The sequence below is a fragment of the Neophocaena asiaeorientalis genome, unplaced genomic scaffold (genome assembly GCF_003031525.2).
Source record: "Neophocaena asiaeorientalis asiaeorientalis breed wild unplaced genomic scaffold, Neophocaena_asiaeorientalis_V1.1 scaffold7, whole genome shotgun sequence".
Lineage (NCBI taxonomy): Eukaryota > Metazoa > Chordata > Mammalia > Artiodactyla > Phocoenidae > Neophocaena > Neophocaena asiaeorientalis.
In genome coordinates, this window is record NW_020185337.1 from 6808577 (window position 1) to 6880665 (window position 72089).

At 38.6% G+C, this 72089-nt stretch overlaps 2 protein-coding genes across 4 annotated transcripts in view; one reads left to right on the forward strand and one right to left on the reverse strand.

Annotated features, from left to right (window-relative positions):
• CLGN (calmegin) overlaps positions 1-2420 on the forward strand; it is a 44192-nt gene extending 41772 nt beyond the window's left edge. Inside the window, exon 15 of one of the 2 annotated variants that reach the window (XM_024736230.1) lies at positions 1243-1777. In XM_024736230.1, the coding sequence (XP_024591998.1) occupies positions 1243-1323 (81 nt within the window). In that variant the 3' untranslated portion in view covers positions 1324-1777. Of the gene's footprint in view, positions 1-1242 lie in introns of both variants that reach the window. The other variant, XM_024736229.1, reaches the window with a different exon arrangement.
• A 5582-nt stretch (positions 2421-8002) lies between these two features.
• Positions 8003-44245, reverse strand: SCOC (short coiled-coil protein). Of its 2 annotated transcripts, none has more exons than XM_024736203.1 (4): positions 44098-44245; positions 11507-11578; positions 11053-11136; positions 8003-9610 (listed from the first exon to the last, which is right to left on the reverse strand). In XM_024736203.1, the coding sequence occupies exons 1-4, from the start codon at positions 44165-44167 to the stop codon at positions 9534-9536; spliced, it is 303 nt and encodes a 100-aa protein (XP_024591971.1). In that variant the 5' UTR covers positions 44168-44245; the 3' UTR covers positions 8003-9533. The 2 variants fall into 2 exon arrangements, with proteins under 2 accessions (XP_024591971.1, XP_024591970.1); XM_024736202.1 differs by lacking the exon at positions 44098-44245 and adding an exon at positions 18043-18223.
• Positions 44246-72089: the final 27844 nt, after the last annotated feature.

The following is a 72089-nucleotide window of genomic DNA, read 5'->3' on the forward strand; positions in this document are numbered from 1 at the left end:
TTATGGAATCAGAAACCATCCAGGTATAATTCAGAACCCTAGCTTTCTTCTTTCACCTATTATATACCCCCCAAGCCTGTTTTCTCTGCTTCTCTAGCCCTCTAAGAACTGCATAACCCCACCTGCCAGTCACCGTCCCCAGCACTCTCATAGCTTAGAGTTAGGTAGGGTAAAGGTCCGTTATGCCTGGACTGTTGCATGTGATGAGATAAACTTGCTGTTTTGTTTATTTGAAGAAATCTCCCAGATAAACTTCTGTTGTTAGTATTTTAATTGTTTTCTAAAGCTTATTCAGTACATATACCTGGTTACTGGTCTTAACTGCCTAGTGAGTTTTTTTTAAATGGGCTTTGGGGCTCATTATCTAGTATGAATATCTTTATTTAGAGGGAGCTGGGTGAAGATAATTTCTTTCAGAACAGAGTTTTAAGCAGTCCTTGTTTCCCGCCGTCACTCTTTTAATAGTAATATTTGGAATCATTCACTGAATGTGTATTCTAGTTATATTTTGCTTTGTAAAATATTTTGTGTACTTTTAAAAGTATCTAAATTCCATCTTTTCATCTTCTTATATGTTTGTCAGTGAGCTAAAATAAATCAATTTTTATATAATATAACCTTTAGAAATAATTATAACTATTTTGTATAATACCTGCATTATTTTATTGTTATACAAGTTTAATTTATATATAAACGATTATTCTGGAAGGATAGAATTAAAGGAGAGAAAAAGCCCAAACCATAAGTTTAATGTTTCCCTTTCCTCTCTGTTAATTTTTCTCAAAGTGTTAGGTACCAGAAGTTCTGAAAAAGTCTCTGTAAAACCAGCTCAGCAATTCATTACTTACAGAAACATTGTGATGTATAGTTAATGCTTAATATCCCACAATGAAAATATCATGTAACCTTTAATTAACCATGACATTAGATTAAGTTGTAAATCATGAAATAAAATCATGAATTGAGTTATTAGCATTATTCCTTGTCAGATGCATATTTGACAAACAGTTATTCTAAAAATGTAATCATGGCAAAAGATGAACAAATTGAAACATCAATTTATATACACGTTTTTGATCAGTTATTAAGTAAAGGAACATAAAAATAAAGATATGTATGTATATAAACATAAAGATGTTTTGTTAGAAACATGTATTTTAGAGAATAAGAAATACATTATTTACTACTCTCTCCTAGTTGCCCACTGTATGAAAATAAACGTTTTCATATATTTTTCCCTAGATGAGGGAAGCAGATGAGAGCACAGGATCTGGAGATGGGCCAGTAAAGTCAGTACGCAAAAGAAGAGTACGAAAGGAATAACCTGTATTCAAGTAGTTTTAATTCCTAAGAGAGAGAGTTGGCATTCTCAAGTGAACTAGACTCAGTCTGCACATCCTGTTTCTACTATCTGGCAATGATATTCTTTCAGACATGTATTTTAATCTTATTTTTCAGAAAAAAAACAAACTTTGAAGTTAACCTGGTCTTTGAATTTAGAATAAAAGAAAAGTGGCACATTACATGTCAAATTTTAAGAGATTAATAGCATTAGAAGTTACACAGTTTTAATAGTTTGGAGAAAGTTTTGGTTTCTACAGAGCAAAATAATATGCAGCAACTTCACTGCTATTGGAAGAATCAGTTATTGGAATTTCCCCTTAAACGGCTATACTACAGTATAACTGGTAGTTCCATAGTATAAATAAGAGTGAGTTCTGTTGTACAGAGCTAAATGCAATAAAGTTTCTGCATGGTTGTTTGTTTCTATCAACAACTGAAAGTGTTGTATGTGACCCACATTTACCTCCTTTGTGTCAAATTATAGTTATGGTCCATTGTTCACGTAAATTATAGAGTCCTTTAAAGAGGTGCTTTGTTGACAGACAAATCAACAAAACTGAAATGTCTATGTGTCATTCATAGAATCACTGGTCAATAGTGCAGCATACTTATATTTGAATACAGAGATAAGAGGTTTATCAAAACGAAATGGTGCACAGATTTTTTTGAAGCTGTTACCGTTGTTTTATGCCAGAATGGCTTACTCTGTTTACAAGATTGCTTATGCCTACATTGCTCTTGAAAATAACATTTAAATATTTTTTCTTCTTTAAATGATACCATCTTTAATAGGTAAATTATTATGGGGGAGTCTTTCTTTTATCTGATCATTAAGAGATTGTAATGGCTAATAGATATCAATCATCATGCTTTGTATTTTTATCTTTTTTCCGACAAAGTCGAATCTGTCTTCTGACAAATTCAAATCTATTGTCTCATCTAGCTTCAAAGCTGCCTCTATGGTAGACTATTGCTCCTCTTTTTAAAACACAATTGACCCTTTAACAACAGAGGTTTGAACTGCGTGGGTCCACTTATACACAGATTTTGTTTTCAATTAATTCTATAGAACTACATGGTATGTTGAATCCTCTGATGCAGAATCTGCAGATAAGGATGGTCAACTATGGGACTTGAGCATCTGTGGATTTTGGTATCTGCCACGCGTCCTGGAACCAATCCCCCATGGATACCAAGGAACGACTGTAGGTACCAAAAGTCACAGAAGTACATTATAGTAGAGCTGTATTATTCCATTTAACATATTTAAGAATTTTTCATGTTTGGGTGACAGACCCTTTGGAAGGTGATCTAAATCTTTGAGACCATGGAACTACTTTAATACCAACTATCTAGAGAACGCTATACTAGTTGGGTAATATTTTGGATTCCCTCATGGACATATACATCCCGTCCTTGGGTAAGCCCGCCTCTTGTACATCCCCCTCCCCAGTAGTACATTTAAAGCTTATGTATAAGGAAAAGGAGCCTCTAGCTTCTCCTCTGACATAAAGGAAGCCAAACACAGCCAGTATAGCCACTATTCACTCCTTATTTCAGGGAGTGAACTGAAAATGAAAATAAGTGCTTTATTCCATTGCTGTGTTCTGAACTTTCCATAAATTGGTGGTGGACAATCTTAATATGTAGTTAACCATACTTTGTATTTATTTAATACTGACTAAACTTAACGCATCTTGCAAGGACTCCCTTTCTTGCTTTGTATTTGGAATGTCCAAGTGAACTAGATATACTGAATGATTCTAGATGAGATTGTTTCTGAAAGTAAACTACTACTTCATGAGATAAATCCTTTCTTAACTTTATGGAAAACTTCTTGCCGACAAGTGTCTTATATATGATCATTTTTTTCTAAAGATTATTAAAGCTTTTTTTACTTTCTTGGTTGCAGATTAATTTTAACTTTCACATTTGGTTAAACTCCATGAGCTTGTAGTGGTAAAATCTGAGCAACCAGTTTTTGCCAGTTCACTGCTCCTTCCCGTGGATGTACCATGCCTGATAGGTTTAAATTTGTGTATTAGATCCATGCAGTAGACAAAGCATAGAGTCTTCTTTAATAACGAAATGGCTTTTTCCTTTTACCACCGTAATGTGACTTTATTGTTTAAAACGATTTAAGCTTTATCCTTTCCTCTAATAAAGGAGAAAAATAAATGTATTTTGCCCTTTATTTCAGTTGGCCTTTTTAGAGGCTTTTTAACTTGACCAGGCTAAAGTAACTTCCTTTTCCTTGAACATTTTTTTAAGGTAACCTTGCTTCCATTGGTCATTCCTCTAGGAAGATACATACTGCTAGAACTAGGAGCCTTTTTAAAGTGTCAGTCTACATTTGCAAAACACAGAGGATAAACCTGTTTACGTGTTAAAATTAACCACTAGCAGTGAATATAATGTACCTTGGAAATTTAGAATACTAATTTAGAAAACTAATAGTTTTCAGTGAAAACTATTTAGAATAGTTAAAACATAAATATATTACACTCTAGGTACCTATGAAGCTTTTTTGTTCTCTTTTCAATTGTGGTTCTGTTTTTAACTTCAGCAGGATTTAAAGATGAAATATCATATGGTTAATATTGGATAACTACTTAAATCTCATGTAAAGGATTTATTTAAACATAATAGTAGCATTTTCTACATAAATTCTAATAATCTCTTTCCAAATTATAGCTCTCATTTCCATAGTATGACAGCTGTGAGGAGTTAAGGAAATAAAATTATCCCTAATCCGACAGGTCAGATGAAGCAGGTTGATGGGAGAGAAAATGTATTTTTGAATGCATTTGAAGTTTGTAGAGATCCAAATACATGGAAAAGCAATGGTAATTTTAGAGAAAATGGGCAACAGGATAATTTTTTTTAAATGATCCTTTAACACCTAACATAGTATCTTACCACATATTTTGTGTTTCTTAAATGAATAGAGTTTTACGTCTTTTGTAAAATTTTGGAGTAATTTCAAGTTTTAATTACTTAGACTAAACATTTGATAAGCCATCTATAGATAATAATAGAAAATTTAAAACAAGGCAAATACATTATACAATTGATTACAATGTATTACTTTAGCTTCTGTCATCACTCCTCAATACCCCTTCCATTATATGGTAAATTAGGTCCTAAAGCCAACATAAAGTCCGTGTTATAGTAAATATCTTCAAATACCATTAATCTCTATGATTTAAGTGAAATAGACTGTAGCTTGTTTTTAGGATGGAGTAGCTAGAGGCAATTAAGTCATTCTTCCAATTATTAACCTTTCATTTAGTCACATTCTCTGTTCTTTCATGATGTACAAGTGGTCTCACCAACTGAGTAATATCTGGTCTTTGCTGGCAATTTTGATTATATCAGCATTGAAGAAATATCTGATGACAACCACTAGAGGGTGTTAACTCAAGATAGGGAAAAACAAAATTATTGGGGAAAGTAAAGAAAGACTGCATTCTAAAGAATTAAGATCAGTTTTGCTTTGTTTCGGACCATAAAAGTAATTCTAGAATATATAATTCGCCTTTCACTTCTCGTTTGGAGAAAGGACTTGATCAGGAATATAAATGTGACATCATAAACTGGTTGGAACTGCATGCTTGGATGATTTTGGTTATTTCTCCACAAATTGTTTTATTGTTACACGTACAATTCCCAATTCCAAAAATCTCTGTAAATCTGAAGTTTTTCATGTTTGACATCAAAACTCATTTGGCAGCCAAACCTGACCTCCCTGACAGGCTATCTGTAGTCTTTACTTACGTAACTTAGTATTAAATTCATATATTTCGCTACAAAAATATTAATGTATTTGATTCCAAGTACTGCCCCAAGCTGTACTGGTGTATGAGTCATAATACTTTATGAAATGAAAAATTCCAAATTCTGAAATAACTGGTCCCAAGAGTTCCAGATAAGGGATTGTGAGCTGTATTAACTTGCTATAAGTCAAGTCCAAAGTGAATACAAAAAGGACAAATTTTGGATGGAATACTAGTGTTAGTATTGAGGGAAGTTCTACTGGGAGACCCTGAGGAAAAGCGGTCCCTGCCAGTCATCATTCCACCAGCATTTAGAGCTAGGAAGTATCACTATTAAAAATGTCTTCTGACACTGGTTAAAACAATAAGGAAGACTTTGTTTAGGACTATCGCAATAGGGCCAAGACGATCACCATAGGGGAGAGAGAATGGGCTTAACTCCAGATACAGTGAAGACAGCTGGGGATTTATAGTCGTTGAGCAGAGTGGGTCGGGGGAGGGCTGGTGGATGGAAAATTCCTAAGAGGAGACATCGAGGGTAGAAAGCTGCTTGCCATGCCGATTTAACAGGATTCTTGCTGAAGGCAGGCAGGGTGATCAGATTCACTTAGCAGGATTTTTACTAAAACTGGACTAGGCAGGCTGAAGACAGGGCCTAAGATGAGGCCTAGACAAAGAGGGCTCAGAAGAACCTGGTTAAAGTTTGGTCAAGGAGAGAGTCTTGATCAGAAGCTAGGCACAGTCCCCGTGCACACTGTTTACCACCTGTATTTCTAATATAGAAATGACATCCTGAAGATATTGCCATAATGAAAACAGAATATATAGCACTGGTTTACCATTCATATGATGAGCAGGTGGGGCATGACTTTCAGGTAACATTTTGTCACTTGAGTTAACAGCTGTAGGACAGCGGTTGGATAAGCCAAAATGTGAAATGAATTGGCTGTTCCTTGATGCTTTTAGCAAGGTATCGCAGGAAGGAACTTACCAGTGTCCAAGCAGAGATGGAAGGGAATAGAGAAGGATCACACATATTAGGTACCTCACAAGATTAGAAAAACTAATTGCTTCTGTACCCTGAATAGCAGAAAAAGTTCAAAATGGTTTTATTTTTGAGGTGTGGGAGGTAGAAGGGGAAGGCCAGTTAAGACTTCTCTTCCAAGTGTTAAGGCAATCAAAGGGACCCAGCCCTGCAGTGACACCTGGGTGTTGCAGTCCCAGTGCAGTCTTATTTTCAGTTGGTTTCAAAGTAGCCTCCATTAAAGAGAGGCAGGGTCCTGTGAGGAAGGAAAGTAAGCAAACTTTTGAGAATTTGGTCTAGAAAAGAGCTTGATTGTGATTCCTAGCCTATGGAACTGAAGCATATCGACAACAAGGTTGTTTTTGAGGGAACTGTACAGCCCAAGAAATGTGAGCTTGGCCTACAAACGATGGGCAGCAGACTCACACCAGCGCGAATTGGACTGCTTTCACAACTCCCATGAGGGGAATGGACAAGGAGTAACTTTCCAGTTGGGGGAAGCCATGGAGAGCAATGGGTAAGGGAAGTCCCTTGCCAGAGATTACAGTCAGGGTCTAATCAAGGAGCTTCGTCCACTATCAGAGACAGGATCTTCACAGGGTCTCTCTCCCAGGAGTATTCCACAACTGCTTTGATGTGTTTCCCTTTATTCCGTTGTCCAAATTTTGAGTTCTTATTTAGGTATCCTATCCCCACTACACCATTATAAATGGGCAGAGCAAATAATGTCATCAGTTTAGAGGCGGTCAGACTATTAGGAGTCACATCTACAACTGACAGACCTTGACAGAGATCCTAGATTTTGAGCCAAGTCAGTAAGTGGATGAGGAGAGGTTGAGTACGTTGTGTGTATGGGAAGAAGGCTGGGCACAGATACTTAATAGTGAGAGAAGAGGGCTGTGGCTGAAGCTGCTGCCACCCTCATCCTCTGTCGGCTTCCATAATAAAGTCGCAGCTGGAATATGGCTTCCAGCCAGCAACTACATTTCTCAGCCACTCTTGCATCTAAATCCCCACGCCCTTGGGAATGTGAGAAGACATGAGCCATTTCCAGGCAGGCCCAACCCAAAAACCGTGCATGTGTACCCCATGCATTTTTCTGCAAATCAGAATGGTGATAACTAGTGTGACTTGGAAGCCACGGTTGAAAATGGCAGCGAAATCCTCAGCTCACAAAGCCTGTTAGTTTACAATGCTCACCTGAGAACCATTAGTTGGAAGAGAAACTTGGTTTTTTTACCACTGCATCTCGTTACAAGAGCTTAGCCTAACCTAAAAAATACAACCACTTTTCTTCCCCTGGCAATCTTGGATCCTTTTCTTTGAATTCTTTGCTTTTATTTTTTAAATTAAGGTATAATATCCTATATTTGTTTTAATAAGAATAGTATCCCCGGACTTCCCTGGTGGCGCACTGGTTGAGAATCCACCTGCCAATGCAGGGGACATGGGTTCGAGCCCTGGTCCTGGAAGATCCCACATGCCGCGGAGAAACTAAGCCCACGCGCCACAGCTACAGAGCCTGCGCTCTAGAGCCTCTGAGCCACCACTACTGAAGCCTGCGCGCCTAGAGCCCGTGCTCCGCGACAAGAGAAGCCACCGCAATAAGCCTGCGCACCGCAATGAAGAGTAGCCCCCGCTCGCTGCTACTAGAGAAGGCCCACATGCAGCAACAAAGACCCAATGCAGCCAAAAATAATACAAATAAATTAGTTAAAAAAAACAGTATTCCCTTAAACATCCAGTAACTGGTACTTAAATAAGATATGCTACTTATCCTGTGGCTTTGAACAACCCCGATACACCACTGCACCACTGTATATATCCCAGTTACTTCGCAACAATATCAAAACACATGCAATTTTTGAAACAGCCTTTTATTAAACAGCAAAGCATAATGGCAATACAGTTTTAAATGTTTAAAAATTAGGTCACAAAGGGATGCAAAATGTTTGCAGTATGACTATTATATATTCATATAGCTAAAGTCATCAAATCTTAACACCAATACAAACATTAAGATTATTCCATGATTAGCCTAAATTTAATAACCATAAACTATATTAGTGGATCTCTTTTCCTATTTAATATTTTAACATTACTTCTGATACCGATTTCTTTACCACCAAATGGAATGTACAAACTAAATTTTAAAAAAGTGTTAAATGACTAAAACTCTGCAAACCAGTAGTTGGGTTTACAGAAAATTCTGGGAGAAGTAGTGAGATAAAATACTGAGAAAGCATCAATTAGTATACATGTAAAACTCTCTCATTTTATTCATGATTCTGATACTAATACACTTTTTAAGGGACTTTGCAAAGTTGATCATCTGGGTACTGCGAATAAACCTGAGACCAAATTTTATTCTCTTCTAGGTATGGTTTATATAAGGTTAGCCAAACTTAATCCATTTTCTTATATATTCCCCCCGGCCCAAATCTAATCTGTGCCAGAGATAACACAAATCTGGAGTAAAACTGTTTGGAGTTGGTTACAAGTACTTACCAAGTATTGAATACTTCTCCTACTCTATTTCTATTTTTCCTCAAAATTTTCTATTTCAAACACACACACAACCAGAGCTCATCTTTTCAGGTATCAAGTGGATTATTTTGTGCAAAGGAAGTTTTTAAAACCAAATCTTCCCAATACGATAATTCAGTTTCAAAGAAAAATCTTCATCTTTATAGCCCCCGTTTTCAATTGATTAAACAGAAACCAACTATCCTATCTTATTACTAAATATAACAAATAAGCCCTAAACTGAGAAAATATCTTATTTTGGTTAAGTTTCAACAGAGTTCGGGCTACTCTCTTAGATGATTAACTACTGAAATTACTTTTTACAAATGTGAAACCAATTTTTTCCTTAGGGGAAGGAAAATGGGAAGAAAGCAAATGGAGAAGAGGCACACGATGGTGGATAGGGTATATAAAGCTGTGCATTCAGTACGTGATTTTGGTCACTTTTTCACAACACGGTGGTTATTTTCTTGTATCTCTATGCCTATAATAAAAGACAATGCTAAACCTATAAATCAAAGCAAGTTTGATATAACATTCATTTTCAAGTTTCATAAATATATGCATTTCTAATTATAAAGTCTCTACAATACCTTTGCACATTTTCATAGACTAACATAATACACAGACTCATGAAAGTCTTCTGTTATGCTCTTAATTTTGCTTAGGTCTGACATTATCTTCATAAATACTCAGTGAAGCCACAAACAAAAGTACTATAACTTTTGGAATCTATCCAAGTTTTAAAGAAAAAATGATCAGCAGCAATTCCATAAGACATAAGGGATATCAATCCCTTATTTTCTTTTGCTTTTTGTATCAGTTGTTTGAAAAACACTAGAAGCTGACATGAGGTTTTCTATCTATTGTCCAAGAACTTGGTTTTCTGATTTTAGCTTCAGATTTTCTTCCTTAACTGCATCTACTCTTGCAGAGAGATCTATATGAGAAATAAAAAAGCGCATTGTCAATAAAATGATGGCAATGACTCCGTGTTATAAAATGCTTATTAAGATTCATTCTTAAAAGAAATACAATCCTTACATTTTCTGTTTTTAAACTCAGACTACTTTAGAAGTTAAGGTAAAGAAAGTAAACTGAGTGCAAATCAATAGCCAAAATTCCTAAAAAGAGATTTCATATTAGACTAAATGTTATTCTTTGTTATTCTTTAATCAGCATTTTTGTTAAGTAGTTAACTCTTAAAATGGTTATTTTAAAAAACACTGTTTTTAAAATGTGAATTTTGGTTCATATCATCATAAAACCATAATGTCTTTACTAGTAATATTTAAGACAGTGTAGTAGGTGAACATAACTGAATTCACATACTGGATATAGGCAGTCAGTTTCCAAGCAATTGATTGTTTTGTATTTTTACATTAGCAAGAAATTCAAAAGAGCAGGTCTTGATGATTAAAAAAAGAAGATACCACACCTCAGTCATTCAGCAACTAAGTTACTGAGGTGCCTTCTAAGAGACAGGCACTGTTCTAGAGGCAACAGTAACAAAAAAGGTCCCTGCCCTTAACCAGCTGACATTCTAATGGGGCTTAGGGTGGGTGGGGGTCAGGAGAAAAAGCAAGAAGGGTAAGGGTCACAGGAAGCCAAGGGCGGTTGTCCTGTGATACAGTATTGTCAGGGATAGCTATTTTGATTAAGGAAATTTTGCTAGAGACCTAAAGGAAGTAAGGGAATGAGCCACATGGATATGCAAATGACTAAGGGAAAAGATTCAAGCACAGGGGAACAGCAACTGCTAAGACCCTGAGGAGAAGCTTGCTGAAAGAACAGCAAGGAGGCTGAAGTGTCCCAGTCAGGGAATGTGACAGGACTGAAAGGTAAAAGGGAAGTGAGAGACTTACAGAGAGGAACCTGGCTTCCATTAACTGTGAAATGGGAAGCCACTGGAATGACATGATCTGCTCAACCTGTTTTCAGAAAAAACCAGCACCACCTCTTAATTTCGTTGAAAACCAAAAGATGTTTCACTGGTGGAATTAATTTTATGCAAGACATTTAGAAAATGGAAAAACTCAGATCAGTTCCCTTATAATCCCTGAGGCTAATACACTGATTTTACACTCAAATAAGCTTTATTAAAGTGGACTTAGTAACACAATGCAGGGACTTAAACGGGGCTCATTATGTTAGATCTTAAAGAGGGAAGCATAAGAACACTATTTGACTTCCTTATTGAAATGTATCTGTTCTTTGAAATTACCAGCCAAAGCTACAGGCAGGAGAGGAAAAAAACAAAGTAGACTTTGAAATTTATACTTTTAAAAACTGCACAGTAACAAATAAATTTAGCAATTTGCTTACAATTACAATTTCAATTACCTGGATGTTAGTCAAGAAAAATACAAAATGCAAGCTAACCTTCAAGGGTGTGTTGGAGTTCCAACACTTGATTAATAAGTCGTGTTTTCTCCTCCAGTTCCACCTGATTTTCAGCATCAACTGCTGTAATGAAAAGGTTCAGATTTACTATTAATATTAGCTACCATTTGTGTAGTATAGCACTTAAAAGATCTGCAAAATGGTTTATATTCATTCTTACTTGACTTATACAAGAGCCCTGTAAAATAAAAGGTTATATCCCACATGGCAGATGAGGACACCAAGGTGAAGGTAAAATGTTTTGCCAACATCTCATAGTTAAAGAATGGAAGTTGCCTTAAATCTTTTCTAGAACTAGATGGGATTATAAATAAGTACACTGGCCCAGATCAAAGCCTTCTAAGTATTGATTCTCTGATCTTTCTATTGCTTAATAAAGCAATGTATGCGCCACAAAACCAGGAACATACAAAAAGGAAAACGAAGAACATACCATCCATGTCAGCATTCATCATCTTCGGTAACAAACTTTTGGGCCTTGGATACAAAATTCTTGATGAATGGTCTGCAAAGAGAAAAAGTTAGAAACACAGACATATAGAGTAATGAAATATAAGCTTGTTTTTCAAAAGAAAATTAAGTGACCCAGTAGGACTCTTTTCACATGCTTTACTAAGAATACCCAGTGGGGAAATAAGCAAAGAATATTTACAGTTTACAAAGAGAAGTATTAAGTAAATAAGAGAAAATGTTGAGTTTCTTGGTACGCAAAGAAATGCATAATAAAATACCACTGTATATTTCGTAAAATATTTTTCTAAAACAAGATAATGATCAACGCTAGTGAAGTTATGGAAAAACTAACACAAAATATTGGACACAAATTTTAAACGTAATATTTTTGGAAAGCAGTACAGTAATAAACAAGATTCATAAAAACATTTAAATATTTTTTACAAAGTAATTTTACTCTTGGAAATTTAGCCTAAGGAAAATTAAGAAGGAAAAAAATTACATCTATAAAAATCTACTTCAACCTTATTTATAACCCAGTAAACTGGAAACAACATAAACTGTCCATTCAGAGCCTGGCTGATTATAGTTGCCATTTCTAATGAAGTGGCTACTAAAAATAATTATGACTATAATAACATGAAAGAATGTTTATGCCATTGTATATTCACTGATGTAAATTATGTGAAAAATCTTCAGTATGGATAAAGAACGCACAGCAAATTGAAAAAGCTCTTACATTAAGGATAATGGCAGCAAGGAAGACAAATCTCTCTAAAAATATTCTTCATTATTAAAACATTGTTTCATATATACCAATTAACACTTTTTAAACATAAAATTCAAAAGAAAAATACTCGTTATCTGAAACACTAATATGGGTTAAATGAAAAATATGTACTTGTCACCTCCTGGTTATAGTTAAAATAGATTAATTAGGATGTAAATGAGTAAATAAATATTAACATTTTCTTGTGTCCATAAAAGGCTCCAAAATATTAGAGCACTAAATCCTTGTGAAACATGTTCTGCTCTATTGCTAACATTCATTTCACATGCAATGTACTCAAAATTTATTAAATAATGTACCAGATTATTACTGAAAACAGATTTGTTAACCAATCTAATTTACTCAGTGAAGCAACTTAGATCTTAGTCAATGTTGTTACTTTCTTCAAGTATTTATTGAGCACCTACTATACCCAAGGCGTTGTTATGCCTCCATATGCTGAACAGTAGAACCCAAACCTACTGAACAAGGATGTCTACATACCAGAACTAGAATCACAATCAAAACAGTGATCAGTGTATTGTATATTCCCTCATGACACTTCAGATGCTGGCATGAACATGGCAATAGAATGCTCACTGTACACATGTATAAACTACCTCTCAAGTAAGATATCACTCAGTCTAAAAAGAAAGATATTAAACCTCCTTTACACATAGCTTTATTAAAGAAGTAACACTAAAAATAATGCTTAATACATCTACCCCAAGTCTTCCCACTTATACAGAATTAGCGCTACTCTCCCTGTTTTTTTTTTTTTTTTTTCGGTACGCGGGCCTCTCACTGTCGTGGTCTCTCCCGGTTGCGGAGCACAGGCTCCGGACGCGCAGGCTCAGCGGCCATGGCTCATGGGCCCAGCCACTCCGCGATATCTGGGACCTTCCCGGATCAGGGCGCAAACCCATGTCCCCTGCATCGGCAGGCGGACCCTCAACCACTGCGCCACCAGGGAAGCCCCTCCCTCACTGGTTTTAATTATCAGGTTCTTTGTACTTCAGAAAAAGTTTTAAGATAGATAGGTAGATATAGTTGCGTACACACACACACACACATAGATGACCCTTGAACAAGGGTTAGAACTATGCGGGTCCACTTACATTCAAATTTTTTTCAATAAATACTACTACAGAACTACACGACCTACAGTTGGTTCAATCTGGAGATGCGGAATTGCGTATATGGCAGGCTGGCTGTAAAGTTATATGTGGATTTTCAATCGTGCAGAGGGTCGGCACCCCTAACCATCGTTGTTCAAGGGTCAACTGTATAAATATGTGTGTATATGTGCATATATATGTCTATACACACACACACACACATAAATCCAGATTATGAAATTTTTTTCAAAAAGTCTTTAAGTCATTAAATGCTTTGTATAATAGTATTCGAAGACCACACTTCAAAAATTATTCTTCTCCATTCAATCAATGTGTCTTCATAATTGAAGAGGAAGAGTGCTAGCAGTGAAAACTTTATTTGGCCCTTCCCCGAGAGAAGAGCACTTTCATACCACTTCAACTATTGATACTTGTCTGGGAGGGATGACAGAGGTAACAGCCAAAAGCAAAAGTAAGTGATCTTGGGAATACTCAGCAACAGCAGACTTCCACTTGGCTATCTTCCCTGCTACATGAGAGAAGTATTCCCCATTTTTTAAAAGTTTGCTTTATGCCACTTCACTTGTATAAAAGACCTACATTAGTACCTGTTTTGCTAAACAAAAGAAATCTGATGAGGATTTTCACTTTTGTGAAAAAAGGCAAAAAACAAAAATAGCATTCAGCATGTTTTGCAGCAAGGTGTTACAGAGGCAGCACTCACTCTGAGCAGTGACACCAAGCTCCTTCCCTGAGAACTACACTCAGCATCTCAGCCTCAAGCCACCACAGCTTTGACCTGTGTCTGTGAGCATCCGTGTTCTATTTATTTTGTGCATCTGTTAGCAAGATGTGTCCTAAGATAATTGCTTCATCACTTTACGCCATTTCAGCTTACAAAAGGTAGGAATGCTCTACTTTCAGATAGTAGGGGGAAACCTGTATATTAAATCCTCCATATTTCTAATATCCAGTCTTTTTAAGAATATACCTGAAACAGAATTCTCATGACAGCTGAGAAGAGTGATATGATACACAAGTCAAAGCAACAGATAATCACAAAATCAATGCACTCAACTTTGAAATCAGATCTAGTATAGGGATGGGTTATACTTCTTTTGCCCGTATTTTAGTCTAATACTAAAATTAAACCCAGAAGTCTTCCATAAATGCAAAGTGTTCCAGGCTGACCAATGTAGTAGGTAAGGAAAAAGAAGCCAGTTTCTGAAATTTTGGCCACATATAACCCAAACAATAGAAAATTACTCTTAGAAAAACACATCCAGATTGGGGTGGAAGCAAGAGCACAAAAGCAGGGTGCAAGGATGGTGCTATAGGATATACCACATAACCCAAGACAGCACTACTCACATCATAGCCCATGTAAGATTGCCCTGAGGGCTGAACAGTGCAAAACCTGCCCAACTGTATATGGCAGCCATATGCAACACCAGAGTATCACCGGCTGCCTCTGCATGACAACAACAAAAAAACACAAGTAGCAATTTTTTCTTATTGTGATGTGATCAAATAAACCAGTCTCAAAACGCTACTCCTGTATATATTCTAAGTCTGTCAGGACATCCAGAGTTATAAACAGATTTATTTTATATATGGGATCAAAAGGTTTGTTGAGCTCTTTAAGTCAAAGTATTTTAGCCATGGATTTTACTTCCTTCAAAATAGGGTCAATCCTCAAACTTTGCAATGCCTACATTAGCACAGTACTACATCATAATATGTACTCGACACAAGATTGAATTTTTCAACTATAAAATTCTTCTTCTCAATCTATAGTTGCTATCATATCAATCCAATGCTGTGTCAGATGTGCTCTTAGGAGTTCATTTTCAACTCCTTCTGCTCCTACACATAAATCCAAACCTGACATTAAAAGAGAGAGAACCCAGGGGCTTCCCTGGTGGCGCAGTGGTTGAGAGTCCGCCTGCCGATGCAGGGGACACGGGTTCGTGCCCCGGTCCGGGAAGATCCCACGTGCCTTGGAGCGGCTGGGCCCGTGAGCTATGGCCGCTGAGCCTGTGCATCCGGAGCCTGTGCTCCGCAACGGGAGAGGCCACAACAGTGAGAGGCCCGCGTACTGCAAAAAAAAAAAAAAAAAAAAAAGAGAGAGAACCCAGACAAAAGTATCTCAAGTGTGGGAACACCGAAATAAATGTGGGGTGCTAAAGCTGATCTGTTTATCCAAAATCTGCCTTAGCTCTCCGCAATGGATATGACTGTCTGGGATTCCTCAACTCTGACCTAAGCCGAGGTCAGATCTCATAAAACTTTTCTCAAAAATCACAGTAAATTTTAGTGCCTATCTTCATCTAGCCTTGGTCAGTGGAAGAGAATCTAGAGTTATTCTGATAACTTAAGTCCAGGGAACAAAAGTATGGAAAGAACAAGGATACAGAAATGTGGCAAGCATTAGTAAAACTTTTCTCAAAAATCACAGTAAATTTTAGTGCCTATCTTCATCTAGCCTTGGTCAGTGGAAGAGAATCTAGAGTTATTCTGATAACTTAAGTCCAGGGAACAAAAGTATGGAAAGAACAAGGATACAGAAATGTGGCAAGCATTAGTAAAACTTTTCTCAAAAATCACAGTAAATTTTAGTGCCTATCTTCATCTAGCCTTGGTCAGTGGAAGAGAATCTAGAGTTATTCTGATAACTTAAGTCCAGGGAGCAAAAGTATGGAAAGACAAGGATACAGAAATGTGGCAAGCATTAGTATCGACCCATTTTCCATGCCCTCAGTCAACTGTGACCAAAGGCTATCATCTTACCAAGTACACCTCTACCTTCTTTTCTAGTATGCCCAACAGTACCATGACATGCTCTTCATAAAAGGCAGTTTAGCACAGTGATTAAGAACATGGATTTAGGTTACCTGGATTCAAATGCTAGCTCTCCTATTTATAAGCTCTGGAACCTTAGGTAAGATTAACATCTCAGCCTCAGTTTCCTCATCTGTAAAATGAGGTTAATAACAGTATGTACCTCATATTTTTGTTGTGAGAACATTATGAGTTGATATATATAATGTGATTGCAACAATACACAGTAGTTATTCAATGTTAGCTATTATCTTTTCTACCTTTTAGCTGTACTTCAGGCCACAAGAAGAATTTTAAAAAATTACCTGGTCCACTTGCCTCATTTTTACAACTAAGCCAAGGCCAAGATGATAATGGCCTACCTAAGACCACAGTAATACTTACATAGACAGAGCCAAGACTACATACAGTCAATGTCCCAGTCTAGTGTTTTCCACCACTCCACCACAGTATGCTCACAACGGAGACCTGAGATTTTGAGACTTTTCTGATATCTACCCAACCTAAACCTCTCAACTTTTCTGCATCTAAAACTGATTTTCATCATCTGTCATCTACTTACTAAAGGAACTAGCAAGACTACTAAACGTCACTGTACATTAATATACTAAATTCTTTACATATATTAGCTCATCAAATCAACAGGACATGGCACTTTACAAACGTGGACCCTGTATCTCAGAAAGGCTACATATCCTGCCTTAGAGTTCACAGCCGAAGTCTGTACCAAGAATCTGAACTCAAATCTAACTATAAAGTCCCTGCTTTTTCCATTATGCAATGGAAGACACTTTAATATGACCCTAATCTAAATTTGCAAAACATTTTGCAACCCCTGATGTCAAATTTCTTTGCTATTTCTACTATCTAAAAAACTGAAGGTAAATTTCATTCACTGCAAGCTGCAACGACTTTCAACATGGCTTGTTCAAGTCCCTTCAAATTCTGACTTGTTCTGGTTAAGTCCAATTTTAAATTCCACAAAATTAAGGGACTGTTTGGCCAAATATTTGATCAGAAATGAGATCCCCAGAGTGGCTAGCTATATTGAGTTTAATCAATGAATGAGTACAGGCACGGAATATATAGGCAGAGCTTTGGATTCTCAGGTACAGTGTTGGGAACAGAGCACACCATCAGTCCTTAATATTATTACGTCATAGTACTGGAATCGATACACAACGAAAATCCTGTCTTTCAGGAATGTCTGTTTCTCCTTTCCAACAATCCTAAGTCCCCAAACTTGTCCAGCAGGACCCCTGAAAGATGCCCATTGAGAAACTAACCCGGGAGCTACTTTCAGAGCCTGAAAAGATGTCGCGAGCCCTGGTTTCACCGCTCACTCGGCTCTCTCCCCGCCCCCGCCTCCTCTCCCCGCCCCCGTCTCCGAGTTCTCCGCCGAGAAGCCGCGGGCTAGTCCAGGCGTGCCAGGTCCCAACCCACCCGAACGCCCCTCCCGCAGTCCCACTTCAAGGCGGACAGAGGCCTTAGCCTCAGGATCCGCGGGGAGAACGCGGCAGGAAGTCCGCGCCACGGACCGCGGGCAGCCCTCCACAAAGGAACCTCTGCGCCCAACAACGAGAGGATGAGAAAAGAGGCTGCGCAGGGGTTCTGCGGGGAGCCAGGCCTCGGCCGCCCACCTAACGCCCAGGCCTTAGGACGCTCTTCCCGGGTCGCCGTACGCCGAGCCGCGTACATCCCGCCCCTCCCTCCAGGCTCTCGTCAGTACCGAGGCCGCAACTCCAGTCGCTCGGGGCCAGGCCCTCCGCGACCCACGACCGCCCTCACCTGCCGTTTGAGGCGCCGGCAGGAGGAGGGACCAGGAGGATACCTCAGGCCTGGACACTCGGACCAACTGCCACCGGCAACCCCGCCCTCTCCGCCCACAGAGCGTGCGCCGAGGCTGGAGTCCCGCCCCGGCCCGGCCCGTCGCCAGCCAATCCCCACTCAAGAAGGGACGCCTGCGCATTAGCTACACGACGCCCCAATCGTCCTACCCCAAACCCTCGGGATCCACCTTTTGCCATAACAAAAGGGCACTGGAATCCAATCAGGGTTGAGGTCGTTGTGGGCGGGTCCGGGAAGAGCAACAGCCAATGACAGTACAGAAGCTAAGCTGAGCGTGCGAAAGCCAGTCCGAGCGAGGCAGTTCCTCAGTCTCAGCCGGTCCGTGAAAATGGGGTCAAGAAATCCAGTGTGGAAAATTGTGGAAAATTCTGACAGCTGTCAGGAAGGAGGTTGGTAAAACCTGGAGGTTGGTAAAACCTAACACTGGGCGAGAGAGAAATCACTCAAATTCAAGAAAAGGACGTGTGTGGACATAACAGAGAAAGTACCCTGGTTCTTCAGTTCTAAAAGCAGACTTTTCCATATTTTTAATTTCCCAAATCGGAAATCTCTTAAGTGTACGTCTAACGGACTGTTCCTCTCCGCATCTTCCCCAAACTAAATTAAAATCCATAATGCGCCGGACCATTTAATAATATTTTAGAACTGAGAAAATACCTTAATACTACTTTAGTGTATAGCACTTTTGCTCACTTTGTCCCATTTGATCCTCACAGCAACCCACAGAAAGAAGCTTAAGAGTAAATAAATTTCCTGCTCAAGGTCATAGACGCAGTGTGAAATGCTGTGTGCCAGGCTTTGGGATGTAATGTGATCAGGCTGGGTACCATTCACAGGTACCTAGCACTTGACACAAAGCAGCATGCTGGCTTTGAATATTTGTTATTGTTTCGGCTTTGGCACATTCTCCTGAGTTGTAGAAACGAGTCACATGTCCACCTGTCTCTTGACTTTTACTTCTAGCACAGTTTGCCAACATAGAGCCTTACTTTTTTTAAGGAATAGATAAGAATTTTTTCCGTTCAGTGTTTGAGATCTATACATTTGACTAGAACTAAGATACACACTATGAGGAAAATTTACTAGAATGCAATGCAGGAGCTAAATACATGAGAAATAAGAAAGATTGAACATAAATCTAACAGGAGTGTCAAAAAGAGAGACTAGAGAGAATGGGTGTGGTCGGTATTTAAAGAGTAATAACTAAGAATTTTTCAGGGTTGTGGAATATTTGAATTAGATTCAAGAAGCACTTGAGCAGGATTAAAATAAGGAATTCTATACCTGGACACATCGTGGTGAAACTGCAGAACACCAAAGACTAAAAGAACTATTAAATGCAGATTTTTTTTTTCTAGAAGAACAGGTTTTTGGGGGGTTGTTTTTTCCTGTTAGTTTTAAATAGGGTAAAATATACATAAAAGACTTACCATTTAAATAACCATTTTAAAGTGTGCGTTTCAGTAGTGTTAGGTATATTCTCACTGTTGTGCAGCCAATCCCCAGAACTCTTTTCATCTTGCAGAACTGAAATTTTATACCCATTAAACAACTCCCCGTTCACCTCTACTGCCAGTCCCTGGCAACCACAACTCTTTCTGCTCTATCGATTTGACTATTTGAGGCACCTCATGTAAGTGGAATCATACAGTATTTGTCTTTTGTGACTAACTTAGCATAACATCCTCAAGGTTCATCCGTGTTGTAGCATGTGTTAGAATTTCTTCTTATTTAAGGCTGAATATTATTCCATTGTAAGTATATACCACATTTGGTTTATCTATTCATCCTTCAGTGGACACTTGAGTTGTGTTTAGCTATTATGAATGCAGCTATGAATGTGCTATGTGCAAATATCTCTGTGAGACTGCTTTCAGTTCTTTTGGGTATATATCCAGAATTGGAATTGCTAGATCATATGGTAATTCTGTTTTAAAAGCAACTTTTAAAAATGCGATATTAACACAAGAATAGACAAAAAGAAAGTTAGAAAAGCAAGTTCCTGTACCTGGAAGTTGGTATAAAATAAAGACGTCTGGTAAGGAAGAAATGTTGGTAAGGCTGTGGGAAAAACTATTACTCATTATTCTTGGTAGTAAAATTGGCACAGTAACTTTGTTAATTGGCTATATAAAAGACAAATTATGGTGGTTTTAGTGAAATTGGCTATTCGTATAAAAATATGAAATTAGATCCAGATCTCACACCAAAAATAAATTCCAAATGAAGTAAATGTGAAATGTGAAAATACTCTAAACTTTTAGGAAAACACAGATGTCTTTATGACACCACCGTAGAGAAGGATTTGTTAAACCAGACAAAACAGTGTCATTCATTAGGAAAAGATTTTAAATTTTGATTGTTTTATACACAGATGAGAAGACATTTTAATTCAAGTTAAAAGCAAGCCACAGACTGAAATAATATAATAAAGCTCTGAAAATGTAAAGAATTCTGACAAAGATAAAAAAAAATTCAAATAACATAAACAGGCAACTCACAAAAGAGGAAAACTGAGTGGTCAGAAAGATTCTTTTTTAATGTTTACCTTCACTAGTAATCAGGGGGATTTATATTAAAACAAGATAAAGGGGTCAGTTCATTAAGAAGATGCAAAATCGTAACAGTGCTACAAAGTGGCACTGAAGCAAAAACTGATAGAACTGAAATAAGAAACTAGCCTACAACAATAGTCGGAAAGTTCATCACTCCCCTCTCTGTAATTTGTAAAACAAATATACAGAAAATCTGTAAGGATAAAGAACCCAGGACCCAAGCTTGCCTTCCCATTCGAATCACCTAAGAATCTCCTAATAACTCCAAAGAACAGACTACATCCCAGATTTATTAAATTATGGTCTCTAGGGTGGGATACTGACATGAATATTTTTGGAATTTACAAAGGTGATTTCAACAGAGTGCAGGCAAATTGGGGAACTGTTGATATAAAAGACCAGAAAAAAAACTTCTATCAACATATTTGACCCATTTGACATTTATAGAACATTCCACTCAATAACTAGAGAACTTGTCTTCTTTTCAAATGCACATGGAATATTCACCAAAATGGACCATATTCTATCATAAAACAACCTCAACAAATTTTAAATGATTGTAGTCATAACAAAATATTTTCTCTGCCCACAAAGGAATTAAACTAGAAGTCAGTAACAAAAAGATATTTGTAGAAAACCAAGTAGTTGGAAATTAAACTACATGCTTCTAAAGACACTATGGGTCACAAGAGAAGTCACAAGAGAAATTAGAAAATATTTTCAATAAATGTAAACATGTCAAAATTTGTGGGATGCAATGAAGCAGTGCTTAGAGAAATTTCTTTACCATTAAATGCTTATATGAGAAAACCACCTATGAAATAGTCTTGCAAAGAAAGTTTTTTTTTTTTTAATGCAGCCTGACCCAATCAAGTCCATAAACTAGAAATTTAACAGGAAATACAGAGGACAGAGAAATATGTTAAGTCTACCATCTGGATAAGCTTAGCGAAATCTGACAATGGAACAAAACAATAGGACAAGAACAAATAACAAGAAACAAACCCTTTCTTTAACAAATAAATCTCACTGGAAGAAAAAAGAATGGAAAGAAGACTTGTAGATAAAAAGACACTTAAAATACATTTTAAAAAACAGACCCAAAAAACCTATGGTTTATTTTGAATGCACCCTTGGATGATAAAACTAATTTTAAAATGCAAGAAAATGATTACTATAAGTAGGATACGGTAATTCTAGAGCATTCAACTTTTTAAAATTTCAGAATCAAACATATATCTTGCTAGAGAATTTAAACTTAAAGGAAGTCTTTAGACAAGCTATCTGAAGAAGATAACACACAAAAAGGTAAGCATAATATTAGAAGAAGCATATCATTCACAAAATGTTGCAAATTGGATAAAACAGTGTTGCTGATAGTTGTCCTTCAATGAATAGAAAAAAATTCTTGCAATGGCAAAAAGGTGAGAAAAAAGAACAGTACACCCAAGTGATTATAAAAAGGGAGTAGAAACCTTGGCAAACTAGTCATGAAGTGAACATTCATTAAATTATTTACTTACATGGTGTTTCATATTTGCGTTACATTTTTCAATAAAAAATCGTTTAAAAATAGCCACAAAATTCCCTTCTGAATAAGAAAAACATTCAAGTACAAATAGGAACCACTGAAATTGTATAGAAATATTTGATTATAAGATGGATATCCATGTGATCTGGAAGCTGCACATATTATAAACCATCTAAATAAAAGCACAAATTAAAATATTCTTCATAGAGAATGGGGAACTCCAAATGGAAAACTATTTTTACAAGACAAAATATTATGTGAGGAAGAAATAATAAAAAAATAGAGAACCTCCAAGGTTGTTTTGATGTTCTAGTCTGATATACTCTCATCAAGCACATAAAAACTTTGAACTTGTTTGCAGTAATTAGAGGGATCTAAACATACTGTGGATATTTTAAAGTGAAATATGCTAAATGGAGGCATTTTGATAACTTTCAAGTGTAACCAGGTGTGTTCCCTCCTACTTTACACTCATTAATTTGCAAAATGTGTTTCATCTCATTCCTAAAAAAAGAACTCACATTTTCCTTTTTACTTATTTTTTTTCCCTTGAAAGGTTATTGAATTCATTGGAGAATGAATGTTGTCCTGAATTTGGTGAGTAAAGAATATTTTCTGCTTGTGGAAACTTGATTTCAAGACTAGACTTAATAGTATGCTCTACTGCTATTTGGAAATTAAGTTGTTTTTGTATACTTTTCTGAAGATTATAATTTCCTGATAATAACCAATAGTTGGCTAATTTGAACAGAATCATTTTCATTCATCTGTTCAATAGAGAAAATGTAAGAAATTACCAGTGTATTTTTAGTGCTTCTCAGATGAAAATTCAGAAGGATTTCAGGGTCTCCATGGAATCAAGCTTTGAACTTCTTGACAAAAAAGAAAATAGTGAGGAATGATTCTGTGCAGTCTTGATGCTTATTTTTCTCTAGACAAAGTATTGTCTAATCAGTGTTTCCCAAGTATTGGTGCTTATAGCTCTGGTTGAACATGATGAATAGTTACGTATTTTATCATAATAGAAAAATATGAATAATACAACTAGCCCTCAGTTTGCAGATGTTGTTGTTTAGAACAAAGCTAAGTTCAAAAGTGATGTTTAATTAAATGGTTAATTTAATATGGCAAAGATTGCAATGTTGGTATGCAGATGTCTGGTTTGGAAAACCCTGGTCTGTCAACAGTGCAGTAAACATTGGCTTGAAGAAGAGGAAACCTGGGTTCCAGTTCTGACTCACCCTATATGTGTTCATTCAATTCTTCATATATTTCCTAGTTTAAAAGTTACTTTAGTGTTCCTTAGAGCTAGATGCTGTAGCATATTCAGATATTTGAAATTGACTGTAAGGTTATGGGGGATGAATCACTTTACCATAGACCCCTGTTTCCTCAAATGAGGGACTGGGATAAAGTTAATTCTGCCTCTCTAATATTGTATAAAATAACTGAGGAATTTATCAAGTAACACTACCAGTGAGTTATAGCAGTTGGTTCCCCATATTTAAGAGTCAACCATTGATGCTTTGGTTGTGTCTGACAGTCCAGCCCTTAGCACCGTACCTGACATAACATCTGAGAGCTTTCCTGAGTTAGTTATCTTTGAGCCACTCCATTTTAGCTTTTGTGATTTGGGGTTTCTGTGGTTCTCTACACATGAATCTACCACTATCAATCATTTCAGCTGAGTGCCTGTTACACTAAATTTTTATAAAATAATCTGCTTTAAAATTAAGACTAATCATTGGGCTCTTGGAGCATTAAGGGGATTCTGTTTTAATAAAACAAAATGATTCTTTGAAGGGCCTAGGAGTCCGGGTTGCAAGAAAATAAGATTTCATAAAAAGAATGCACATGAGTTGCTAGCAAGTCTCTAAAATGCTGGGCTGCGGATGGATTTTCTTACTTTTGATACACAAATGTAATCCTCATAGTTTTCTGTTTCCCTGGTAACTGTTTACACTAAATAATCAACTTGGGAGAGTTCCTCTGTCAGGCTGTGTCAGGATTTGGGATTTTACACAGCTCGCAAGCTTACAAGTTAGCCTACTATGAGTTCGTGAATGCTGGGAGAAGACATGAGATGCCTGTGTCAGAGTCCAAGGACTCTGTTACTCACAGCGGCGTGAACTTCATGCTGGTTTGCTTCTGTTTCCCATTTCTCCCAAGCCCCCCATAGATGCCTGCACACGCAGAGGGTTATTGTACAGGGAGGAACGCTGAGCTCAGGGAAGCTATTGCTTTTACGGCAAGTGGAAGCAAGCTTGCTCTTCAACCAGGGGAAGGCATTACTTCATCCCTTAGAGTTGCTCTCTGCAAACACACTCTCCGAAACGGCCTGAATAAAGGTCGGGCAGGTCCTTGTGCTCTTGGCAAACCAGCAAGAACTTGCAGTGACACTCAGGGCCCATGGCAGACTGCCCCTCCCCCAAACCTCTAACCTCTTTAGTTTGTGACAAATTCCTATTTTCCTTCCTCCTTCCTTATACAATTATCTCGAGGGAAATAGGAAAAAATGTCTCATAGAGTGTTGGTGGGATGCCTATCAGTCAAAAAGGAAGAAAACTACACTAGCTGGCTTTGAAGAAACATTAGTATTGATAGAAGTCAATGGCATAATCATAGTAAATACATTTTTAAATAAATCAAGTCATATTTTGTAACATTCCCCCACCCTTTCTTTTTCGCTATTCCAGCAGACTTTGCAACAATCAGAAGGAAGGACAAGGCTGTCTGTAGTTTGTTTGAAAACAAATGGTTAAAATTAATAATTGACAGGATAATTAGTAACACCCATCACAGCAAAAGCAGATCAAGGCTTCCCCAACTTGAAGCAGAGATCCAGCCAGGCTCCCTTTCTTTTTCTTTGCTAATGAGGGCAGAAAACGAGAGAACACCTTGCTGCTAAGGAATAGGGGCTTTGCCCATCCTGCTCAGATATGGCCTCTGTGTCTTGTCTAAACGCTGATGACAACTGATTTAAACAGTTCAAGTCCCCTTAAAGCTGTAGAAGAAATAACTCCTCAAGTTATGGAAAGAGCCCAGGACTCCTTGCTACTCATCCTTGTTGTGAGTTCTGGAGTTTGAAGTAGGTTTCCTTTATGTACAACATGAAGCAAGTTATAAGTAAATAGGATGTGATTTTCATTTGGGGAGAAAATTGATATGCCCTTCAGAGGCATCCTGGAGTCCATCCTTCTCACAGAAGTTTCTTCAGAGGTGATCTCTATAGATCTTTATGTTTCAGGGCATTAATTTCACTTAGAGCATTGTTTCTCCCCCTTAAAAAGTTTTATGTCAAAATACGTTTTAGTATATTTTCTAACAAGCATCATTGGCCACAACCCAACTCAGCATTTTAACATTTTCTGGTATGTACCTCTGTGGTTTAGTTTTGGATTTGATGTCAAAGGTGTATAGTCTACTCTTAATATCACCTCAGAAAAGTATCATCAGCTTAAAAAAGCCACTGGTTTTGCCATTCTGCAAGTGACCACCTGCAGACGTGGGAATTTAGAGTGCTTGGTGGTCTGTGAGTACTGAGAGTATCGGAATAGAAACCCTCCTATACCCGATTCCTTAGATCCCTTGAAGAAGAGCCAGCTGATCTTCATGAATGCAGCCCAATTGCCAGTACAGTGTCTACATGTGTGTCTGTAAATACTGGTTGAATGAGTGAGTGAATGAATTTTCTGCTTTGGGTCCTTCCTTTTCCTGTCTCATGAAAATCAGACATATCTATGCTGCATTAGAGGATGACACAGTATTTCCACAGTGTCTTTTCACTTCAGAGCTCACATGACTTTCTATCAAATTATCTCACTGCCCCTTAACACATCCCAGTGAGAGGGCAGCAAAGCCAAAGAAGTCATTTTCCTTATGGTCCAAGTGGTGGTTCTTCACACTTACAGAACATTAGGCACACATGAACCATCATCTAGAGTGACAACTGATGTCACCTCATCATAACTTATGTCTCTGGCAGCTGTCGGGAGATACTCAGAGTACACTAAAAGACACCGTGAACAACACTTAGGGGCCAGAGAGAGGGAACTGCTAGTGACTTCCTGGCATATGTTCTCTTTGAGATGGTACGCTAGTGACCTCTAGTGGCAAAATTGATTCAAGATCAGTTTCTATTGATAATTCACCACAAAAGATTTTTCTTATATCAATCCTGTGTTTTCCATTCATGTAGTAACATTTTCTACTTGTAGAATGACCTTAGTTATGCACAGTGACTTATTTGTAGCTGTTCATATCCAAACATTATTTTCTCATTTCATATAATCAACTTTTGAGCTGAAAGAGCTCTCGAAAGGATTTGTTGGTTTTATTTCATTATGTGTGGAAAATGAGACCCAGAGAAACAAAACGACTTGCCTGAAGTCTCACCTCAGGGGTGGGACTAAAAGTCTAGTAAGTCTAAGGCTCTTTTCAAACTTCAGATGACTGCAGCCCAGCTGACATCTGACTGCAACGGCATCAGGGATTCCCAAGGGAAAACTGCCCAGCTAAACCCCCTGAATCACTGAGCCACAGAACAGTGAGCAAACAAAACGGTTGTTGCCTTACAACACTAAGTTTTGGGGTATGTTATACAGCAAGAATAATCAAAACAAAGAATTTATTTAGGAAATTTCTCTGATTCTATACAAAATAATGAAAAATACAAAATAATATACACCTCTCAGGTACTAGTTAATCTTCTATTAATAGTCAAAAACATCAGCTATAATAAATCAAAGAGCTCTCAGTCCAAGTGAATACATATTCTAACTGATAGAAATATAAGTTCTCCTTCCTCCGCTAAACTACCCATTTTAAAGATATTTACATTTTGAGACTATGGACCCAGTAGAGGATATATGTGTTCTGCACCCTATAAAAATCAATGAGTCAGTCTCAGTCAAAAAGTATCATTGGAACTCCTAATGTGTTGCTCACTTAAGAGAGTACAGACATCTCTCAAAGAATTTATAATCTAGTTGGTAAGACATATCGAACCCACATTAGCTAGAACAACTGTAAAGCAGGGTGGTGCTAAGTATGACAGAACTTCGGAGAGAAGAGAGAGAGTGGGGCTGGATTAAGAGCACATCTGGGGGTAGGGACATGATGGAGAGACCTTCTGACTAGTAGACTTGATATTCTCCCAACTGCAACTATTACAAGAGTTGGCAGTGCTTCTCCCTTCATTTCTTTCTGTATCTCCAATACCTGGCCCATAACAGGGATGCAATATAAACATAGTGAATGAATGGCTGAATGATACGTGTTTGGAGGTAGTAGGAAGTAAGTTGGAAAAAATTAATAAATGAAAGAGTGAATGAATGAATCAGCTGAGGAAAACATGGAAAGCCAAGCAGGAATTTGATCCAGTGGATTCCTAAGGTGGTGAGAGACGTGTTTTCTAGAAAGATATATGGAGAACTAAGTATCCAGAGTGAATCGGTAGGAAGACACTACAGGAGGAGGCATATATAATAACAACAGTAATAGCTAACATTTACTGAGTTCCAACTATCTGTAAGGTGCTGTACTGAGCACTGAACATAAAATAATTCATTCAATCCTTACCATAATCCTATGAGGTAGTTACTATGATTATCTTTACTTTGCACATGAGAAAACTGATATTCCTAGAGGCTAGGTCATATGACTCTATGACTGTTATAAAATTCAGTCGTGAGTGGTAGAGGCAGTGGAAAAGGAGACGAAGGGATATTACCATAAACATTTTTTAAAAAGTAGAAGCAGGATGTGTTAACAGATTAATCAACCATGGAAGATAAAAGTGAAGGAAGGGTCCAAGATGACCATGATTTTTAGTCTCGAGTTCTAGGAAAATGATAGTACCATGTTGCAACTCTCCCACCTGGGTGGCTTACCCTATCAGACACCAGCCCTTTTTCACCCAAGGTTCTGAGAGAGAACTAAGCCCACCTAAGGTATTCATTGCATGAAATAAAATCAATTCTCCCCTTGCATCTAGAAAGGTACTTCTTATGTGGCATCCCTGAGAGAATTGAGAAAGTAGTCACTCAGATCCTTTTCCATGTTCCAAGGTTCTTTTGAGGAAGCCTGGTTGAGAAAGGCTATCATTGTTTAGCAGAAGACTTACTTTTGAAAACTGTATTATTTAGCCTGTTCACCCTTGTCCTTCCCTCAGAAAACAACCTCAAACTGTGTAACTTTGACTAAGAAAGTCCTGGTTCCAAAGTTCTAACTTACAGCAAATTCCTAGCTCTGAGCTGCAGCCTATTTGATGGCCAAATCCACTGAATATATGATGGCCAAATCCACTGAATTCTTCTTGAACTCAATAGCTTGAACTGTTAGTTGTTTTGTTTGTTTTGCTTTGGTTTTTCTGTATGTTTTCCTTACAAAGAATTTTCTTGGAAAGATTTTCCCCTTCCACAGTAACTTTGCCTTCTTAAAATGGTGATTCCAGGACCTAGACTTTGTAGGTTGGTGACACTATACCACTGTGTAGAGAGCCCAGAATCTCCCAGACTCTATAGGTCTTTCCTGAAGCACTGAGTGCTTCTCTCACCACTTGGGTTTGATGTGGTTTCCCTGCCTTGTAATCCACTGAGGTTGGGAAGGGCTTACCTCATGGTGACATTTCACTGGAAGAGTCCTATGTGTTGACCAGAACATCTGTAAACCCCTTTAGGTCAGTCACCAAGCGGATGGAAAAAGGTTTCTAAAGCCTCCTAACCATAAGTCGTTCACCTTTTATATCTTTAAATACATAAAGCTTATGGAATTTTCGGGAAGGGATTATTAGGACTGAGGTGGTGACAGAAAAAGAAAATGAATTGCTGTTTCCGGTGGAACAATAAAGAACTGTGGTGGATTTTAGCCAAGTACAGCCCAAAGTTCATATTTTGAGCTTAGTTTTTGCATATTAGCAGTGACAATTTTACAGACTTCAAAAATCATTTGTTTAGTCAAGGGTATTAGTTGTAGAGAATTTTCCCTTGTACATCACAAGTATTTTTACTATATTGATAATATATGTAACATTTATTCCCCCCTTACCAGGTGCCCCACAGTTTTACAAGAACTATTTTATTTAATTCTTACAAAATGTTTAGAAGGTAGGTACTTGGTATCCCCATGCTATGGAAGAGGAAACTAAAGCTTAGAGAGGTTAAATAACTTGCCCAGTGTTACCACAGTTTGCTGAGCCAGGACTTGATTTCAGGGACTTCAACTACAGAGCTTGGAAACTTAATTATTACTCACTGTTGCCTAAGGAAAAGGCATCCTCCATAAATGAATAATAAGGGAAATAACTAGCCTGTGAAGCAATATTTATTTGTGAATGGTTAATAGACTTAGCAGCAATAATTGTAATGTGCAAATTATATGTGCTTAAACCTAAATTTATCTGAGCTGAAGGCTTCCTCTCCATGTACTAAAATTATAAAACTAAAACTTTCCCCCAAAATCATTCAACTCAGACTAGTGAAGTATTGTTTCATCTCCTGGACCAGAGGAGCAAAAAGTGCAAAGGTCAGGCCATGAGATTAGGAAGAAGGAAATAGGAAGAGGACCTTGGACAGCATAGATATGAGGACAGCATAGATGGGAAGGAGGGAAGGTAGAAAAGAGGGAGGTAGAACAAGGCAGGGAGGGGAGAAACAAGACCAGAGATGTCAGTTGAGAGGGAGAAAAGTCAAGGTAAATACTAAGAACAGAGTGGATTTTAAAATTTGTGGAGGGAATAAGGAAGATGTGAGAAAAAAGAGAAGGCATGAGGTGCAACAAATTAAAGATGCTACGATGAATCAGCCTCTATTAGAATGTTGAAAATGAGACCGAATATGATGGTGTTTTCCTTAAAACAAACGTAGGAGGAAGAGTTACAATAAGTAGTCTAGTGAAATGACAGAGACAGTTTTGCTCTGTATCTTGACCATTTTGTCAACATGGCCCATCTGGTATGTGGAAGTTAAGATCATAACCCTAACATGAATCCTGAATTTGAGGTCCATGTGGAAATAGCAGTGTTTGGCTTATAAACATCCCATCTTCTGAGAGGAATTAAGGTTAACAACTTTGGGGAGCCCAGACACATGGTAATAGGAACACGTGCTGTCTACACCCACCATCCACGTGGTGGCCATTCATTGCAGGGGAAGCACCGCTTGAGGCTCAAACCAGACACACTGAAGTGACAGCCTGAACTGAGAACCTGGTACATAGTAGTCTCTCATTAAATATTTGTTGAGTGGATGAATGGACAAAGAATGTGCAACTTTTCCTTGTTGGTCATTCTTTCCTATCTCTCTTTTGGAGACTAATTTTTTAGAGAAGAAGAAATCAAGTGAGTGTAAGTGAGAATTTTAATAACTCAAGGCAGTAGGAAGAGAATCCATATAGGCTTGATTAAAATACTACATATAAAAGATTTCAAGATAGTAGGTAGCTCTTCCTCTTCTTCTTCTTTAAGGGCACGCTGAGGATTTTTAACCCACTCAATAAATTAGGAAACCATGAGTCTATTCTGATTTACATACATACATACATAATAGTCTGATGTGAAATGGAATATTTACATAGTTTCACAATATCTCCCACCCCCCAAATACTTGCTTATTATTAAAAGAAAAAGGAGTAAGTTACCACCATAACCAAGGGGGCAAAGTGAACCTCACTAGTAAAGGGATAAATAGAAATTATGTACCACCTGATAGGGTGCAATGAGAAGAACACAGCATCACTTCTGATATTCTTGCCAAGTGTATCAATATTGAAGACCCTTTTATAAACTAACTGCTCTATAATCTTTAAAAGTATCAAGGTTACAAAAGTAAAGATTGAGGAATTGTTCCAGATTGAAGGAGGCTAAATCGACATGACAACTAAATGCAATGTATGATTCTAGCTGGGTGCCTTTTCTGTCACGGATATTATCAAGACAACTGGTGAGCCTTAAATGCACTTTGAAGATGAGGTGACAGTAATGTATGAATGTATGACTTTGTTGGTTGTATCATGATTATGAAGGAGATTGTCCTTGTTCGTAGGAAGTGCGCACTAAAGTGTCCGGGGGTGATGGGGCATTGAGTTGGCAACTTACTCTCAAATAATTCAGGAAGAAAGGATCCTTCTTCACATGCTTGCAAGTTTTTGGCACTTGATATTGTTTCAAAATAAAACTTAAACATATAAGATATGACTATGCTGAAGGGTGGCATTTACAATTTAATGTCTTATCTCCCCTTCTCCCCACCCTCTGTGCCTGGTGTGTCCTATAGCCAAATCTACCACTTTCTACATTTTATTTTCCTAATACAAATTTTTGCATGCATCACTAAAAATGCAAAAGGCAGTAGTGATGTTTTGATAGGTGTCCTTAATCCTAGCACTGGTATTTTCACATGCTTCTCAAAATCAGCACTCATGTTAGGATTAATATCTTTCTTCTGTATATCAGAAAAACTTCTGTTAATCTTATCTTTAAGAAAAAAATTATTGTATAAATAGAACATGAAAATGTAATAACATAATCCCTACACATTAGTAAATACATTTTCCGAAGTTCTCGTCCCATCCTAGTCCATATACATAAATTACTTTTACATGGTTGTAATCACAACATAGGTACAATTTTATATTCTACCTTTCTTGTCTGAGCGTACTCCAATATTGTTAGAGAGCCTCTGGGGCTCTTCTTGCCCTCTGAATCTATGATTACATTTTTGAAACAGTGACCTCATAACATAACTAAGGGACCATATTACATTGTTCAATGTCTGCAAAGCACCTTATTGCTTCCACCTTGTCAGTATAATGCAGTTATGCAATCTGGTAATTGCTGTCCTGATGCACTGTCATTTGATGAAGGCTTTGAAGTCACTCAGACCTGGGCTGCTATCCCAGCTCTGCTTCATACAAGTTCTTAAACCTTTCTGAGCCCCAGTCTTCAATCTCAAAAACAGGGATAATAATGTCTGTCACATGCTATTTGTGAGGATTAAATGAGATAATGAATGTGAAGTTCTGAGCACAGCACCTGGGATGTATTAAGTTCTCAATAAATGTTATTAACATTTATCTAAGAGACACATGACTAGTTAATAGAATGTGGGCTCACTCCAAATACTTAATTTTGTGACTCTCTTAGTTTTATTTGTGATGAATGTGGGTTATTTTTTAGATGGTATCAAATATCCAAAGAGTTCACCAGGATTTCTAAAGAAACCAACTGGTTTTCCTAATTGTCTCCAGAATTGAGAACCTATAGGAAAATTAGAGTGACAGGTGACTAATCATCTTTCTTCAATGTCTGCTTTAGATTACCTGTCTCCCACACCCCAAAACAAAAGGTTGGCAAAAAAGAATCCCTTAAAAATGTAATCATTGGAACATGACAGAAATATTAAACATACAGTTTGCTTTTCAAAAATGACCAGTTAGCTGTGAATTTGCCTAATTCCTTTTACAGTCAAATGATTACATACTATGGAAAATGGATAATGTCCCAACTTACAAAATGGACCAACAAAGGAGATACTGTTTGTGTTAGCAGGAAATATTCTACAAGTACTATTCTTTGAGAAATTCCTTGAAACATAGGCTCTCCCTGGGCAATTGTGTGTTTGACGATCACTAAGTATTTCACAGAGAGGCACTGGCTGAAAATGTTAGTGTCTAGGGGCCAACCATCATTGCTAACTGTGACTGGCTCAAATTATATATCAACTGTGTTTTCTGGGGTTTTTTAAACATCTTTATTGGAGTATAACTGCTTTACAATTGTGTGTTAGTTTCTGCTTTATAACAAAGTGAATCAGCTATACATATACATATATCCCCATATCTCCTCCCTCTTCATCTCCCTCTCACCCTCCCTATCCCACCCCTCTAGCTGGTCACAAAGCACCTAGCTGATCTCCCTGTGCTATGCGGTTGCTTCCCACTAGCTATCTATTTTACATTTAGTAGTGTATATATGTCCATGCCACTCTCTCACTTCGTCCCAGCTTATCCTTCCCCCTTCCCGTGTCCTCAAGTCCATTCTCAACTACGTTGTATTTACAGAAATTCTGTTTTTACACTATTTTAAAGCAGAAGGGACAGGAATCCCCTGTACATTGAGGAACACTGTCATAGCACAAAGAAGCTCAAGCCATTTAAAATTCTAAAATTAAAAAGGATAAGAAACAGTGTTGAAAAAACATCTTCTAGATACTTTTATAAACAAAGCTTTCTAAATAGTTATCATGACCTTAGAGAAACCCACTAACCTTTTCACCAAGAATGCAAATGAAAGCAAAATATTCACATAGATGAAGGAATAATAGTTGTCTTTTGTCTGCTTGGAAAAGGTAGTGAAGATTCTCAGGAGGGATAAGAAAGGACGAATGTGTTTTAAAATGCAAGCTTTTTCCACTTTTACTCGTGTCATGCTACCAGCGAGGAGAGAACCAAGGCATGTGCACAGCCAAGTAGTCTGAGCCAAAGTCATTAAGCTGACAATGAAACGTGTGTGTGGAGAAACAAGGGAGCAATGATTAAATGGGGAAGAAAGCCAGTAAGGGCTGAAAAGGGGTGACTGTTGGCTGTGTGCATCCCAGGGAGGCTGGTGGAGGGAAGATTCAGGTCGCTCTAACAAAAAGTTGGCAAGGAACAAACACATGAAAAGATGCTCAACATCACTAATCATTAGAGAAATGCAAATCAAAACTACAATGAGGTATCACCTCACACTGGTCAGAATGGCCATCATCAAAAAATCTACAAACGATAAATGTGGGAGAGAGTGTGGAGAAAAGGGAACCCTCTTGCACTGTTGGTGGGAATGTAAATTTATACAACCACTATGGAGAACAATATGGAGGTTCCTTAAAAAACTAAAAAGAGAACTACCATATGACCCAGCAATCCCAGTACTGGGCATATAACCCTGAGAAAACCATAATTCAAAAAGAGTCATGTACCACAATGTTCACTGCAGCTCTATTTACAATAGCCACGCCATGGAAGCAACCTAAGTGTCCATCAACAGATGAATGGATAAAGAAGATGTGGCACATATATACAATGGAATATTACTCAGCCATAAAAAGAAATGAAATTGAGTGATTTGTAGTTTGGTGAATGGACCTAGAGTCTGTCATACAGAGTGAAGTAAGTCAGAAAGAGAAAAACAAATACTGTATGCTAACACATATATATGAATCTAAAAAAATGGTATTGATGAACCTAGTGGCAGGGCAGGAATAAAGATGCAGACATAGAGAACAGACTTGAGGACACAGTGGGGGAAGAGGAAGCTGGGACGAAGTGAGAGAGTAGTATTGACATGTATACACTACCAAATGTAAAACAGACAGCTAGTGGGAAGATGCTGCATAGCACAGGGAGATCAGCTCTGTGCTTTGTGACCACCTAGAGGGGTGGGAGGGAGGCTCAAGAGGGAGGGGATATGGGGATATATGTATACATATAGCTGATTCACTTGGTTGTGCAGCAGAAACTAACACAACATTGTAAAGCAATTTTACTCCAATAAAGATGTAAAAAAAAGCTGGCAAGGGAGGCTCACTATTCTCCTGGCCATTCATGGGGGCTGCCACTGAGTCCCTTCCCTTTCCAATGTCAAATTCAAGGATTGAAAATGAAGGTTAAAGCCTATCCGTGAAAGCAAAACATGTCTTTCTGAAACAGCTTTTACAACAACTCTGATTCTGTGATTGGAGTACATATTGTTTCCTGTAGGGTCACTGAGAGCTTTTGAATCACTTAAACATCATTCCTAGGGTGGAGGAGCACAGCTGAAGCTGGTTCCTCCAGTCTGCCCTGCTCTTTAAGCATCACCCTCCTTCTCTCTACACTCCAGATTCTGTTTGAAGGCTCAAAGAGAACCTTCAAAGGATCTCTCAGGGGAACCCCAAGCGTCTAAGGAAACCAGGCTCTGACCCTCAAATTCGGAACAAGTCAGGCAGGCTGGAGGCCTGTGAGGGGAAATGTGTCCAAAGTGGATCCAATCCAATTGGAGCCTTTTTGAAATGAAGGTCCCCATGATGGAAAATAGCCCCCTGGCTCCCTTCTTGACAGGAAAAAGACGTGGGGAAGGTCAGCATCTCATTAGCTCATGAGCTCAGGTAAATCAAATTCACCCTTGATCTTTTGAATCTCCTCTGGATTTTTCTCTAGGAAAAAAAATTAGCACAATTATGAAGGCTTTCATATAAATTTAACGTAAAACATTCTTACTCCCTTTTTTGTTGTTGTTAATCTAATAAAGAAAAAACACATTACTGATACAAGGCGATTGATGGATGGTTTTGTCTTTTAAGGGAAGAGTCAAAATATTAATACTTACGTTTTGATGAGAAAATTAGAGAACAATCTAGATTACTGAGAATATTTAGATGCTGCCCTAACATTCTGTTTCTTAAGTTTGTTTATTAAAACTAGTTTTTGCATTATGCTAGATTGTTTTATTTCAGTTAAGTGGATTTCTTCTGATGGAAGATTTTTTTTCGCAGAAAGCACTTACAATTTCTAGCGATACATTAGTGACCCCAGAGTCATAGCACTCTCAGAAGCTACTGAGAAGCAGAGTTAATCTCCTTTTTCTTATTGAATCTCTTCTGCTAAGTCTCAAAGGCATTTTGCTGGGCCAGGGGAGGTATTCCCAATGCCACTGTCCATATTATCTTCAGCTTACAGGAAGAGATATTTCACTTGGCCAATGACATTATGTATACTTATATGGATCCCAAATGCCAATTAAGATTTGCTGAAACTTTCTGCCATTGCTGGTGCAACGAACACCCTTGTTCAAGCCACTAAAAACAAAAACACTTGTACCATTCTAGAGGTGATCTCTTTTGGCATCTCTAAGTATGTCTGAATAATCTTTTAAATTAATATTCATGGCCAAATTCATTGGAGGGTGTAAACTGAGGTGAAGCAGGGAGCGCTTCACTGTTCCTGACCAGCACATGCGACCAACCCTCACCTCATCCTTGTGTACTTATTGAAGGATGCCTCCACTCCAGGAGTCATCAGCACCATATCCTCCCATGAGGTCCAGGGTAACGCAGTCAAGCCGTTACCAGCAGTGCAGGGGACGCTGGAGCGTGGTGCTGGCTGCAAACACTGGCTCCATTCACCATCAGAAAAGAAAAGCCTGCTCCCTTTTTTCGGACAAGACTCCTGCTATGACTCAGTGTGTCTCCCAGCTGGGTAGCCACGAGTATGTTTCCTTCTTTAGCCCATATTATAATGGAGGGTGAGATGAAAAGGAATACAGGCCCTTGATACCTTGGAGTGCTAACTAATGCAGGGCGTCGTGTCTGATCTGCTGCTTGGCTGAGGCGATGGCAGATGGCCTTCTGAAAGCTTTTCAAACCCAGACCGCTTTCAGCGGGGCATGAGGGGGGTATTGTTACATTTTCCAAACGGTGGTAGGAAGAGGTACCAAATAAAAGCACACGACAATTGTGCCACTTCTCCAGGAAGCTTATTACCGCCTTACAACGAGGGCTAATTGGGATGCCAAAAACAGATGCAGAAGCAGCTTTGACTATTATCCAGGAGAGATTTTAGAGAGCAGAGTCAGGAAGGAGGCTGAGGCATAAAGGAGGACAGTGGTGGGAAGAATGTTGGCAGGGAAGAGGTGAGGGCCAGGATGAAGAGGAAAAAGAGGAGCTATCTTATTTGTATCAGAAGAGAATCATGCTCTTGTTTAAAGGGTTTGTTCGTATCCACCCCCCGCCCCCTTCTACCACAAGCCTCTGTATCAGGAAGACATCAGCAGTCCCGCTTACAGAGCAGCATCCACAGGGCGGTGCCGTTACCATGACAGCCAATGTTGACAAATCTTGGAGCCTTTTAAGAAACTTGTGTGTGATCTCTTTGAAGTGGGCAAAGGAGGAACTAAAATGTACTGAATACTTACTGTAGGCCAGGCTGGTTCAGGAAGCCTCCTTTATTATTTCATTTAATCTTCAAAACAATTCAGAGACATACTCTTATGATCATTTCATGACCTAGGAAACTGAGGCTCAGGGATGTTACATAACTCGCTAAAAGTCCAACAGACTCAAGTCCAGGAATTTCTGACTCCAAAGTTCAAGCCCTTTCTTCCACACTACTCTGAGCCAATTCTCCAAATAGCCAGGTCCTGTCTACTACCTGGCAAGTGATAGTAGGTGCTCAATAAATGTTTTCTGAAAGCAAAACTAAATGACCCAGAAGTGGAGATAGGAAAGAAACTCTTAAAACTAGAAATGATTTAGGAAAGCTGACCTTAGGAGTCTATTCTCAGCTAGGGGCCCTCATCCCAGTGTACACACAAACTCAATCAGAATTATTTGGCCAAAATGTTTTGAGTGTCTATTAGGTGCCAGACATTGGGTTAGGTGCCAGAAGTACAGACATTTTAAAACCCAGGTTCCATCTTCCAGCAGCTCACAGTCTGTTGGTGGAAGGAACCCATATACATACAAGTATAATATGCTGTGAAAAAATATAGGTAGAGATAAGCTTGGCATTCTGAGAAAGGAGAAAGGAAACCTTACTCAGCCTGGGAAGGTCAAGGAAGGCTTCCTGGAGGAGGTGATGCCTGGATGGGTTCTTAAAGGATGAATAGGAATTAGCCAGGCAAGAAAGGGTGAGTTTTGTTATTCCAGGCAAAGAGAGCAGTATGAGCAAAGTCCAGAGGCATGAAATAGACAGCATGTGCATAGAACATTAAGTGTTTCCTACTGAGCCCAAACTTTGTGGCAGGAAATGACACTGAAGAGATAGGTAGAGCCAGGAAGAGGGAGACTTTAAATGCCAAGTTAAGTGTCTTGGACTTCAGCCAGCAGGGGATGCAAGGCATCGATCGGTCTCTGCAGGGAGAGGGAGTGATATAGGCAGTGTGGAGGAGAGATGTGAAGGGATAGAAATTGAAATAGGAAGAACAGTTGGGCAGTTGATGCTGTGGTTTATGTGGGAGATGATGAGGGCCTGATCAGGGAAGTGGTGATAAGATTGGAGAAGGCCAGATTAATTTGAGAAACATTTTCAAGGTCAAGTCAACAGGAATCAGTGCTTTGATTGGGTTGTGAGAAATGATAATGGGACGACATGTGAATTTCTCGCTTTAGGAACTGGGTAGATGATGCGGCCATTCATTAAAATTATGAATCATACGTGGGAGCAGATTATGGGGTTCCCAAGGGGTAAGATGAGTTCATTTGACACCTGGGACATATCTAGGTTCTAGCAAGCAGTTGGATTATGAATCAGAAACTAAGAAGAGAGATAAAGACAAACGATAAAGATTTGAGAACAGAAGTCTGAAAATACCTTCTTCTGCAGTCATATCTGACCTGCAGATGTGTTTTGTTTGGACTTCCATGATATTGTTTTTAAAATTAGGATTCGGTGGAAAACAGGGAAGAATCAGGAAGTTGCACCAAAAAAACCCCTGTATTTTTGGTGTCTCTTGAAAACTGTGCTTTTTTGCATTTCCATTCTTTCATGACAGCAGTCAGCTAGAAGTGGGAAGCAGCTTGGCTCTCTGAGCAGGGCACATGCTCTTCAGGAGCCTCAGTCCTCACCTGGCTGGGCCCCTGGCCTAGAGGCTCAGCGTTGGTTGCTATCTCATCATCACAATTGCTGTTGCCTTGCTTACAGTAGAGTTAAAAGAAAAGTAAACTTTTCTTGTTCTCTTAATCAAAAGTAGCAAAAGAAATCTAGTCCAAGAGGACTGTGTGTTTCAAAGAAAATGGTGTTGTGAAATTAATAATGTTCCCATATATTTGATGTGCAAACCAACCATGTCCTTGTTGAAAGAATTAAACTTGAAACATCACTGTGAAATAAACCATATTAAGAGTAATATCTGCTACATGTAAAAGATACATGATGACTTTCCATTTGTTTGTATCTTCTTTAGTTTCTTTCATCATTGTTTTGTAATTTTCATACCACCCAAAGTCTTTACTATTGTTAAATTGTCCATACCACCCAAAGCAGTCTACACACTCAGGGCAGTTCCTATCAAAATCCCAATGGCATTTTTTACAGAAATAGAAAAAACAATTCTAAAGGTAATATGAAACCACAAAAGCCCCCAAATAACCAAAAAAAACCTGAGAGAAAAAAAGAACAAAGGTAGAGGCATCACACTTCGTGATTTCAGAGTAATAAAAATATATTACAGAGGTGGACCTTCAAGATGGCAGAGGAATAAGACGTGGAGATCACCTTCCTCCCCACAAATACATCAGAAATACATCTACATGTGGAACAACTCCTACAGAACACCTACTGAACGCTGGCAGAAGAACTCAGACTTCCCAAAAGGCAAGAAACTCCCCACGTACCTGAGTAGGGCAAAAGAAAAAAGAAAAAACAGAGACAGAAGAATGGGCACGGAACCTGCACCTCAGGGAGGGAGCTGTGAAGGAGGAAAAGTTTCCACACACTAGGAAGCCCCTTAGCGGGCAGAGACTGCGGGTGGCGGAGGGGGGATGCTTCAGAGCCACGGAGGAGAGCACAGCAACAGGGGTGCGGAGGGCAAAGCAGAGAGATTCCCACACAGAGGATCGGTGCTGACCAGCACTCACCAGCCCGAGAGGCTTGTCTGCTCACCCACCGGGGCGGGCCGGGGCTGGGAGCTGAGGCTTGGGCTTCGGAGGTCGGATCCCAGGGAGAGGACTGGGGTTGGCTGCGTGAACACAGCCTGAACGGGTTAGTGCACCACAGCTAGTGGAAGGGAGTCCAGAAAAAAGTCTGGACCTGCCTAAGAGGCAAGAGTCCATTATTTTGGGGTGCACGAGGAGAGGAGATTCAGAGAACCTCCTAAATGAGCTCCAGAGATGGGCATGAGCTGCGGCTATCAGTGAGGACACCAGAAATGGGTATGAGACACTAAGGCTGCTGCTGCCGCCACCAAGAAGCCTGTGTGTAAACACAGGTCACTGTCCACACCTCCCCTCGTGGGAGCCTGTGCAGCCCACCACTGCCAGGGTCCCATGATCCAGGGACAACTTCCCCAGGAGAATGCACGGCACGCCTCAGGCTACTGCAATGTCACACTGGCCTCTGTCAGCACAGGCTCGCCCCACATTCATATTATAACTACTGTACCCCTCCCTGCCCCCGGCATGAGTGAGCCAGAGCCCCCTAATCAGCCACTGCTTTAAACCTGTCCTGTCTGGGTAGGAACAGAAGCATGAGGGCGACCTACACGCAGAGGTGGGGCCAACTCCAAAGCTGAACCCCAGGAGCTGTGGGAACAAAGACGAGAAAGGGAAATTCCTCCCAGCAGCCTCAGAAGCAGTGGAGTAAATCCCCACAATCAACTTGAGGTACCCTGCATCTGTGGAATACCTGAATAGACAACGAATCAACCCAAAATTGAGGCAGTGGATTTTGGGAGCAACTGTAGACTTGGGGTTTGCTGTCTGCGACTGACTTGTTTCTGACTTTTATGTTTATCTTAGTATAGTTTTAGTGCTTGTTATCATTGGTGGATTTGTTTATTGGTTTGGTTGCAATCTTCTTTTTCTTTATTACTTTTTTATTTTAATTTAAAATTTTAATTATTTTATTTTATATTATTTATTTATTAAAATTCTTTCTTTCTTTCTTTCTTTCTTTTCTCCCTTTTCTTCTAAGCCATGTGGCTGACAGGGTTTGGTGCTCTGGCCTGGTGTCAGGCCTGAGCCTCTGAGGTGGGAGAGCCGAGTTCAGGACATTGGTCTACCAGAGACCTCCCAGCCCCACGTCATATCAATTGGCAAGACCTCTCCCAGAGATCTCAGTCTAAATGCTAAGACCCAGCTCTACCCAATGGCCAGCAAGCTCCAGTGCTGGACACCCCATGCCAAACAACTAGCAAGAACGCTGGGGCTGGGGACACACACCAAAAACAATGGGAACTATAAAACTGCAGCCTGTGGAAAGGAGACCCCAAACACAGCAAGTTAAGCAAAATGAGAAGACAGAGAAATACACAGAGATGAAGTAGCAAGGTAAAAACCAACCAATGCTATGAGACTAGATATCAATTAAAGGAAAAAATCTGTAAAAAATACAAACACATGGAGGCTAAACAATACACTACTAAATAACCAAGAGATCACAGTGTCCAGAGCCTGTGCTCCGCAACGGGAGAGGCCACAGCAGTGAGAGGTGCGCGTACCGCAAAAAAAAAAAAAAAAGAAAAGATACATGATGGAGAAACCTAATAAACTGAAATGAGCATAGAAATTTCAATGGTTTGTTTTGGAAACTGAATGAAATAAACAATGATATACCATTGTCTCTTTCCCACAAATACACTGCTTGGCCCTAAATGTGTTTGAATTTACAAGCTGTTTTAGAGTCACTGGTATATAGTGTGGAACCAGAGAGAGAAGGAAAGCAGGCCAAGGGCAGAATCTTGGGGAAAGACTTGTAGGAAAGAGTTCCCAAAGGAGCCTGAGAATGATGAGGAGAGGTTAAAGGAGAACCTGAGAACTGTGGTAGCATCAAAGCCAGGGGATCAGAAAGACAGGAAGGAAGGACAGATCAATACTATCAAATGTCTTTGTCCTGAACTGTGTGTCTGTCACCCAGAAGGGAGGCCAGTGCAACAACCGTACAGCTTAGACCAGAGATTCCCAAACTACCTTGGTTCACGGTGCCCTTCATTTTAAGTTATTTTTTTACAGTTCTCCAAGGCCAAGGGAAATACCAAACAGTTCCACAAATTAAGTATTCAGGTCCAAACATCTTAATAAGTATTTGTGGCCTTAAAACTTAGTAATCATTTGAAAAAAAAAACACTATACCTAAGCTTAAAGAAATTTCAATTTCTTTAAAACTTCATTCTTAAGTTTTCCTTCTTAACAGCAGGAAACTCAGCATGGAAATAGATGTTATTGAAAGAAATGTAGGTCAATCTAATGTGAAATTGTGAACAAGCTGCATTTGTTTCATCATAATTTGTCTTCCCATTTTTATTTATCAAAGACCAAGAACCTCTTATTAACAAGAGCATACCAGTACTGCCACATCAAATTGATACACTTATCTCCAAAAGCCAAAGAACATGGGGTTTCAGTTCTTTCCTGCTACAAGTACCTGAGCAATTTCTATTTGCCGTCTTGGAAAGCTGAAGCAGCACGAATCAGAGCTAGTGCCTCAGCCCACTGCTGGTTACCACGCTGGACCATCACTGAAGGCCCCTGGTGCCCCAAGATTCTGTGACTCGTCTGCCCAGGGATGAGGAGATCTTGAGGGCGAGCAAGGAGCCTTCAAAGCCCTCCCTCGGCTGCGACAGCTCACCACCAACCCAGGCATCCTGCTTACCCCGTCCCAGTTTATCACTTTATTCCGCGCCTACGCCTACTGCCGGCCTCACATTCGGTTAGCTAACAACTTCGACGGTGTCCCTCTCCAAACCGTTGACAACCTTGGATTAGACGCCTGACTTCAAATCCCCGCCCTCCTCTGCTTTTGTGGGCCCTGGAAGCGCGAGGGCGGCAGAGGATGAGACGCGGAGGGTTAGGGATGAGGCGGTGCCGAGGACTGGATGAAAGTCATCTGTTTCACAAAGGCTTCTTCTCAGCCTCAGCGAGCATCAGCTTTCAGACCCAGCCCACGTCACAAGGGAGAAAGAATCCTGGGCGGGGGCGTCTTCGGAGCAAGCCAGCGCCCCGTAGGAACCGCACGCGCCCACGGCATATAGGACTCCCCACGCGCACGCTCAGAGCTCATCGTGCCTTCCACGAGCTAAGGAGCAGGTTTTCCCAGGTCTTTGTTTCCTTCGCTGCCATATGCAGCTCTGTCGTTTTTCTAAAACGCCCTGATGGGAGCATGTGAAGGCCAGCGGTATCCCACTTCTTCAACAGCCCGGGGACCTTGTACTTTTCCTCGCGTCGTAAAGGCTGAAAATGCGCCTGTTTGATTTTCAAAGCCCCCAGCATGTTTATGCGGTGCCAGGAGGCCAAGCTTAGCTCTGGCTGGCTGGCAGTTCGGCTAATTGGCCACACTTTAGAAAGAGGCTTTTTGAATCTGAGCATTTAGGGAGAAAGTGGAGAAGCGTGGCTGTATGAAAGCAATTGATGTTAAATATTCATGTTCTGCTCTGTTAATCAGAATCAGTAACCCCCATTGCTTAGCTGCAGTCTTGCTGGCTTCTATGACTGTGCTAAGGGAACTTGGATACAAAACAACTTCCCCAAACCACCCCCCCACCAGTTAACATTGTGCCACTCAGCAGTGTCTGTTTTCTCTCGGATGTTGAATGAGCCATAGTTACCCCTTCCATCAGCGTTTTAGAACCACTGCTCCCCTCTTTTTCCTTCTCTTGTGTGGAATTCAGCAAACTTTGTCCTTGCTTAAAAACCGGACATTTTCTGCAGTAATTTTTAAAGCGAATTGCAGTGTATTCTAGTTCATTTTTCAGAAATGGTAAAATTATTTCACGAAATAGAGAAGTAGTGGACTATAATTGAACAAATTGGAGTAATAATATCCTAGGTTGTTTTAGGTCTTCTCTCATCACTGACTTCATATTGGCAAACTGGTGCTAAGTAATATAAATGGGGCGTCTGTACTTTATATATATAACATACACTTTACATATGTTGAGGTCATGTTTCCTGAGCTCTTAGGAAATAAACATTTTATATTTTTATTTGTCAACTGATTTTTTAAAGTACGTGTAATTCAACCACAAGAACCTTTAAAATAATCACTTAATTTTAAAGGAAAAAGAAAAATAGCTCTTAATTAAACATTTTTTTGGTTTTATTTTTGTAGCTATATTTTTTCAAGTTTTCTACAATGACTATGTTTTACCATTATAATAAAAACAATAAAAACTATAGTTTTAAAAAACAGCTGAGCAGTTGCTGAATTTTATGTTTCAGAATTCATCAGGTTCTTCCTTACCTGTGTCGTCTGCAAGAGAAATGTTGGTGAAAGTACGATCCTCCTCTTCCTCTTGGCTGGACCCGTCCATCTTGTTCACTTTTCAGGCCTGTTAGTGAGAAAAATGGGGGCAGGGGGAACGGCAGTTCTCTCATGTGATCGCCCTTGTTAAATAATTAATAAATGAGCGCCCATGTAGGTGCTATCTGATCCTTGCACAAGCCACCCTCTTCCTGCTTTCCACCTGAGGAGTTCTTAGTGCGTGTTGTGGACCTAACCGGAAATGATTAGAGACCCAAGTTAAAGAGTTACAAACCTTTACCTGAAGCAGTTGAGTTGGCACTCCTGCTGTACTCTGGCTAGATGTCAAACCTCGCCTTCAATCCAGTATCAGTTTCCTTAGACTGAATTGTCCAAGAACATTGTCCCAAAAGCCCTGGAATGAGGTTGGGGGGAGAAATTGAGTTTTATGTGATTAACAAATCTTTTGGACACCTACAATAAAATTCTAAGGGATTTGGGTCAGTGACCTAGCACATGACTTGGTCACAGAGCCTCAATTTCCTATCCGGTATCACAATGTCTTCTGTAAGGATTAATAATGACTCCAAACAATCAGGCATATGTGAGGGAATAAGATTCTCTATGTATTAAGCTCATCAGTGCTCTCTCATATTATTGTATATTACTCCATGAAATCTCATTAAAATGACAAGATCTCCCTTCTCTATTTCTGGAGGAGCCAAAGGGGAGAGATGTTGGGCTTGCCAGCCCTTAGGCCAAAGGCCCTTTGCTAGAGGAGGAAATTTTCTTGTACAGCTGTTTTTCTTTGCCCCTAGTCCCCCTCGATATACATAAACAAACCCAAAACTTTAAAAAAATTTTACATCATCACTCTTTGGGGGAAAAAATCAGCCAAATTTGATGAAGAATTTTAAGCAGGTATTAAAATTGAGCTACTACATGCTATATTTTGCCCTAAGTGCTTTGATACATAGGATTTTTTTTATTCATCTGAGTTCATTATTGCTATATCAAGCAAAATGGATGTAAGCTGTTGGAAATCCTAATGTTAAAAATTAAATTTCACTAGAATTCCCCCTAATTTTCCAATTCCATCCTACACATATTATGTGCCTATTTGATACAAGCTGGGGACTTTGGAGGGCTCAAAGTAAGAAATAGCTATTGCTGTTAATAAGCTTATTAAAAAGCTCAAAGGCAAGATTCATTGAGGTTTAAGAAGGTAAAGAGTATACATGGTTGGCAGATCTTGAAAGACTTAGAGAAAGTGACATCTGAGTTGCTTGATCAGTGACAAGTGGTATCCAATAGGCAAAAATGGCCGGGTGGTGAGTGCTTTCTCAGTGAAGGGACATGGACAAAGGCTCAAAGATGAGGAAGCATTAGGCACATTTGGGAACCAAGAGTGGAAGGTACATGCAGCTAAGAGATAGTAGATAAGGTGGCATATAGGTAAAGTTCATAGCTAAGAGAGTTTTGAATGCCAGACTATGTTAGTCCTCTAAGAATCGGACACTAAAGTAGGATTAAAAGGGTGAGAGAATACAGGGATGGAACCAGGAAAGGCTGGGAGAGCCATCAGAACATGATGCAGAGCTGACAAAGCAGGATGGAAAGTCTAGCTTGTCCTTCAGACTAGGGAAATTTCAACAAGGTTGTCAAAGAGTACTCAAGCCAAAGTTGACCATAAGAGGCGTCCTGTTACTCCCAGGAATGGTCTCCCTTAGCACTCCTGCAGTGCTTAGTTACTGGATGGGAGCAGCTGGTGGGAAGTGAGACCTCTGGGCAAATATGGTGATGGATTTCAGAGCACAGCAGCTGGGGCTCTTGGTCAGTTACACCAAAGTTGGAGGTCTACAAGGCATATGCTCATGGCTACCATATGAGCTGCATTTTCTAGCAACTCTATATATAATCATGGAAGCGTAGAAATACCTCTCTTTCTGATCCATCCTCTGTCAGTCCTAGAAATAATAGCACTCACCTAAGTAGTTACTAGTGCTAAGCAACAACCCCATGAAGTAGGCACTAATATTATTTCCATTTTAAAGATGAGGGAGCTGAGGAATGGAGAGAGATTAAATAAAAGACAAGCAGCTAAGTAAGGCTGGGATTGGAATCCAGGCCCTCTGGATCCAGGGTCTGTGCTCTTAATCACTATATTTATACCATTTTTCCTGGCAAAGAATTTAGAAACGAAAGTGTGCTTTGGCTTAACCTATGTATTTGGGTTTTATTTTTATTACTTATGGCCAATCGTACTTTTTGTTACTATTAGCCTAGGCACTTGTTTTTTGCCTTCTTTCTGATTACCTTCAAGGACATTTCTCATGAAGTATCTATGTTAATGGACAGGGGAGTGAAAAGAGATAAAACTCAAGTCAGTCAGCTTTGCCACTATTCCCATAGTCTTTGGGCAAAGTTATAATGGAGATGTTCACTTTTAACTGTAGTGGAGAATTATCTGTGGATTTAAATTATCTATGTCAAATATTTACTCCTACGTTTTCTTCTACTAGTTTTATTGTTTTAGCTCTTAAATTAAGGTTGATCCATTCTGAGTTAATTTTTGTGTATGCAGTGAGGTAGGGGTGCAGCTTTGTTCTTTTGCATTTAGATATCCAGTTGTCCCAACACTATTTGTTGAAGAGACTATTCTTTCCCCTATTGAATGGTCTTGGCATCCTTGTCAAAATCAATTGACCATAGACTTTTTGGGGGGGTTTATTTCTGAAATCTCAGTTCTATTCTATCGGTACTTATGTCAGTACCACACTGTTTTGATTACGGTAGCTTTGTGGTTAGTTTTGTAGTCAGAAAGTGTGAGTACTCGAACATTTTCTTCTTTAAATAAAGTTTTGACTATTTGGGGTCCCTTGCAGTTCCATATGAATTTGAAGATTGCATGAATTTGGTAATGAATTCTTAGATTTGACACCAAAAACACAAGCAACAAAAGAATTAATAGATAAATTGGATTTCATAAAAATTAAAAACATTTGTGCATTTTGATAATGTCAAAGGACATTATCAAAAATGTGAAAAGGCAACCTAAAGAATGTAAGAAAATATTTGCAAACCACATAGCTGATAAGGATTTAATGTCCAGAATATATAAAGAACTCTTAACAACTCAACACAAAGAGACAGACAACCCACTTTTGAAAAAGGACAGACAAGTGCCTGCATGTGGTCACGTCTGCCAGAGACAAGCGCTGCCTGTCTGAGCCCCAACGTCTGAGGAGGGGCTCTGAGGCGCTTGTCCAGGATGGTTTTTTCCTAAGCAGCACAGAGCCTTGCTTTTCTGGATGCTCCCCCAGTGGTTTACTCCTTACTTTTCAGGCATCAGGGCTGTGCCTCTGAGATGGGAGAGCCCAGTTCAGGACATTGGTACACCAGAGACCTCCCAGCTCCACATAATTTCAAAGGGCGAAAACCTCCCAGAGATCTTCATCTCAATGCCAAGACCCAGCTCCACTCAACAACCAGCAAGCTATAGTGCTGGACACCCTATGCCAAACAACTAGCAAGACAGGAACACAACACCATCCATTAGCAGACAGGCTGCCTCAAATCATAATAAGGTCACAGACACTGCAAAACACACCACCAGACGTGGACCTGCCACCAGAAAGACAAGATACAGCCTCATCCACCAGAACACAGGCACTAGTCCCCTTCACCAGGAAGCCTACACAATCCACCGAACGAACCTTAGCCACTTGGGGCAGACACCAAAAACAACGGGAACTACGAACATGCAACCTGCAAAAAGGAGACCCCAAACACAGTAAGTTAAGCAAAGTGAGAAGAAAGAGAAACACACAGCAGACGAGGAGCAAGGTAAAAACCCACCAGACCTAACAAATGAAGAGGAAATAGGCAGTCTACCTGAAAAAGAATTCAGAATAATGATAGTAAAGATGATCCAAAATCTTGGAAATAGAATGGAGAAAATACAAGAAAGGTTTAATAAGGACCTAGAAGAACTAAAGAGCAAACAAACAATCATGAACAACCCAGTAAATGAAATCAAAAATTCTCTAGAAGGGATCAATAGCAGAATAACTGAGGCAGAAGAACGGATAAGTGACCTGGAAGATAAAATAGTGGAAATGACTACTGCAGAGCAGAATAAAGAAAAAAGAATGAAAAGAATTGAGGACAGTCTCAGAGACCTCTGGGACAACATCAAACACACCAACATTTGAATTATAGGGGTTCCAGAAGAAGAAGAGAAAAAGAAAGGGACTGAGAAAATATTTGAAGAGATTATAGTTGAAAACTTCCCTAATATGGGAAAGGAAATAGTTAAGTCCAGGAAGCACAGAGAGTCCCATACAGGATAAATCCAAGGAGAAACATGCCAAGACACGTATTAATCAAACTCTCAAAAATTAAATACAAAGAAAAAATATTAAAAGCAGCAAGGGAAAAACAACAAATAACATACAAGGGAATCCCCATAAGGTTAACAGCTGATCTTTCAGCAGAAACTCTGCAAGCCAGAAGGGAGTGGAAGGACATATTTAAAGTGATGAAAGGGAAAAACCTACAACCAAGATTACTCTACCCATAAAGGATCTCATTCAGATTTGACGGAGAAGTTAAAACCTTTACAGACAAGCAAAAGCTAAGAGAATTCAGCACCACCAAACCAGCTTTACAAGAAATGCTACAGGAACTTCTCTAGGCAGGAAACACAAGGGTAAGAAAAGACCTACAATAACAAACCCAAAACAATTAAGAAAATGGTAATAGGAACATACATATTGATAATTACCTTAAATGTAAATGGATTAAATGCTCCAACCAAAAGACATAGACTGGCTGAATGGATACAAAAACAAGACCCGTATATATGCTGTCTACAAGTGACACACTTTAAGCCTAGGGACACATACAAACTGAAAGTGAAGGGATGGAAAAAGATATTCCATGCAAATGGAAATCAAAAGAAAGCTGGAGTATCAATTCTCATATCAGACAAAATAGACTTTAAAACAAAGACTATTACAAGAGCCAAAGAAGGACACTACGTAATGATCAAGGGATCAATCCCTTTACAATAACAATTGTAAATATTTATGCACCCAACATAGGAGCACCTTAATATATAAGGCAAATACTAACAGCCATAAAAGGGGAAATCGACAGTAACACAGTCATAGTAGGGGACTTTAACACCCCACTTTCACCAATGGACAGATCATCCAAAACTAAAATAAATAAGGAACCACAAGCTTTAAATGATACATTAAACAAGATGGACTTAATTGATATTTATAGGACATTCCATCCAAAAACAACAGAATACAGTTTCTTCTCAAGTGCTCATGGAATGTTCTCCAGGATAGATCATATCTTGGGTCACAAATCAAGCCTCAGTAAATTTAAGAAAATTGAAAACGTATCAACTATCTTTTCAGACCACAACGCTATGAGACTAGATATCAATTAAAGGAAAAAATCTGTAAAAAAAAGAGAAATCAAAGAGGAAAGCAAAAAAGACCTAGAGACAAAGGAGAAGGAAAACACGACGACCCAAAACCTATGGGATGCAGCCAAAACAGTTCTAAGAGGGAAGTTTATAGCAATACAATCCTACCTCAAGAAACAAGAAACGTCTCAGATAAACAACCTAAACTTATGTCTAAAGCAATTAGAGAAAGAAGAACAAAGAACCCCCAAAGTTAGCAGAAGGAAAGAAATCATAAAGATCATATCAGAAATAAATGAAAAAGAAATGAAGGAAACGATATAAAGCTGTCAAGGAGTAAAGCTGTCACTGTTTGCAGATGACATGATACTATACATAGAGAACCCTAAAGATGCCACCAGAAAATTCCTGGAGCTAATCAATGAATTTGGTAAAGTAGCAGGATACAAAATTAATGCACAGAAATCTCTTGCATTCCTATTCCCGAATGATGAAAAAGCTGAAAGTGAAATTAAGAAAACACTCCCATTTACCACTACAGCAAAAAGAATAAAATACCTAGGAATAAACCTACTTAAGGAGACAAAAGACCTGTATGCAGAAAATTATAAGACACTGATGAAAGAAATTAAGGATGATACAAATAGTTGGAGAGATATACCATGTTCTTGGATTGGAAGAATCAACATTGTGAAAATGACTCTACTACCCAAAGCAATCCACAGATTCAATGCAATCCCTATCAAACTACCACTGGCATTTTTCACAGAACTAGAGCAAAAAATTTCACAATTTGTATGGAAACACTAAAGACCCCGAATAGCCAAAGCAATCTCGAGAAAGAAAAACGGAGCTGGAGGAATCAGGCTCCCTGACTTCAGACTACACTACAAAGCTACAGTAATCAAGACAGTATCGTACTGGCACAAAAACAGAAATATAGATCAATGGAACAGGATAGAAGGCCCAGAGATAAACCCATGCACATATGGTCAACTTATCTTTAATAAAGAACGCAAGAACATACAATGGAGAAAAGACATCCTCTTCAATAAGTGGTGCTGGGAAAACTGGACAGCTACAAATAAAAGAATAAAATTAGAACACTCCTTAACACCATACACAAAAATAAACTCAAAATGGATTAAAGACCTAAATGTAAGGCCAGACACTATCAAACTCTTAGAGGAAAACATAGGCAGAACACTCTATGACATAAGTCACAACAAGATCCTTTTTGACACACCTGCTACAGAAATGGAAACAAAACCAAAAATAAACAAATGGGACCTAATGAAACTTGAAAACTTTTGCACAGCAAAGGAAACGATAAACAAGACGAAAAGATAACCCTCAGAATGGGAGAAAATATTTGCAAATGAATCAACTGACAAAGGATTAATCTCCAAAATTTATAAGCAGCTCATGCAGCTCAATATCAAAGAAACAAACAACTCAATCCAAAAATGGGCAGAAGACCTAAATAGACATTTCTCCAAAGAAGATAGATATACAGATTGCCAGGAAACCCATGAAAGAATGCTCAACATCATTAATCATTAGAGAAATGCAAATCAAAACTACCATGAGATATCATCTCACACTGGTCAGAATGGCCATCATCAAAAAACCTTCAAACAATAAATGCTGGAGAGGGTGTGGAGAAAAGGGAACCCTCATACACTGTTGGTGGGAATGTAAATTGATACAACCACTACGGAGAACAGTACAGACGTTCCTTAAAAAATGAAAAATAGAACTACCATATGACCCAACAATCCCACTACTGGGCATATACCCTGAGAAAACCATAATTCAAAAAGAGTCCCATACCAAAATGTTCATTGCAGCTCTATTTACAATAGCCAGGACATGGAAGCAACCTAAGTGTCCATCAGCAGATGAATGGATAAAGAAGATGTGGCACATATATACAATGGAATATTACTCAGCCATAAAAAGAAATGAAATTGAGTTATTTGTAGTGAGGTGGATGGACCTAGAATCTGTCATACAGAGAGAAGTAAGTCAGAAAAAGAAAAACAAATACCGTATGGTAACACACATATATGGAATAAGAAAAAAAAAAGTTCTGACGAGCCTAGGGTCAAGATGGGAATAAAGACACAGACATACTAGAGAATGGACTTGAGGACATGGGGAGGGGGAAGGGTAAGCTGGGACAAAGTGAGAGAGTGGCATGGACATATATACAGTACCAAACGTAAAATAGATAACCAATGGGAAGCAGCCACATAGCACAGGGAGATCAGCTCTGTGCTTTGTGAACACCTAGAGGGGTGGGATAGGGAGGGTAGGAGGGAGGGAGACATAAGAGGGAAGAGATATGGGGACATATGTATATGTATAACTGATTCAGTTTGTTATAATGCAGAAACTAACACACCATTGTAAAGCAATTATAATCCAATAAAGATGTTAAAAAATGTATATGACTATGCCTTCTAACAGACAGAACAGTTCTCAGAGCTTTCTGAGAGTCTGCTGCCTGTGTTATAATCCTCAGTTTGGCTCAAATAAAATTCTCTTTTTTCTTCTTAAAAAAATAAATAAAAAATAAAACTAAAAATGGCCACGAACAGATGTTTCTCCAAAGAAGATATACAAATGGTCAATAAGCACATGAAAAGATGTTCAATATCATTGGTCATTAGAAAATGCAAATCAAAACCACAATGAGATATTACTTCATACCCAGTAGTGTGGCTTTAATAAAAACAACAACAACAAAAATGGAAAATAAGTATTGGCAAGGATATGACAAAATATGTACCTTTGTGTGTTGCCGGTGGGAATGTACAATGATGCAGCCACTGTGGAAAACATTTTGGCAGTTCCTCAAAAAGTCAAACATAGTGTTGCCATATGACCCAGCAATTCCACTCCACCCAAGAGAAATGAAAGCATATATCCACACAGAAGCTTGTATATGAATGTTTATAGCAGCATTATTCATAGAAGCCAAAAGGTGGAAACACCCAAATGCCTGTCAATGGATGAATGGAAAAATAGATTGTGATATATAAATACAGTGGGATTTTGTTCAACAATAAACAGGAGCAAAGTACTGACACATGGTACAGTTAGATGAACCTTAAAAACATTATGTTAAGGAAAAGAAGCCAGACACAAAAACTCACATATTGTATGATCCCTTTTATATGATATAACTAGAATAGGCAAGACCATAGAGTCATAAAACAGGGGATGAGGGAAGGACGGAATGTGGTGTGATTACTTAACGGGTATGGGGTATTATTCTGGGGTGTTAAGAAAGTTTGAAACTAGAGAGAGGTGGTGGTTGACCAGATTGGGAATACACTAAATGCCCCTGAATAGTATACTTTATAATGGTTAATTGTTCGTTATGTCAATTTCACCTCAGTTTTTTAAAACCGATTAAGAAAATCCAATCAGGAAAAAAATTATCCATGTTTTACCTGTCTATCCATAATATGAATGAATGAATGAAGTACCTTAAATCATAACATACCCAACAATTTCAAATTCAGCATAAGACTAGTCTACCATGTCTCATAGAATTAATAAGGCTAGGAAGGAGGTTAAGGTAAGGATACAAATCTTTACTAAAATACAATCTTCCCTAAAACAGGATTCAAAAGCATACACATTAAGGCCAATATACTTATATAACAAATCATTTTCGCTCATTTTTAAGTGTGGTGTGTGAGATATAAGAGTGTGTGTGTGTGTGTGTGTGTGTGCATGGTAATGGGTGTTGGGGGTAAGAGAGCTGAAGAAAGTCTAAAATGAAGAGAATTAGTAAACTAATCAGGATTATCACATTCTGTCATGATCTCAAAATTAAGTTTCAATAATGAAGCACTTTGGGGATTCCCTGGCGGTCCAGTGATTAGGACTCTGCACTTCCACTGCCTGGGGCCAGGGTTCGATCCCTGGTCGGGGAACTAGGATCCCGCAAGCCACTCAGCTCAGCCAAAAAAAAATGAAGCACATTGGAAGCTAGTGTTTACTATGGCTTTTCTCAGAGGTTTTTCTAAGCAATAACCCAGGAAACATCTCTAAGGGCTCTGAGTACCAATTATGACATCTGAAGTGCATGTGATCAGGAGATTCCTGGAGAGAACCTGGCATATCTAAAGAAGGTGCTAAGCATTCCTCTGCTGTATAAAAGATTCTTTCTTTAGGAGTAATTTCACGTGAGACTATTTGGATATTTTCAACAAATTAGTGCAAATTGGATTAATTCAGCCCATTAGCTACAAAGGGGGAATGTGATGGCAGAACTTTATTTACATTATATGTAGCTAATAATAATAGCTAGTATTTGTTGAGTGATACTCTGTGCTTAACACTATTCTAAGTGTTTTACCTGTAACCATGTTATTATTCCTCACAACAACCTTAAAAGGAAACAGACACACTTGGATGAGATAGTTTGCCCAAGACTCACAGCCAGGAGGTGGTGGAGCCAGATTCATATCCAGGCAATAAAAGTCCAAAGCCCACACACCAACCACCCTGGTGCATGGCTTCTATAATCACAGGCATCAAAATATACAGTCTGATTAATATTGTATTTTTACTACTCTAGGTTGATTTTAAAGATAAAGATAAGCACTAAAATATGTAAGAAAGGAAATAGGAAATTTTAGATTTGCACCGTTCTCTGGTCTACAAGGAACTAGGTTAGCTATTAGTGTGGTATTTTAAGTAAAATTTTTTCCTTAGTTTTGCCCTGTTTTAAATAAATTTATCGTGTGGTTTTCATAAGTATATTTAAATTATATGTCATTTGAATCAGGTATTCAATTTCAGTAAATATACTTTAATATGCTAACAGCTCACATCAAGAAATCTTTAACATACACAATTAGCTTTGGCAATAGGATGATAAATAGAACACAATTCCTGACTTCAATGATGGATATTCCTTCATAAAGCATCATTCTGGATTCTTCAGCATTTGCAATAGTGAACCACAGCATTCATAATATACTCATTTAGTTGGGTATATAACATGTATTTAGTAATAAAATTTAATAGCAATTGGTAAAAATGAAAAACATATAGTAAATTTAACGTTTTGTGATTCAGCACAAGGCCAACAAACGGTTAAGTAATGTTAGTTAGTAGCTCTGTTCTGCCCAATGACCTTTAGGCAGTCTACTCACGGAGCACAAAGATGGTGGATTTCAGTCCACTATTCATCAGACATTATATGGCTTCAATGTGCTTCAAGGGTAAATGCCGTATTTCTTTCAATGCCTTTCAAGATGTCCAATTCTGGAAAATTTTAGGTAAATTTTAATACCTTTTATTTTATATATTGCATGTAAGTTTTAGCCAGTGTATAAACTGACTAGATTGATTCAACATTCATTCAACAAATATGTATTGAACACCTGCTACATGCTAGGTACTGGAGATGTAACAATGAATGAAACAAAATGCTTTCTATCGTAGAGCTTACCTCATTCTTGGTGGTGAAGACAGACAAAGATCAAACACACACACATATACATACACAAATATAGAGAGAAATATAAATATACTATATGTACAATATATACAAATGTATCTATCCAGACACACGCACATACAATGGAGAGAAGTACTGTGAAGTTCTATGAAGGAAAATAACGCAGGGTATAGGGGACAGAGAGGGTTATAGGAGTGTATAGGAGTGTGTGAGGGAAGGCCTATCTGATAAGATGACACATGAGCAGAGACGCAAGGAGTTGAGAAAGCACATGTGAGGACATCTGAAGGATGAAAGGACAGCAGGTACAAAGACCTGGAGGTGGAAGCAAGTCTGGCATGTTCAAAGAAGGTCCCAAAGGACAGTGAGGCTTGAGAGATACCCAGAAATACAGCCTACCCATATAGAGCCTTCCAGGCCCTTTCAAGCTCTTCGGGTTTCACTCTGGGAGGTGGGACACATCATGCAGAGGAGAGACACGATCTCACGTAGGTTCACTTAGGATCATTCTGACTGTACTGAAGAAAATTGACTCTGGTTGGAGAGTGGGGAGGAGAGGAAGGGCAGAGGCAGGGAAGTGAATTAGAAGACTTGCAATAATCCGGGCCAAGAGGTGATGCTGACTTCCACCTGAGTGGTATCTGATGGTGCGAAGTAGTCCAATTCCAGACATATTCAAATCTGGAGCCAGCTGATATTGCTGATGTGGGGAGTGAGAGGAAAAGATGAGCCAAGGATGAGTCCAAGGTGTTCCGTAAGAGCAACTAAAGGAGGTACCATTTGCCCCGGTGAAAAAGACTGTGGGAAGTGCCCCTGGGGGTGAGGGAGAAAATAGTTTGCTTTGGGGTATGTCAAGTTTGAGATGCCTTTAAACATCCAGATGGACATGTTGAGGAAGCAGTTAAATGTGAGTCTAGAGTTCAGGGCAGAGGTCAAGGAAAATATAAACTTAGGACTTGGCCGGGATAGATGGCATGTAAAGCCACAGGCCAGGTGAGATCTCTGAGACAATGGTGTAGACGGAACAGAGGAGAGGATGGTTTATGGATGTCAGTCAACATGTGGAAATCAGGAATATGAAGAGGAATCAGTGCAGGAGACGGAGAAGGAACAGCCAGCATGGGAGGAGAATCCAAAGAGCTGTGTCCTAGAAGCCAAATGAAGAAACTGTTTCCAAAGGACAGAGTGATCAGCGGGGTTAAGAGCCGTTGTCAGGTCAGTTAAGGTACGAACTGAGACGTGATCGACTGTAAGATATTTAAATGCATGCCTGGTTTCAGTTTCCCCCTACAAAAAATTTTAAGCCATGAGAAAAATCCACGGTTACAAAAATAAGGGGCTAGGGAGTGATCAGGAAATGGAAAGTATAAAGAAAAAGGCAACTTGGAAAATATCAACAAGACCTTTCCAGCAGGGTAGATTGAAATCAGAGGAGAACAGGATGGAAAATGTATCATTTCCACAGTTTAGTAGTGGGTCCAGAATTTCTCTTTAGGAAGAACTTAAGGTCAGTGTTCTGATTGGAAGGGGGCAGGTGGGCAACTTGGAGCCACATTTTACATGAGATAAAAAGATTATTGTTCTGTGGGGAGAGAGAGGATTAAAAACCACCCTCAAGCATTCCCTTGGAGCCACCACTGCCCAGACTCGGGCTGCCGAAAATGTCGTGCAATTATTCCCGTGCAGAGCTGCCTGGTAGAGGAAGGTAGGGCTTGAAATCCATCCCTTATTCCTGTTCACCAAGCTGTGCCCCAGACTTCACATGTGTGCCTTTTTCTAATTTGCATATATGCTAGCAGTGGTCCTACATGGATGCAATGGAAACTGTTCTTTCATCTCTAAGAGGTGCAAACTTTGTTTATAAATTAAATTCACGTATTAAGGAGAAAAATTGCCAGAACTCACTTCTCCACATGAAAACTCTTCCTAATCTATGTTTTTCAAAGGTGAACTATCCTTATTTTTGTGTCCAAATCCTGCTTAGGCATTTATTAGTATTAATGCCGTCAAGATCAGTTGCCTCTTATTATTAAAACATGTTTACTGTTGAGGAGAAAAAATAAACCCAGGAATTAAATCTGACTTTAATAAAATTTCACATGCCCTCCTAGGAACCAAGAAATTGATACTTGCTTGTGTGTGGAAACTGCAATCCTTGTCTGAAAATCTTAATCGGTTGGCTTGCTAGCGTCAGTATGTTCCTAGTATGTGGGCTGTGTTGGCTTCAGTGTTTTGAATCCTTGAGGACTATGCCTATTCATAGTGAGTGACAGGAGATTTCCCGTAATTGTATATGCCATGTATACACAGGATGCCTTTGGGAGGTATCAAGGAAAGGACTGTCAGGGTAGCAACGGTGATCTTGTAAACATGTGTCAGATGGAATTGCTATTGATAGGCAAAGGGCCTTTCAAGATTTTGTTTGGAGATATAACATATGTAGTAAAGTGTGCAAATTGTAAGATTGTAGATATGTAATATATAACCAACACTCAAATCGAAATCATTTCCAGCACCTTAGGATAAGACTTTTTGAAAACTGGTTTACTTATTAGCATTCAGGTCTATTTTGCAGCAGAGAAAACAAAACAACCTTTAGTTACAGAACCACTTCCAGTAGTCTACCGAAAGGCACTGTGAGAAAAATTGTGTTAAATGCATTGAGATGAAGTTATGTTGGTATAGCGGTTGACTCTAAGGTAGCACACAGCCATTACTATCCTCCATTCTAAAGTGAAAATTACTCATTTCTGTCCCTTGCTTGGTTGCAATCTCTTTGCTTTCTCAAACAATTTTCCAGTTCTGTTCCTTCTCTTCAGTTCAAAACACCTTGATTGAGTGCTGCGTGCGTGGGGCCGTAGGTACAAAGGGGAAGGGGTTATGGTCCCTGCCCTCCCAGAACTCATAGACCAGTTAAGTTTAAAGCAAAGGGTGGAAATGGGTGATTCCAACCCAAAATGTTAACTGTGACAATAGTAACAGCTAATGTTTATAGAGTATGTCCTAGTATCAAGCTTTTCTCTCAGGATGTTACATGCGTCTCCTCACTTGAACCTCATCGTTATTACCATTACTTTCCTGATGAGAGGATGAAAGCCCAGAGCTGCTGGTGATTTTCCCAAGGGCAATATGGCTGGTGAGCATGGCTGCCAGCCTCTGGCTCCATCACCCACACACGTATCCACTTTCCTGCAGCTGTTTCTCAGGCATGGTGTTGGGAGCACATGCAGGGCAGGAAGGGAGAAGGGAGGTCGCTGACTCTTGTCTGTTGAGCTGCCCAACCAGGAGCCACATTCAGCACTACAGAAAAATATGCCCGTCAGCGTCTTTCTCTGACGCAGCCCTAGTCCAGCCCCTAACTTGCTATCTGACAGACTCAAATAAAAGCTAGCCACACCACTGCAAATTTAAAAGACATGTTTTATTTTCGTATGACATATAGCAAAAATTACTCTGGAATTAACACTTGACTATTCGTTGTTGTGGCATGAATTTCTCCAAATCACAGGTAATCAATAGAATCAGGTGTCAATTTTTTAAAATTTTCTGTTCAAATTGTTGAGTTATGAGTGCTGCCCACTTATGAGTGAATTTTTTCGATCTTGAAAGCACAATAGAAAACATTACTGTAATCTTAGGGAGTTGCAAATCGTTCAAAGCAGATCAGTGTAGTGGTACCAGATTTTGAAATCCCACCTAAGGGTGGTGTTTGCACCTTCCTCTCGTCAGGACCTTCTAGAGCAGGCAGAGACTCGGGGCAAAGAGAGCAGAGCCTTCCCTCATGATCGCCAATAGTCTTTTCTCCTCAAACACAGACAAATCATGTCCATCTGCAACCTCGTGATGTCTTTGCACTTAAGCTCCTCAGAGGACGAGGACCAAGTTTAAATTTCGAATTAAATTTCGTTTAACACAGGTTAGGGGCAGATGGAAATAGAATAATTACACAGAGTCCAGTACTAGTTATGACGGTGTTCTTGTGGGAAGTGATTCCAGCCTCTTCAAGCCATCTTACATGATGTCAGGTAGGCTGTAAAAAAAGGAGGTTTGTGTAATCATTTGCAGAGAAAGTAATGGCAGGAACACTGAGTAGTCCTAACAGTAGTCAGGGATGCTTACCTAAAAAGACCCAACCACATTGTGAGCAGTGACTTGGTTTCACCAATTTAATATTATTAGATTGAGCTTTATTGGGGCTACAGTTTTCTTTGTGTTTGATTTATAATTTTGTTATGGTTTCATAGCTGTATATGAATTGTAAACAAAAATATTTGTATGTTGATACATATTCTTAAAACAAGATGGTACGACAGATGAATGGATAAAGAAGATGTGGCATGTATATATACAATGGAATATTACTCAGCCATAAAAAGAAACGAAATTGAGTTATTTGTAGTGAGGTGGATAGACCTAGAGTCTGTCACACAGAGTGAAGTAAGTCAGAAAGAGAAAAACAAATACCGTATGCTAACACACATATATATGGAACCAAAAAAAAGAAGGTCATGAAGAACCTAGGGGCAAGACGGGAATAAAGATGCAGACCTACTAGAGAATGGACTTGAGGACACGGGGAGGGGGAAGGGTAAGCTGGGACAAAGTGAGCGAGTGGTAGTGTATATGTGGACCTCCAAACACTACCAAATGTGAAATAGATAGCTAGTGGGAAGCAGTCGCATAGCACAGGGAGATCAGCTCGGTGCTTTGTGACCAGCTAGAAGAGTGGGATAGGGAGGGTGGGAGGGAGTAAGACGCAAGAGGAAAGAGATATGGGGATATATGTATATGTATAACTGATTCACTTTGTCATAAATTAGAAACTAACACACCATTGTAAAGCAATCATACTCCAATAAAAACGTTAAAAAAAAAAGACAAGATGGTAAAAGACATCAACATTATGAGTTGACAACCCATAAGAAGTTTTACTCTTAAAAGGGGTATGTGTAGATTACTCGTGTTGAAGGACTGTTCTGCAACCCACCCACCTGTAGAGGGAGGCAAACAAACACAGGCCTTGCTCCTAGGAGCTTCCATTAACACAGCATTCATGCATCGCTGGCAATAGACAAAAGTGAAGAGATTGTGCACCAACATTTTTGAAGTCATGACACTATATTTCTTGCTGGTTTTTTTTTTTTCTACTCTTTGACATACTTTAATAGTTGTTACTCGGCAAATAGTATTTTTCTGCATTCCTTATCCCTATAAGGATCTCCTGGACATCCTGTTTTTCAATGTGCATGTAGTAAAGTTCACACTTTGTAGTGCACAGTTATATGGAGTTTGACAAATGCATAGAGTCATGTTTCTACCACCCCAGTACCATGTAGAGCATCCCATCACCCTAAAAATTACCCAGTACAGCCCCTTTGTAGAAAACCTCTCCCTTTTCCCCCAACCCCTTGCAACCACTGACCTGTTTTCTATCCCTATAGATGTGCCTTTTCAATAATTTCATAAAGATGTAATCACACAATATGTAGCCTTTTGAGTCTGACTTCTTTCACTTACAGAATGCATTTAAGATTCATCATTATTGTGTGAGTTAAAAGCACATTCATTCCTATGGCTGAATAATAGTCCATTGTGTGGATATATCAAATTCATTTATCCATTACTCGTTTGAAGAACATCTTGGTTGTTTTCAGTATGGGTGGCTTTGAATAAAGTTATTACAGACATTCTTATATAGTTTTTTTGTGTGAACATAAGTTTTTAAACTCATTTGGAGTCGAAATACTTAGGAATGAGATTTCTGGATCATGTTGCAAGTGTATGTTTAACTTTATAAGAAATGACCAAACTGTCTTCCAGCATAGTTGTGCTATTTTGCATGTTCAACCGCAAGGAATGGAAGTTCCTGTTGATCTGCATCTTCACCAGTATTTGGTACTGTCAGGTTTTTTGATTTTAGCAATTCTAATAAGTATGCGGTACTATCACATCATGGTTATCATTTGCATTTTCCTGGTAACAAATGATGTTGAACATCTTTCATATGCTTATTTGCCATTGATATTTTCTTTGGTGAAATGTCTGCTCAGGTCTTTTGCCCATTTTACAAATTGGGTTATTTCTTTTCTTATTGTTGAGTTTTAACCAATTCTGGATACAAGTTTTTGTGAAATATGTGATTTGTAAAAATTTTTTCCCAGACTACCTTGTCTTTTCATTTTCTTAACTGTATCTTTGGCAGAGCAAAGATTTAAGCTTTAATAAAGTCCAATTCATTACTTTTTTTCTTTTATGGATTGTGCTTTTGGTGTCAAATCTAAAAACTCATTGCCAAACCCAAGGTCCTACAAACTTTCTGCTACGTTTTGTGTTAGGTGTTTTATCATTTTACACTTAAGTTTTTCACTTTAGGTTTATGATCCATCTTGAGTTAACTTTTTTGTTCAGTATATGTAGAGGTTTATTTTTTTGCCAATGGGTGTCCAATTGTTCCAGCATCATTTTTTGAAAAGACTCTCCTATATCCATTGCATTGCCTTGGCACCTTTGTCAAAACTCAGTAGACTATATTTCTATGGGTCTATTTATGAATTACCTTTCACTTCCATTCTTCTCTGCGTCGATCCTTTAGCCAATACAACACAGTCTTGATTACTGTAGCTTTATAGTATGTCTTGAAATCCTACAGTGTGAGTCCTCCAACTTCTTTCTCTTTTCTCTTTCACAATTGTTTTGGCTATTCTAGGTCCTTTATGTTTCCATATCAATTTTAGAATTGGCTTATCATCTGTAAAATGCTTACTGGGATTTTGCTTGCGATTGCACTGAATCTGTATTTTAATTTGGGGAGAAATGACACCTTAATAATCGTGAAGCTTCTAAACCATGAACATAGTGTATCTCAATATATTTAGATTTTCTTTACTATCTTTCAGAAAGAGATATGGGGATATATGTATATGTATAACTGATTCACTTTGTCATAAATTAGAAACTAACACACCATTGTAAAGCAATCATACTCCAATAAAAACGTTAAAAAAAAAAGACAAGATGGTAAAAGACATCAACATTATGAGTTGACAACCCATAAGAAGTTTTACTCTTAAAAGGGGTATGTGTAGATTACTCGTGTTGAAGGACTGTTCTGCAACCCACCCACCTGTAGAGGGAGGCAAACAAACACAGGCCTTGCTCCTAGGAGCTTCCATTAACACAGCATTCATGCATCGCTGGCAATAGACAAAAGTGAAGAGATTGTGCACCAACATTTTTGAAGTCATGACACTATATTTCTTGCTGGTTTTTTTTTTTTCTACTCTTTGACATACTTTAATAGTTGTTACTCGGCAAATAGTATTTTTCTGCATTCCTTATCCCTATAAGGATCTCCTGGACATCCTGTTTTTCAATGTGCATGTAGTAAAGTTCACACTTTGTAGTGCACAGTTATATGGAGTTTGACAAATGCATAGAGTCATGTTTCTACCACCCCAGTACCATGTAGAGCATCCCATCACCCTAAAAATTACCCAGTACAGCCCCTTTGTAGAAAACCTCTCCCTTTTCCCCCAACCCCTTGCAACCACTGACCTGTTTTCTATCCCTATAGATGTGCCTTTTCAATAATTTCATAAAGATGTAATCACACAATATGTAGCCTTTTGAGTCTGACTTCTTTCACTTACAGAATGCATTTAAGATTCATCATTATTGTGTGAGTTAAAAGCACATTCATTCCTATGGCTGAATAATAGTCCATTGTGTGGATATATCAAATTCATTTATCCATTACTCGTTTGAAGAACATCTTGGTTGTTTTCAGTATGGGTGGCTTTGAATAAAGTTATTACAGACATTCTTATATAGTTTTTTTGTGTGAACATAAGTTTTTAAACTCATTTGGAGTCGAAATACTTAGGAATGAGATTTCTGGATCATGTTGCAAGTGTATGTTTAACTTTATAAGAAATGACCAAACTGTCTTCCAGCATAGTTGTGCTATTTTGCATGTTCAACCGCAAGGAATGGAAGTTCCTGTTGATCTGCATCTTCACCAGTATTTGGTACTGTCAGGTTTTTTGATTTTAGCAATTCTAATAAGTATGCGGTACTATCACATCATGGTTATCATTTGCATTTTCCTGGTAACAAATGATGTTGAACATCTTTCATATGCTTATTTGCCATTGATATTTTCTTTGGTGAAATGTCTGCTCAGGTCTTTTGCCCATTTTACAAATTGGGTTATTTCTTTTCTTATTGTTGAGTTTTAACCAATTCTGGATACAAGTTTTTGTGAAATATGTGATTTGTAAAAATTTTTTCCCAGACTACCTTGTCTTTTCATTTTCTTAACTGTATCTTTGGCAGAGCAAAGATTTAAGCTTTAATAAAGTCCAATTCATTACTTTTTTTCTTTTATGGATTGTGCTTTTGGTGTCAAATCTAAAAACTCATTGCCAAACCCAAGGTCCTACAAACTTTCTGCTACGTTTTGTGTTAGGTGTTTTATCATTTTACACTTAAGTTTTTCACTTTAGGTTTATGATCCATCTTGAGTTAACTTTTTTGTTCAGTATATGTAGAGGTTTATTTTTTTGCCAATGGGTGTCCAATTGTTCCAGCATCATTTTTTGAAAAGACTCTCCTATATCCATTGCATTGCCTTGGCACCTTTGTCAAAACTCAGTAGACTATATTTCTATGGGTCTATTTATGAATTACCTTTCACTTCCATTCTTCTCTGCGTCGATCCTTTAGCCAATACAACACAGTCTTGATTACTGTAGCTTTATAGTATGTCTTGAAATCCTACAGTGTGAGTCCTCCAACTTCTTTCTCTTTTCTCTTTCACAATTGTTTTGGCTATTCTAGGTCCTTTATGTTTCCATATCAATTTTAGAATTGGCTTATCATCTGTAAAATGCTTACTGGGATTTTGCTTGCGATTGCACTGAATCTGTATTTTAATTTGGGGAGAAATGACACCTTAATAATCGTGAAGCTTCTAAACCATGAACATAGTGTATCTCAATATATTTAGATTTTCTTTACTATCTTTCATCAGTACGGTTTTCAGCTTACAGATCTTACACATATTTTGTTAGATTTATACCTAACTTCTTAACTTTTTTGGTGTAATTGTAAGTGGTATTGTTTCTTAATATCAAATTCCAATTATTCATTGCCAGAATATAGGAATATGATTGGCTTTTGTATATTGACCTTTTAAAATTTACTTATTTGTTCCAGGAGTGTCTTTGTAGATCTTTGGAATTCTCTACATTAACAATCATGTTGTCTTCAAATAATGACAGTCTTATCTCTTTCCTTTCAAGTCTGTATGCCTTTTATTTATTTTTCTTAGCTTATTTCATGGGCTGTCACTTCCAGCATGATGTTGAATAGGTATAGTGAGATTGAATATTCTTGCCTTATTCCTAAACTAGGGGGTAAGCATTCAGTATCTTACTCTTAAATATGACGTTAGCTGTAGATTTTTCATAAATTCCCTATATAAGATTAAGTTCTCTTCTATTCCTAGTTTTTCTGGAGTTTTATAATGAATGGATGTAGAATTTTGTTTTTAGTCCTATTGAGATAAGTGTGTGTGTGTGTGTGTGTATTTTTTAGGCTGTTAATACAGTAGATTATGCTGATTGAATTTTGAATTTGAGCTAGCCTTGGGATCTGGGATAAATCCCAATTGTTAATGTATTATCTTTTTAATGTATTGCTAGATTCAATTTACTAATATTTCATTGAGAAGCTTCCCTTTACATTTATGAAGTATCTTGGTCTGTAGTTTTATTTTCTTTCAATATACAGTTTGGTTCAGGCCTTAGGATAATGCTGATCTCATAAAATGAGTTGGGAAATATTACCTCCTCTTCTATATTCTGGAATATACTGTGTATAATTGACATTATTTCTTCCTTAAATGTTTTGTGGAATTCACTAGTGAAACCACCTGGGTTTTCTTTTTGGAATTTTTGAAGCTACAAATTCAATTTCTTTAATAGATATAGGACTATTCAATTTAAGTACTTCTTCTTCAGTGAGTTTTAGTGGTTTTGGTTTTTCAAGAAATTGGTCCATTTTATCTAAGTTGACTTTATGAACATAAAGCTGTTTATAGTATTCCCTTATTATGCTTTTAGTGCCTGTGAGGTCAGTAGTGATGTCCTTTTTCATTCCTGATATAGGTAGGTTATGTCTTTCTCTTTTTCTTGGTCAGCCTGATGAGGGGCTTATGAATTTCATGACTTTATCAAAGAATCAGCTTTTGGTTTTGTTGATTTAATGTATTGGGTTTTGGGGTTTTTATTCAATTTCATTGATTTCTGTTTTCTATTTTTTCCTTTCATCTGCTTGCTTTAAACTTAATTTGTTCCTCTCTAATTTCTTAAATTGGAAGCTTAGGTTACTAAATTCAGATCATTCTGTAGCTCTTTTCTGATATCAGTATTTAATGCTATAAATTTCTGTCTAAAAACACGTTAGCTGCATCCTACAAAATTTGCTATGTTTTATTTTTATTTTCATTTAGTTCAGAATATTTTAAAATTTCCTTGGAGGCTTACTCTTTGACCCATGGATTACTTAGGAATGTGTTACCTAATTTCCAAATATTTGGGTATTTACCAGATACCTTTCTATTATTGATTTCTAGTTTAATTCCTTTATAGTTTGAGAATATACTTTATATATTTCCTAGTCTTTTTAAGTGTTAAAAGGATATGTTTGAGAATACTCTCTGTGCACTTGAGAGGAAGGCACTAGATTCAGTGCTCTATAACTGTCAAATGGGACAAGTTGGTTGATGATGTTATTTAGGTCATCTGTATCCTCACTGACTTTCTGCCTATTTGTTCTAACAGTTTCTGAGAGAGGACTGTTGAAGTCTCCACCTAAAATTGTAGGTTTGCCTATTTCTTCTTTAAGATAAGCTACCGATTTTTGCCTCATGTATTTTAAAGCTCTATTGTTGGGTGCATACACATTTAAGATTGCTATATTTTGTTGGAGAATTGACCTTTTTTATAATGTAATATCCTCTTTATCTCTGAAAGTATTTCCAGTTATGAAGTATACCTTGTCTAAAATTAATGTAAATACTTTGTGTTTGCATGATATATCTTTCTCCATTCTTTTATTTTTAACCTAAATGTGCCTCTATATTTCAAGTGGGTTTCTCATAGACTGCATATACTTGGATCTTGTTTTATTTTTAGTCAATTCTGATCACTTCTGTCTTTCAACTGGTGTGTTTACATTGTTCACATTAAAGATAGTTATTGGTACGGTTAGATTAAAATCTATCGTCTTACTAGCTATTTTCTATTTCTTTCACTTATTTATTTCTTTTTGCCTCCTTTTCTGCCTTCCCTGGGTTTAGTTCAACATTTAAAAACGTTTTTATTGGTTGACATAGGGTTTACAATATACATTTAAAAAAATCTAAATCTACCTTCAAATAATATTATTCTGTTACACATGTAGTTCCAGAACCTTATAATAGTATATTCCCAATTTCTCTCTCCCTCTGATGTGCCATTGTTCTCACACATTTCACTTTTACCAATGTTCGAATACGATAATACATTGTTAATCTTGTTGCTCTAAATGGTCAGTTATTTTTAGAGCAGTTAAAATAAGACAAAAATGATTTTATAAGCCTTTTATTTATTCTATTTCTGACACGCTTCATTTCTCAGTGCAGGTCCAATGCTGTGACAAATTTCTCCCTTGAAGAAAGTCCTTTAGCATTTCTTGTAACGTAGGTCTGCTGCTGGTAGATAGGCCCCTGCATTTTTGTTTGTCTGAGAAAGTCTTTGTTGTTTCTATACTTTAGAAGGACATTTTTTTCCTGGATGTAGAATTCTAGATTGACATTTCTCCCCCCCTTTCAGCATATTGAAGATAGCTTCTATTCTACAGTTTCTCATAAGAAGTCTGCTGTAATTCCTAGGGGAGATGAAGGAGATTATCAGGGTAGCAGGTCTGGGCAGTGGCTGCTATTCTCCTTACCTAGCTAGCACCTTTGAGGGCATTTTCTTAGGGTTCTCCCCTAAGAGAACCCTAAGTGAGTACCTGACGTTCCTGGAAGAAAAACCTAAAGGCGGTGTGAACCCTCCTATGTCTGCAGCCCCCTGGGGCTTCACACTCTCGAGCTGGCCCACACTTGGCCTTTAGCAGTTCTTTAAGCATTTCTAGTTTAATCTTCTTACCAGCTTTTAGGGCATTCGGCAACATCTGTCTCAGGTGAGCAAACACTTGAATCTTATTTCTCCCTGCAGGCCTTTGTCTTTTTCTTGGTTTTAAGTTAGTTGTTTGCCTGCAATATCAGTTCTCTGATAGGTTCAGGAAAAGTTGTTAGTTTTACGTTGATACAGCTTTTTCCTATTGGAAAGATGGGAGAAATGCTTTTTCCAGCTCTTAAGTCTCTGCTCTTTCACCAGAACCGTTAGTTATGTTTTCAAATTTAAATTTCATCAGCATTAATGTGATTTTGAAAGTTTTGGAGGATTTTTGCAACAGCCCCAAAATCTCTCTCAAGGTATATTTGGAAACTACAGCTGGGAGTCACCAATGAAGAGGGTATACTAATATGATGGAATAATATTCTGTGTCACTAATTTATATAGATTTTTCTTTTCTGTATGTTTCTTTCAAACTTGGAGCTGATTCTGTGTTTCAGTGCCTCAAAGGAGGTATGTAGTAGGACAGGAAGAAGTAACTTCCAAGAATTTCTGGGTGTTGTTTCCTGAAGCCTGAGCCTGCAGTATAACTTAGAAGATTGGCTGAGAAAGAACACATGGGGGTTTGTGAGAAGAGGCAAAGAGGATAGCACAAGGAAAAGGAGCCTTTCCCAGACTGGAAAAAATACCCCTGTACCGACGTGAGATGAGGGAGGCCTTGGACTAGAGCAAGAGAAGGCTGCAAGAAGCCATAAAGGAGGCACTGTATACGCTACCTGGGCAGACAGGACCCCTAAGCCACCAAGAGATTCTCCTGTCTTAGGTATGACTTGAAAGTGTAAAAAAAATAAATAAACAGAAACCTGAATTAAAATAGTTGGGAGACCACAAAATATACAAACAGCTCATACGACTCAACAACAAAAAAATAAACAACCCAATCAAAAAATGGGCAGAAGACCTAAATAGACATTTCTTCAAAGAAGACATACAGATGGCCAGTAGGCACATGAAAAGATGCTCCACATCACTAATTATTAGAGAAATGCAAATCAAGACTACGAGGCACCACCTAACACTGGTCAGAATGGCCATCATCAAAAAGTCTACAAACAAACAAACAAACAAAAGTCTACAAACAACAAATGCTGCAGAGGGTGTGGAGAAAAGGGAACCCTCTTGCACTGTTGATGGGAATGTAAGTTGGTGCAGCCACTATGGAAAACAGTATGGTGGTTCCCCAGAAAACTAAAAATAGAATTACTGTATGATCCAGCAATCCCAGTACTGGGAACATACCCGTACAAAACTATAATTCAAACAGATACATGCACCCCTATGTTCATAGCAACACTCTTCACAATAGCCAAAACATGGAAACAACCTAAATGTCCATCAACGGATGAATGGATAAAGAAGATGTGGTACATATATACAATGGAACACTACTAGGGCACAGAAAATAATGAAATAATGCCATTTGCAGCAGCATGGATGCAACTAGAGATTATCATACTAAGTGAATTAAGTCAGAGAGAGAAAGACAAATGCCATATGATATCACTTAAATGTGAAATCTAAAATATGGCACAAATAAACCTATCTACAGAACAGAAACAGACTCCTAGACATAGAGAACAGACTTGTGCTTACCAAGGGGGAGGAGGGAAGGGAGAGGGAGGGACTGGGAGTTTGGGGTTGGTAGATGCAAACTATTACATTTGTAATAAACAACAAGGATAAACAACAAGAGTGGATAAACAGCAAGGTCCTACTGTATAGCACAGGAAACTATATTCAGTATCCTGTGATAAACCATAATGGAAAAGAATATGAAAAAGAATGTCTCTATGTGTATAACTGAGTCACTTTGCTGTGCAGCAGAGACTGGCACAACGCTGTAAACCAACCACGCTTCAGTTACAAAAAAGAAATAGTTGAGAGACCAGAAGAGGGAGCTCTCATGCTCTGTGACCACAGCAGAGCCGGACAGGAAGAAGAAAGATGATTTTTTCCTGGCAAGGACTCGGCCAATGAAAATCCATGGACTCTTTGTGTACTATCCCTCCCAACTTCCTTTTCCGCTATAAAAGAGTTCTCTCCATTTTTGCTGGGGAATCATGGTTGCAGACCCCAAATTGCAATTCTCTGTTGATCCCGAATAAACCCATCTTTGCTGGAGAAGTATCTGGCAGTCTATTTGATTTAGGTCAACAGAAGCATCAAAGTGCCACGAGTCCTGAAAAGCCCTTGCAACCAAAGACAATGAAGTCTTCGTGGAAACCTATGGGACAGGTGGAAAATACCAGAGTACTTTACCTTCACAGACACCTTCACATTGCAGAATGTGCTCGACACCTGATGTGACCTTGAGGGAGGGAGGGGAGCTCACCAGAGTGACGGAGATTATATTTTCTCATGAGCCCAGCAATATCGGGGCTCAAATTCGAATTTAGCTGATTTCTAGAACTACAGATTTAATATTGCTTGCACTCCTTAATTTGTGGACTGAGGATCATACCTGCTACTAAAGGATTTCATTCTCAGGGACATAGTTATTGTTCTGTTGAATATGTTTTGGATTCTAGCGACTCTAAAATTTTCCCCACTTAGATACATCTGAGAGGTTGGATGTGCCCTCAACTGTAAGGATTCCTCCTGGGGTGTGGGGTGGTAGAGACAGCAGGGGAAAGGCACTTTGAATAAATCCCCCAGGGGATTCTGAAACCGATTCCTTGCGTACCCCTTCCCTGAGATTCCCTCTTCTCTCTTGTTCTGTGTGCTATTTTTCACTTAGGACCCTGAAGCAAAGACACAGTTTGACTCTTTTGAGCAGGAGGTGTGTTCCTATAAAGGTGTAAGTAAAGCAAACGTATTTCTGTGAAAACATATAGTGCTATATATATAAGTTGGAATGATGACCTTTATGCATTACAAACAACTGAAAAAAAAAAGTGTATTCGTGAATCTGTGACTAGAAGAGAAAAAAAAATCCCTGTATTTCCTTCTTGGGAAGTGGTTATTGACTTGGAAAACTGTCCTCCTTCTGACCGGCCTCCCACAGAGGTCGTAAGAAGTATCCTGTAAAACTCACATAAGCATCTGAATGAAAATGTCCCCAAAGTGCCCAATCGAGAGAATTACCAGGCTTCTCCCATTCAGTTCTGTTGACTGAGGCCCCTGGCCCTGGTTTATCGATGAGAGCTCCTTGATTTGACCATAGCAGAGGTGTGTGTTTTTTGCTAGTGTTTCTGTCAATGGGAATAAGCGTTGGGGGCGGATAACGCATTTTGTATCACATTTTCCAGAGCTTCTGTCTGATGCCATTGTGGAAAAACACAATTAGGGACCTGGTTATGGGACTCACTTTCTTATTTTTGGAAATGTTTCACCGCCACAAAAGGCCATAGCAACCTGATCTCTTACAGCTGCTCTACATGTTGGGTTTATCTCTCTGATCTAATAAAATCATATTATAGCACTCTTCTCCTCTGGGGGTGGGGAAGCAAGAATCAGGTAAAGCAGAGACTTCTAAAAATCTAGGTTAAAGTGTTCAAAAGCATGCTGAGAGAGGAAGGTTATTCCTTGTGATTCCACCAGACAGTGTGGGTATCACTGGAGACACACTGAGGGGAACCAGTTGTTTCCCAAAGAGGTGAGGTGTGGGCTCTCCTTGGACCTGCTAATGGAAGATGTCCTGGGAACAGAAAATGCCATCCAGAGACTGGATGAAGTGTGTTTTTGAGAGTTTGCTCCTATGACAGGACTCTGGTTAGGACCTCAGGCTCTGGAGTTAAAAATGAGTTTGAGGGGAAAGGGGGAGAGAGATCAGCTAGGAGTTGGGGTTAACATACATACACTACTATATATAAAATAGGTAAACAACAAAGACCTACTGTATAGCACAGGGACAATACTCAATATCCTATAAGGGAAAAGAATCTGAAAAAGAATATATATATTATATATACAATATATATATTATATATAACTATGCTGTACACCTGAAACTAATACAACTTTGTAAACCAACTATACTTCAATGAAAAATAGAGTTTGACACGGCGGAGAAGGGGAGGGTGGGATTAATTGGGAGATTAGGATTGGCATATATACACTACCATGTGTAAAACAGATAGCTAGTGGGAACCTGCTGTATAGCACAGGGAGCTCAGCTCGGTGCTCTCTGATGACCTAGATGGGTGGGATGAGAAGGGGGTGGGAGGGAGGCCCAAGAGGGAGGGGATATATGTATACATATAGCTGATTCACTTTGTTGTACAGCAGAAACTAACGCAACATTGTAAAACAACTATACACCAAAAAAAAAAGAGTTTGAATCCCAATTCTACCAGTTACTAGTTGTGTGGCTTCAGGTTAGTCACTAAAATATAAAAAGGGGACAAGTTAACACCTATCTCACAGGGCTATTGTGAGGATTAGATCACGGCATGCAGTACAGAGCCTGTGGAGCTAACACAGTAAATGTTAGGTATTATTAGCCACATTCTTCCCTTTTAAAATATTTAAGCTACAGTATACTACTTTGTATCATTACTCAAAGGTCATGTCCCCCTAGAAAAGGAATGTCTGTTGACATCCAGGGGAAGAATAGAGATTTGCATTTTTATTATTCCACTCACTGCGAAGAAAGAATAGTACATTCTGTTCAGGGGATTTGTTGGGGTCAAGAACCAGGTTCTTTATGTAGGAGTCCTGACATGTTATGGGGACACTGACTTGCCACCTAGTCCTCAGGTTCTTGATAGAAAGTGTGGTCTGGTGCTTGATTCTCTTGGGTTCAGGGGACTCAGACCCATTTGGTGGTAGGAGCTTATTGTAAGAATAGACAGGAAAGTAAAAAAAAAAAAAAAAAGGCAGGGAACTGTCAGCAACCATA

Excerpts from the sequence above, each read along its gene's own strand:
- SCOC (XM_024736202.1), bottom strand. The coding sequence starts at position 18,223 with ATGCGCAGGCGTCCCTTCTTGAGTGGGGATTGGCTGGCGACGGGCCGG. Across the intron at positions 11,137-11,506 it reads GATGAATGCTGACATGGATG|CAGTTGATGCTGAAAATCAG; the intron begins GTATGTTCTTCG and ends TTTTCATTACAG. Across the intron at positions 9,611-11,052 it reads ACTCCAACACACCCTTGAAG|ATCTCTCTGCAAGAGTAGAT; the intron begins GTTAGCTTGCAT and ends TTTCTCATATAG.